General features: G+C 50.0%; 3 protein-coding genes across 4 annotated transcripts; 2 read left to right on the top strand and 1 right to left on the bottom strand.

Annotated features, from left to right (window-relative positions):
* Positions 1 to 35,151: 35,151 nt before the first annotated feature.
* On the top strand, positions 35,152 to 39,802 carry CD93 (CD93 molecule). Of its 2 annotated transcripts, XM_086460760.1 has the most exons (2): positions 35,152 to 36,866; positions 38,594 to 39,802. In XM_086460760.1, the coding sequence occupies exons 1-2, from the start codon at positions 35,152 to 35,154 to the stop codon at positions 38,610 to 38,612; spliced, it is 1,734 nt and encodes a 577-aa protein (XP_086316886.1). In that variant the 3' UTR covers positions 38,613 to 39,802. The 2 variants fall into 2 exon arrangements, with proteins under 2 accessions (XP_086316886.1, XP_086316887.1); XM_086460761.1 differs by lacking the exon at positions 38,594 to 39,802 and having other exon boundaries at positions 35,152 to 36,870.
* A 5,614-nt stretch (positions 39,803 to 45,416) lies between these two features.
* THBD (thrombomodulin) lies at positions 45,417 to 47,102 on the top strand. The gene has a single exon (XM_086460378.1). It carries the CDS (start codon positions 45,417 to 45,419, stop codon positions 47,100 to 47,102), a length of 1,686 nt encoding a protein of 561 aa, XP_086316504.1.
* A 2,836-nt stretch (positions 47,103 to 49,938) lies between these two features.
* SSTR4 (somatostatin receptor 4) lies at positions 49,939 to 51,180 on the bottom strand. Its single transcript, XM_009952461.1, has one exon. The coding sequence runs from the start codon at positions 51,178 to 51,180 to the stop codon at positions 49,939 to 49,941; it is 1,242 nt and encodes a 413-aa protein (XP_009950763.1).
* Between the last annotated feature and the right edge of the window lie 19,317 nt (positions 51,181 to 70,497).

Raw genomic sequence — 70,497 nt, 5'->3', positions numbered from 1 at the left:
AGGCTGCTCCCACCTTGGGCCCAGAACAGGTCTTGAGCTGGATTAAATTGCTTAATACAGGTGTAGCCTGAGAGTCTTAGGGCTCTGATGGTGCAAGTGGAAAGACATCAATGGGCATTTCCATCAGCCTTGCAGGCAGGGCACCAGTTCATAGCTCAGAGTTATGCCAGCCACGGGGTTAAAAGAGAGAGTTGGGGAGAGGACCTCTGGCTGTTTGGCTCTCCGAGCTCTGCTTTCGTTTTACATGTTTTCCCATTGTTTTTACAGCTCATATCCTTGGCTATAGAACTGCTTCTCTTCTAGGTCAGCAAACGGTGCTTGCCTCGCCAGGGGCTCGCTTTGCGTTACCCTTTTGCCATCCGTCCGTGGGGTCGCGCTGCCTGAGCATATGAATAATTAATAAAAAGGAGGATTGATCTGTCTAAGGAGATTAACAAGGGGTCAGTGAAACGCAGTGTAGTCTGTGCAGGAGTTAATGGACTGAAGAGGCAGAACAACAGCTTGAACTGAAGACTGGGTTTTACATCTGTTTTTGTCAAGATATGGCTTGCTTTGTAAATTGTGAAAGTCAAAATTAATCCCTGTCTAAGGCAAGGGGCTTTATTAACTCCAGCTGAAGGAGGAGGAGAAGGGTTGAAGAGTTTTTTCACCAAGGTCGCAATAATTTACCAGCTTTGTGCTTATTTCAAATAATTACATGGTACTAAATCTCAGGGACAGTTTTCATTGCTGGAAGCAGGACTAAGTGTAAGCTCAGCTGAGACCTGCTGCTCCCCACTGCAGAATGATGGCCACCTTGCTCTTCAAATATACAAAATAAATATACAGAAATGTTTCCAAGCAAATAACTAAATATTTTTAAAAGAATGTTTCCCCAACTACCATTAAAAAAAAAAAATATTCCTAAATAGCAATAGGGCTAGTACAAGGCCATACACCTTTGGTATAGCAGTGGTGACTTTTGTTCAGGCCATGAGCTCTTTGTTAAAAGCATCTGCTTCTACTTCAGGATATTTAATGATTGTAGAGTGCCAGAAACAGATTCAAGAGCTGTAGAAATGCCAGAATGGAGAAAGTAAAAAAAAAAAAAAAAATTAAAAAAATATTTCCTTTGGGTGGAGTTGGAGTTTACAAAGTTTTACTTCACCTTAATTAAAATCCCAGAACATTGTGCACTGATGGGCTTTTGCATTCTTATTTCATTACTCTTTATACAATTATAAACTAGCATTGAGGAGAAATAAGAAAACAATGTTACTGCAAACATGGATTTGGAGGAACTGTAGTGCAAGCCTAAACCTTTTGTACCTGAAGGAGGAATTGTGCCACGTATACATGGCACAGCGCGGCTTCCGCTGCTTGCAAGTGGGGCCGAACCTGCCTGTCCAAGGCTAGGATTTGTCCAAAGATGTGCCTTGCTGAAGCGTCTGCCTAAATGAGGTAGGCCCTGAATATTCACAGATGCTTTGGGAAGGCCTTACATTGAGCAGGAATTTAGGGCAGCCTGCATATGCTGAGCTTTGCAAAGGGAGAGTCTAATGGCAGGGATGCTCACCAATCCAGGCAGCTGGCCACAGGGCTGGAGAAGGCTCCGAGCAAGGCTGAGTTTACTGGGATAGGCACAGGCAAAATGAACTCTAGTGCCTAAAGGTATGGATCTCACCTCTGCTACACTGAGCACCATCCTTCACCTCAGATAAAATGCATTAGTACGGAAAAAGCAATTTTCTCTGAGCATGAATATAAGCAAACCAACCCTGTTTTGTGTGCATAGATTTGCTGAGCAACTGACAACGACACCGCCAGTGTGGTTTGCTTTCTTAATCCCACATATCAATACAAAAAGATGTAAATTCAGTCAGTCCCTAGATTGCACTGACTGGAGACTGTAAACAAACTGAGCAGAGACAATGTCAGGCAAGGGTGCAAGCGATGCTGCAACGTGCAGGAGACGGCACTGCGGGTGTGAAGTTTTGCAGGGAAAAAGTTGAAACGCATACAGAACCAGCTTCCCTTGAATTCCTCCGCAACAAGGACCTTTGGGTATGGTCAGTCGGATGCTGCTGATCTAATTTGGAAGGAAAACCCAGTGAGAAGAGGGGCTGAGTCCAGGCGGGCTGGGAAGGAAGGACCAATGAGCAATTACAGATATCATGGCCATGACCATGCAGATCCCTATCCCATACCTAACATCTATTAATTTGTTAGTCTGCTCAGCTTAATTAGAAAATGAACCACTGCACCCTGTGTGTCTGGAGTCTTGTTATCACTGCCCCCTGCCACCTCGCACCTGCAGGGAGGAGAATGCACATTTCATCGAAAACACATGCGGCCACACAAAACAGCAACACTTCCACGTCGCCACACTGGGCTAAACACACGCCAGCCCTCTTGCAGTCGCAGCTTGAAAACTCCTGCCTTTTCCCTAGTTGAAAAAAAACGTGGACACATCACAGCAGAGAGCAATACTGGCTTATATTGCGCTGAGGTTTATGTTCTGGTTTTATTTTGAGAACGTGCGTTGCACCTAGGAGCTGTGGTTTGCTTAATTTCTCTGTTATTACTCTCAAAATAATCAAAATAAAACTCCTTGCCAGAAGCTCTGAAATAAAGCAGAGGCCAGTGCTCTCATTCATCATCCTGGGCCAGGCCGATCCATCTCCCTGCTCTGGTTAACCCCCCCTTGCTCAGCTAACACACCACCAATACAAACTCACGCAGCAAAACAAACATGCTCATGCTCAAGGGCTATAACAAGCTGCAGCCCCCCATACCACACCACCCAAACCAACCTGCCCAAAATGCATGCAAAAACCTCGCCTTGATTTGGTTTATTTCTAAGTGTCCTTGGAAGTGGGGTGAATACAGGGGCTTTTGGTTAAATATGACTAGATGTGTGTCATCTTTCTAATGCTCCTCTCCATCTTCATGCTTGAGCCATGTCAGCGATAGTGTTCTGGCATTAATGGTAGGCTCTGTAAGCAGTCGTGTCACTTTATAAAAATGTATTTTTAAGTGCCACATGGCCCTGGAGGGTGCAATTATCTCATGGTTAGAAAGCTGTAAAAACTACATTAAGAATCTGTATAAATCAGCTTGAATTACCAGTTCCTGTAGAAGCTGGACAACGTAATGAAACTGCCGGAGGGGAAAAACATGTTTTATACTGGCTTGCAGAACAATGCAGGCCTGACAAAGGACATCTATTTCCATCAAAATTTTCTTTTTTTTTTTTTTTTTGAGAAAAATCACACTGGCAGAGAAACCAGGTCCCCACCAGTGTCTGAAAGGTGACAAAAAAGGCAGGTGACATTTCGTGCATCTATTTTCGCAGCTCAGAAATTGTCAGAGCACTTGACTTCAGAGGAATATGTGGGGTTGTGAGGATTACCAGCAGCTGGAGAGCTGGCCCTGCGTATCTGCCATCTTGGTAGCAGGTCAAGGTGGGAACAGAGATGCCAGACACTGACGTGGCCTCCACAAATGGTGAACCTCTCCTGGAGCTATACTGCTGTCATTCCAGGAGGCTCTCCAAGTGTGTTAAGCAGCAGTGTAGAGGAAGAAAATTTTTCACCTATTACACTGAAATATAATGAAGATTAATTAGGCTGTGGTTGCAGAGCACTCATCAGCACCAAGTGCCTACTGCTACTGTAATGATATTGATTATGTACGTGCCAAAGCATCCCAACTACACTTAGACAGAGAGCCTGACAGATTTACAGAGGGCTATTTATTCCAGCAGAGCATCCCCAAAATCGCTTTTTCAGGCTGTGAAGGTTTTGCAAGGAGAGCTGCTCCTGGGAGAGCACCCAATCGAGCACCGTCACCGCACCACTGGGGGGGACGAGCCTTTCAAAACCATGATGAGTGAGGAAAGAGTAAACTTAGTCATCGTCCCCCACCAGCAGCTGAGCTGCAAAAGCATTGGGGCATGGCAGGGGCTTTCCGCACCTCTGAAGCAATTACAGGCTGTCACCACTCCCGGTAACACGTTACACAGAGTCATACCATTTCAAAGAGGGATCCCGGGTGACTTACGCGCTACTGAAAGACAAGGGAAATGACAGGAGTCCTACTGGCACGCTACTCAGTTGTTAGGCTGTCTCCTCTCCACCCACACCATGCTCACTAATGCTGGTGACTCTGGAGACATTTCACTTGTTGGAGATAAAACGAAGAACACAAAATTTCCAAACTTGCTGTCACTTGCTACGGGGCAATTTTCAGGGGGCTCCTTGGCTCGAGCCCTTATGTGGTCTCACCAGCCTTCTGTGGGCTTCCTAGAAGACATGGGTTCCTGGAGGTGGAAGCCCTGCGGGAGCAAGCAATCCCCACCGCAGCCTCTCCTGACAGCGCAGGGAAGCGCTGCAAGCTGCAGCCCTGCTGCTTTATGGGGGCAGAGCCTCTTTTCTGGCATTTTACCATTCCTGGCCACTCTGCAGCAGATCTCTTGAGATTGCTGCTGGTGGAAAGCAGAGGAAACAATGTGCTTCATTAGAGGAGCCAGCAATTCTGCTAAAGGCTTTCCCTTTCCAAAGCCCACCACTGTTTTACTGGGGGGCCTGGCTCCAGGGTCAGCTATCAGCCCACAATTTTGGGGGACCCTGTCAAGGAGGCAGCAGGGCGAGGGCATTGGGTAAGACAGTCAGGGCAGGAGGAAAGGCAGGGTGTGCTGGCCCTGTGTGCCAGCCGTGCTGCAGCTTTCCTGCACCACCCTGGGCAGGTCTGGCCATGTCCCTGCTTCCATGCAGGATGCTTTCCTCATCAAAGGCTGTCCTGAACATCCCATGTTTCCTCTCTCTCCTCCAGAGACGTACACAACCTGCTCCCCACCCCAGGCTTAGACTGCAAGTGAAGCACGTCTTGCTGCGCTGACCCCACAGCAACACCACTCCCTGCTTTTCCAGTCGTGTGGGTGGGTAAATAAATGTGTCTCCTCAGCACTCGTGACTAGCCAAAACCTCTGCTGCTGCAGCTCCGTGGTCCCTGGGAGGCATTTGTGAACACAGGGATGATGCCAGTCTGGCCACAGCTGTGGGGCTGCTGCAGAGCTGTAGGACTGGAGATGGGACTTCTCGGGGCAGTCCTGAGCCAAGCCCAGGCTTGCTTTGGGTGGCCGAAGAACATGCCAAGATACAATGGGTCTGTATTTTTTAATCCCTACCTGCCAGACACATGAGGACATGAAAAACCCAGCCTTTAAAAAAACAAAACAAAACCCCCCAAACAAAACCCAAACAAAAAACCAACACACCAAAACAACAGTTTATATCCTTACAGCATCAGAAAAAGCCCTGTCAGAGACCTAGATGCCTTAGCAAGGCTCAGAAACTAGAAGGAAGTGAAAAACATCCAAGACTACTTTTTAAGCTAATCTCGTGAGTTACTGCAGCTCAGCCAGAGACCTCTGCGGGCACAGCTTGCCACAGCATATTAAAAGACTGAGATGCAGGGTTCCTCCGTGGCATGTGCTGGTAGCACAGTAAAGTGGAGAAAAATCAGAGGCCATGGAAAGCCACCAGAAATGACGTCCCCCCAGATTCTTTCTGCATTTGTTCACAGCCCCAGAGGACTGACTGTCTCTAGACTTCAACCATTTACTGCCAGCAGTGATTATACATTATCTTCCTTACAAACAACAATATTCTCCCCACATCATCTGGTTTCTCCCTGGGAATTGTCACTGTGGTGGCATGCACTGCCCAAGCATGCACAGAGGTGCTGCGCTTGGAGCACACCAGATGCTTTTCCTAGTTTGTTAAAGACTTTACAGTCTTGTGGAAATCACTTCAAGCTCTCTCAACATCAGCCTTTCATTTTCAAGTCCTTCTTGCCTGGATGGACTTCTTGGCTCCAGGGCTGAGGAGCAGACCGGCTGCCTCCGAACACAGTGGACCTTTCCTCATCTTGTGCTGGCAGGAGACATGGCGGATGCACAACATGACATTTAAAACTTCCCAAGGGAACTGTGCGCTTGCCAGCAGGGGTTATGGAAAAGTTTATGAGTGGATCTGTGTAAGTGTGACTCCACAAATAGCACTTTCCTCTCCAGAGCAAGAGGTTGGGAATTCAAGACACACACCTAGAACCGAGATATGAGCAAACAGCCATTTATAAGGCCAGAAATATGATGTCAGTAAATGCCAACTATTGGGCTGTGCTAATGTTTCCTGTCTTTTTCCGGTGCTAACCAGCCTGTGAGACCTGTTCGCAGCAGGACAAGGTGCAAAAAGTCACGCCATAGCTGCTACCGTGGGTTGAGCCATGAGGATCAGGGTGGGAATCTTGTTCCTCTGGAAAATTTTAGTGTGTGGGAAGGAACATCCCATCTTTGCTTCTGCACAGAACAAAGCAATAACCTCACCCTTTTATTTAAAGGACAGGGTGCAGCACCTGCACCGCAATGTCCAGCAGCTGGGCGTCTAACTCTCCAGCAGGGATGGGGCAGAGGAAGATGGCTTGGCATGCTCCACTCCCCTCCTCTGAACTTTCTAAACAGGGCTGGAAAAGTCACTTAGGTTATCTTGCTGGGAAACACAAACCGGAAAGATAAAACCAAGAGGCTGGAAGATCTCCATGCCTTGCTGCAAGCCTCCCCTGCAGCCTCACACCTGTGGCACCCATGGAAAGAGCCAAGTGACTGCTCGCTCCTGAAATGCTCGTGGTGTATATCGAGGATGCACTTTTCCACCCAAAGTGTCACTCTCTGCAAGGGCTGCTGTTGCAGCCACAGCAGCTTGAGAGGGGTCATGCAAGTGGGGGCCCCCTTCCAGAGGACCCTTCTTCCCTTGAACAGCAGCACAAACACGCTGCTTCCAAAGATAAGCCTGGGAATTCCCTTTTACTTGGTGCCTTGGGGCAGCGGCCTGCATCCTGCCTGTTTATTTTGGCGGGGCTGTGCTAGCTGGGGTGGAGTTTCTGCCTCCAAACCTCTGGTAAAGCGATGCCATATGCGCTGCAGGCACAGCATGTGCCCAGGTGCTTCTGGGGCTGCATTTTTAGGGGAACCACCCTGCCTGCCCCAAAAATGCAGCTGGGGTGCGAAGACACAAGTACCCGGGGACTAACATGACATCGGCACAAAATCTGCTTTCCTTCCAAATGGGCTGCCCACCCAGAGCCTGACAGCTACGCACGACGGCTTTGCTTATCTAGGTTTTGTAAAAAATACAGAAAAAGCATCTCAGCTGGATGGCCGTGGGCTGGTGGGCAGTGCTTTGTGCCTGGAAATAGCTGATGCATTTGGCTGTGCTGAGACACCCACCCTTCCACCGCAGCAGCCCTACCAGACAAGAGATACTGTCCCAGGGGGTTCCCACCCGTGACACACATGGACTTACGCACCATGAAGGCTGTGCTTAACCCATTAGTAAGCTGAAAGTCAGCCAGACTGGGATGACGAAGGCAGCACGCAAGCTGTGACAGAGCAAGCCAATCACACCGCCTCGAATGCCCTCGTGGGAGACTGTGTTTGCTGATTTTTCTGTAATCCTTTCAAGCTGTCCTGAATTTGAAACATTTGCAAGAGTTTGAGTTTGTGTGTTCACACCATCTCCCTGAAGGAAAGAGGCTGCTCCCTCTAATCACCTCCATGCTGCTTGAAGATGGAAAAGCTTTTCCTGAAGAGCACCGCTGGCTGCTCCGAGCCCGCCCTGCCATCACGTTGCCTCTGCAAACCCGCCTGGCAGGAGCAGGCAGAAAGAGAACAACTGACAGGTCCCATCCCTGTGTCCAGCATCAGAGGCTGGCACAGCTCCTCTGAAGGTCCTCCCAGAGATGACTGGGATACTTGAAAGGAATACTGGAGAACATCCTCATTTTGTGAAATTTCCATCCCCTTTGCCGGTTTAAAGCCGTTTTCATAGATATTCAAAAATAACTTGTTTTTTCTAGCATGATCGTCTGTTGATGAAAGGGATAGCAAGAGCCCACAAGAGCCACCCAAAATGGAGCAGGTGCCTCCCGTTGCTTGCTGCCTGCTGCTGCTTGAGTTTCTGGGGGGCTGCTGCAGGCAGTATAATCCATCTTTTCCTTAGATTTGGGTTAGCAAGGATAACCAATAAGGAGAAAGAATGCAGTTGGCTTTTTAATAAAAATATTTTCCTCACAGATGTCAAGATGCTCCCAATTTCCCACCAAGGTATTAATATCCTAAGCACAATAGGGATTTTTTCACCTCTCTAAAGGCAAGAGTGTGTACCAGGAAGTGGTATGTTTGCCTCGGGCACCTCCCAAGGGTCTCTGCAGATTCCCAGTGCAATGCACACCGGTCTGTGCTGCTGTCCTCAGCCAGTGAGCAAAGAGAAGAAGCAGATGCTGACAGAGAGGTGGTGGAAGTGGGGGAAAGGAGGTTGAGGAGGTGCAGAGGGGTGCAGCCTATGGCAAGGCAGAGAAGATAAATCTTCCCATGAGAGGTGCATCAAGAAAAGCAACAGCATGTACTTGTCCTTGCTGCCAGCCCTCAGGGTCCAGGTTCTTACCTATTTATGCCCAAGGCGTGCTTCCACCTAACATACACACATTTGGCTTTAAACACTAAACACGTAACAAGTCCCTCAAACGCTCATCCACTGCATGCCATAAGGCACCCCACACCCTGCAGAAGTGACCCCCTGGTCCCAGAGGTGCCTGAGATGCTCCTATTGACTCATCTGGATGGGTTTCCCACCTGGATGGAGGGGCTTCCCAGGGGACAGCCCTGGGAGGGTCCAGACAGGATGTTCTTTCCTTCCAGTTCGTAATTCAGGCCCCCGCCTGCCTTTGTCTCTGAGCTCCTTTGTGCAGACCAGCTTTCATCACAGAGCCTAAGGCAGTGTAGCTCTATTTGCCATCTTGTTAACCAAACCAATTCCACCCTGGTAGGGTTTGGGGCTGAAGGTGGCATGGCTGGAAAAGATGGGAGCTCCTTGGGAAGGCAGGCAAACCACGGATGACCCCATCTAGCTCTGCTGATGTAAACCAAGAGCTCATTGCCATGGCAACAGAGCGAGGACCACAACATGTATTTTGCTGACGTGATCTCAGCAGCTCCGGATTCATACCAGAGAGCCTGTTCTCACGGGGTCACAGGGGTTTGCTCTCTCCCCTTTGGCACCAAGAGCCACAGAAGTTGCTTGTATGCTTCATGCACAGCCAGTTCAGCCATGGGGCATGAAGAGGGCTGCACAGGCCCCAAGAGTCCTAGATAAATGAAGAATATCCCAGCTGGCCTGCAAGGAAGGGAAGGATAACTCAACCCAGTGCAAGTGCATGAACAGAGGGAGGGGAAAAGCACCTTTTAAGGATGTTTCCACCTAGTTTCCATGGAAAACGCTCATGGGGTTGGGTTCCTGCAGAGCCCTAAATGAAGCAGTGGGGTTCAGAGGGTGGAGGAGCAAGTGGTGTTAGGGATGGCATGGCAGCAATGTGGCATTTCTGCTCTCTGAAACCCTGAGCAAGGCTGGCCACACAACCAAAGCTGCACACACCATGTGTGTGAAGTTGCCATGAACGACGTGTGACTTCAATTCAGAAATAGCAAAATTTCAGTGTTCCTGACAAGTTTGTGGCCATAAGTGTACAAGGTGATTTAGACAAAGAGAGAATCTGTGTGCCCTGTCAGCAAAATAGGAGTTTGCTTTGTGCCCGCAATGAAAGGCTTGGGCAGGATTCATGCTGTTGCGTAGCACTGACTACTCCCAGAGGATGTGTGTGCTGGTGTTTTCAGTAAGTGGCTGCAGCTGGAACACCTGGAGACAGATGCTGGGGCTGATATGCGCAGATTGATCACACAAAAATAAAACACTCATTCCTCTTCACCCCCTTACTGGACCCACAGCTGTTTCACCCCAAGACAGATTGTTCAGGGACATGGTGGATTCTCCACCTTTACAGTATTTTAATCAAGACCAAATGCCTTTGTAAAGCTAGGTGAGAGTTCAAACACACATTGTTCTCGCTCAGTGCCAAAACTGCTGGGTGAAATTTATAGCCCGAGTTACACAGGAGGTCATTCCTGAATGCTATGCGCTTCCATACACACATAACAAGCAAGATCATAACTGAGATTCAGTCTGCAACGTTACGATGCATCCAGTGATTTGTGGCTTTTGTACATAAACCAGGGGGGCTGCAGGAATCCACTCTGATGAGCCAAGATGGGAATTTGCCGAGGATAAATAAAGAAGTACTGTCTTACATTAAAAACCTCTCTTTCTCAGACGGGATGAAGATCATACCATAAAGGGATTCTGATTTCAGCAGGCGAAATTTATCATCGCCTAGAAAGGGAATTTGTGGTTTGGATGGGGCTCTGATACAGAGTTTGCTACTTAGGTAAAGTGGGATGTCACCAGGAGCACTGTTACACCGTCACCCCATGGCTTTGCTGGTCTTGGTGCCATCCGTTAATAGTAAAAATTATAAATAAACACAGAAAGCTTGAGAAATGGGGCAGGGAAGAGCTCCAAGGGAAGAGGAGGAGGATGGCGCCAGCACTGCACATTCCTACAACCACGAGCTGAACCGCGGGATGCTGCGCTTCCACCCCTGCCGTTTAAAGAGCCAAGGAGATGTGGTCGGTTTTAAATTCTGCCAATACAAAAATACAATTAAAAGAAAAGTCTTGCATAGCTGACAGCAATTCGCCCACCTGTTGTAGCCACAGCAGTTCAGAGGGGCAGAGAGGGCGAGCTGCCCCAGCTCCACAGCAGATGCAGGCTCTGCTGTACCAGTGGAAAGGGGAGCATGAACTTGCACCCAAGCCTGGGTGCTGCAGTAACACATTATAATATTAAAACTCTGATCGTACCTGTTTAGGAGAGTAGCTTTGCCCTATCTTTCTTTGCAAGATGGGAGTCTTACTCTCTTTATTTTCCAAATTGCATAATTTACAGTGCACGCGCAGCATTACCTGCCTCCCCACTGGCACAAACGCACCTACCTAAGAATAATCTAGGAGTGACTGTTTCTGGCTGCAGCAATGAATCTCTGGCTGTGGCTGTCCTATCCATGTGTTGCAATATCAATAGGTAGAGCTGTCTGGTGAGGCTTTTCCAGCATTTCTCGATAATTTTTGGAAAAACCACGCCAAGCCACCCTGAATGAATTGTTTAACAGAGAAATGAATCAGCTTCATTGAGAGACATGAACAGGAAGCCCAGACTCAACACAGTGCTTTCTTTTGGTCCCAAAGGGCAATTTTAGGGGGAAAAAAAAAAAGAGAATTTGAAGCTTTAACTTTGGGGAGGTGGGGGTGCTGACCTCCAGACCCCCTGTAGCCAAAGGTGTCCCACTTGGAGACAGCCCCAATCTCAGCTGGAGCCCTTGTAGGCCCTCAACAGGAGCGAGAAAAAGGGGTGCTGGCTCATCAGGAAATCCCAGGAAGGCTTTGGGGACTGGCTAAGCTTTTAGGCGCAGGTTCATCATGTTTTGCCGCAGCCAAGGGCACATATTTTTCCTTAAATCCTTCTGCAAGTCCAGTCTCTCATTCCCCAATCCTTTCCTTCCTGCAAAAACATGGGGAGGAGGGAATATTTCCCCAGTGAGGTCAGTGGAAAGGCTGCACTTGCCTCCAGCTGGGTTTGGATGAGGCCAGGGTGTGCAGGTGTCTGGGAGGGACGAGGCACCATGGCACAGCTGGGATTTTTGGTTTTGCACCCCCAAGGGCTCATAGTGGTTTGCAAACCCCCCCAAAACACTCCCATCCTCTGCGAGCCTGGACTTGGCCCCTCTCTGCCTCTCCAGTCTGGGGCCATCCCTTGTTCCTCCCCACCTTTCTCCTCCCACTGCTCCTTTTTGGATAACAATTGCAGGATCCAGATGCTTATCTGCAGAGCTCTTCCCACTGCTGCCCTGCACTTCCAGTGAGATGCTCGCCTATCCCCAACCACTCCAAAATCCATGTGGATGCTCAGGAAGCATCCACAGATCACCCCTGCAGATAGCCTAGCTCCTGGGAAAGATAAAAAGCCTGGGAAATACTGCAGGAGAGGGAACGCCCAAGACATCTACAGGATTTCTTACTCATCTCGATCAAATTATAAACACCAGAATTAGGTGAGGGTGGCCATTATTTAACCAGATGACAATGAGATCCCATACCAGCTGCTGCTATGGTAAGGTGCGCACACAGCTTTGACCTGTTGATGGATCACCAAAATGCGGGAAAATATTAAGCTTCAGAAAGAGAGAGCATCCTGCCTCCATGTGGTGCTGTCCGCAGGATGCAGCCCCCAGAAGGTCTGGTTACAGCCCCGGTCCCTGCGACTCTGCTGGCAGCAGCCAGTGAGTTTCCCCTTCCCAAAGCCGAGCTGGGACATCTCTTCATCCTGCGAATATCCAAGTGCTCCTGAGAAGATTAACAAGCGATTTGGAAACAATAACGGCATCGCGGCCTCTCTGGAGCCGGAGACTGGAGCCCAATACATCTTACTTGTTGCTGTTTACATTTTTTGCCTGGTGCCAGCAGTCTCAGGATATAGCGGCATCAAAGCCCCAAAATACCAGTGACCTCAGGCCCCGGCTCCGTTAATCAGCTGTCCCTGCGGTAAATGAATCGAGCAGCGGATGCCTAGAAGACACATGTTTATCATAGTGCAGGGGAGGAGCCTGCCTATGGGGACGCAAATAAATAGTGCTGTAAAAGAGATAAAGTGCCTTTGTTTTAAACCCCTGAGTAAGCATTTTCTTCGCTGCTTTTGGCAGTTCAGTACAGGGGGTGAAAAAAAAATAAAAATAACTGGAGCCGGGTCCAGAGTCAAGGGGAGGTTTTCCTCTGTCTGAGACGTGCCCTAGAGCCCAGTGCTTCTCCCTCCCCAGTGCAGAGCAGCACCAGACAAGGGGCTATTAAAATTTTTTTTTTTTTGCTAAAGTGGTCATGTTTCAGCTTGGGCACCTAAACCTGGGCATCCCGCACATCCCCTGGCACCAGTGCCTGGCTCCTGCCTGCAGCGATAAGGAGGGAGGAACGCAGACACTGGACAAAGGGTACACATCCTCCGGCCAGAGAACTGTCCAGGCAGGCTTTACACAACCTTTCCAGCTCTTATCTTTATAGCCCATGTTACGAACAATCGCTACGTCCCCATCTTTTATTTATGAAGTCCTTATCCTGGAGGTTTATAATTATAAACAAGGCGGCCTTCAGCATCCATGTACGTCGAGGCCAGCCTTGGGTGCACCATATATCTGCATGCTCATGTAGGGTGCAGCCACCTCCAAGCTCAGCTGGGGTGTAAGGTGCTGTGCTATGAGTATGAACAGCAGCTCAATTCAAGCAAAACAATAAATAAATCTACTCTTGCTTAATAATAATAATAAAAAAATTAATAATAGTTGCAATATGCATTGTTACAGCAATGGCAAAAAACTTATAACATGGTTCCTCCCTGCCCCAATGGTCCCCATAGGGTGCAGCCCTGTGGGTCCCAGCCCCGACCATGTGCTGGAGGCATGCAGTGACCAGGGAGGCAGGACTGCTCACGTCCAGCCAGTGCCCTAGCGATGACTGCAGAAAACTGCTGATGTTTTCCTGTATTGCGGGGTCCCTCCCTGCAGGAAATAATGCATTGTACTGCAGAGCGCCTCGCTTTCCTGCCAAATCCTGGTGGCGGGGGCAGGGGGGGGGGGGCAGTCCTCGCCTCTGCCCTCCACTGCTGGCACCCCACCACCAGTGCTGGGCTGGAGGAAAAAAGGGATTTTGCCTTGTCCACAGAGGGGAGAAAAAAGGCAGCACAACCCTTGCTTTCCAGAGCAGCGCTATGGAGGAAACCCTCAGAGATGGCTTAAAGCAGAGCTTGTCAGCTCCAGTAAATTAAGTCAGGCTTACAGCCAGGGGCCTGGTCCCCAAACACTGTCAACCTGTGCCTCAATTTGGGGCATGCAGGCTTTTTTTATTCATTTAGATGTGTCTTGATGCAAGCAGTGCCCTTTTATCATTTAACCCTCATCCCCTGTATCAGCAGGGACGAAAGATAATTACTAATTGCTTTACCAGACTAACTAATACTGCAGATGGGGTCATTACCCACCTGCAAGCTGCTGTTGGTTGGTGACAGCTGCTGTCACCCAGATCAGTTCCAGCTGTATACCTCACCTCCCGTCACCTCCTGCGGGGTGAGGAGCTGGGCAGAGAGAAGGGACTCCCTGTGCCACGGGTCGCTGGTTATTAGTCTCATATGGAAATACAGTCATAGAGTGAGTTAATTATGGACCCAATCCAAAGAGAGCTGAAGTTTCTGCCCGAGTGGTGGTGACCTCTGGATGGGATCCATTCTGTTTCACCGACTATTACAGGAAGATTTACTGACATTTTTCTGCGCCACCTCCTGCATCTGGAGGTCTTCCTCCTGCCAGAGCCACGATGCTGTCCCTCTGAGCCCAATCCCCAGCAAGACAGCTTGGGAAGGGTTTTAAGGACACCTGCTTGCTACCTGTCCAGCTCACCACTTAGTGCCAGCCTAGCCTGTTTCGGCAACTCAAAGCACCCCAGGGTCAGGACCTGGTCTTCATTCACACACAAATCAACACCAATGCCGAGCAAAGGGCATCTTGCACCAGCATCCTTCCAGGAGGACGTTAGATCCCAGCAGTGCTTCAAATATGGTGGGATTTGCTTCTTCCCAGAGTCAAGGGAAGAAAATAAAACCTTGCTCAATCTTTTCCCAGTGATTTCAGAATTTACATTTTTTTCCTCTCCTTCCCAAAACATATCAGTTCCCCAGCTGTTGGTTTGCCCTGGAGCAGAAGCTTGGCACAAGGCTCTCCAGCTCTAGACATGCCCTTTTTCCGAGCACTACATTGTTTTTGTGGCTGAGGGTGGTGGTGATAGGGAGGCAGCCCAACTCAGAACCTATTACTCCTCCATCCTATTTAAATGTAAGGAAGCACCTCAGGATCCCACCACCAGCATCATGAGCGGCACAATAATAAGACGGATGCGGAGGTCTGACCTTTCAGCAGACAGTGATGCCACGCGGGGATCAGCCGCTCCTGCCTTCCTGCCATTGAAATGCTGAGCAGCCCCGTTTCCGTGGGTAAACACGAGATGTAAGTGGTAAAAGAGTTAAATGAAAAAAATAAAACACCAAAGGAAAGAAAACTTGGACCAACTTGAGTACATGGAAAATGAGAACCACATTGGAATTGCTCTATATATTCCACCAGGCTGCAGCAGCTCTCTGGAGCTGTACTCAGGAGTGTGACCAAAGTCCTCTTTTTCCACGGAAAAAGGTGTTGGGTTTTTTTTTTCCCCCTACCCAAACTGTGTCATCATTGCTAAGGTAAACAACAGCTTGTAACAGCACAAGACTTTTCCTTCCCTCCTGTTTTACATGGTGGGATTTTTTTTTTTTTTAAATCTCTCAGCTCTACTGCAAGCTAAGAAAAGCCCTGTCAAAATATTCCTTCCAGGAGCTTGAGGAAAGCCTGCACATGGTCATTGCACTGGCTTTAAAAAAAAAAAAAAAAAAAAAAAAAAAGTGGGTGAAAAGCACATCTTCCCCCCACCGAATGGAAACTCTCCAGGACTTCTGTAATTACACCAGCTCTCAAAACGATGCAGGATGCACACTTAATGGTCTGACCCTGCAAAAGGGACCATGCAGTCCCTGCAGTCCCCCTCTCGCTAGTGGTCCCCAGGGCTCAACAAGACTTGATGGCCTCTGTGAAGCTCAGCCAGAAGAGGGCACGGCTGCCTTGGCTGCCGAACAGAGTGCCCAACATGCTCGAGATTTATGGCAACACCTTGTAAGGGGTCTGGCTGCACGTGGGTTTCAGTTAAAAGTGCAAAGTTTCCAGCCTGGCTATTATTCCTAAAGAGTTGGTGGTGTGGGGAGATGCTCCCTGGGTCTGGAAGGAAAGGGGCCAGCCCCTGCCCAGGGAAGGCTGCTAATATTTCTCGCTTGTTCAGGAGCTGCATGAGTCACAGCCCAGCTTCTGCTCAAAACTATGACTTAGGATCATGCTGATAGCATTTTGTAATCTTTTTTTAGCTTTTCTTTAGCTCTGTTTTATTTGCCGTTGGGGTTTTAAGTGCAAGGATGGGGTAGATTTCTGAGCATTTCTCTGCAACCAAAGGGGCTAGAGATGTTGGGGTTTTTAAAATGAAAGCTGAAGCATCATGCGACTCCAGGAACTAAGATGTGAAGGAAATATTTACAGATTTATTTACTTATTTTGGCCTGGGTTGGAAGATACATTAATTTCCCACTTCGCAAAAATCTTTGCTGTTTGTTGCTTGCCCACACTTAAGCGTAACACTTCCCATGAGACCAAATGCAGTCAGCAGGTAAATGACTAGTTCAGGGATTTCTGTGCATTTGAGAAATGGGTCAGAGCAGGACCTGGCTCTGCATACCATAGCGTAGGGAATGACCAGGATTTCCTTGCACCACGAGCTACAGCATCACACATCCCGGGTGAGAAAAATAGACCCAGCGGCAGCTTTTGCAGCCTCCAAGGCTCAGATCCCAGGGGATGTGAGCTAGAAACAGGGGGAGGAATGAAGGGAACGACTATTCCAGTGCATTTGCTGAACCTGGGATCCAAACATTTGGAGTTTAAACCCAGGGCCCTCCTGGCATCCAGGCTCTCAGGAATGAAGCGCAGGCCACTTGCTACCTTAAGCATGACTTCCAGCTGAACCCTGGGCCTTTGAAAACAAAACCATTAGAAAACGGGGACCAACTCACATAGACAGGGCTTATCTTTGGCTTCCCCTTGACTTTCTGTTTATATATGGTTATATTATGAGGCTTATATTGAATAATGTCAGCTAAAGATAACTCACTTGTTTATACTGGATTCAGCCAGCTTTGATGACACTAGAAATAAAACTCCAGCAATGCTTACCAGCTGGCTCCTGACACATCCTTAACTTCTGCTAGACTCCCTGCAAAAAGCCAGAGCAGCTTCTTGCAAAGAGATGGGCATATGTAAAGCTCAGCCAAAACCCAGGGGCACCCTCTGTGAAAGTCCCAGAAAGACACAAGCTAGTCTTCCAAAAGCAATGCTTTTTCCCAGAATCTAATTTTGAATTTGCAAAGAAATGGAAAAAAAAAATTAAAAAAGAAAGAAATAGGAATCAAAAACACATGCTATTCCCAGTTAGAGGTACGTATGGTGGAAGAGATGCCCAGAGTCAGCATCCACACTCACAGCAGGGAAGCAGAAAGTGAGTTGGGCTAATATTTCTTTCAACTCCTCACACTGCACGTCAGCTATAAAAATCCAAATTCTCTCGTCTCTGAGCAACAAACCTCATTTTCAGAAGGGGAAACAGGTTTGTCTTGGTGTTTCTCACATGTCACTGGAATGGCAAGCGTGGCTGTTGCTACACCCTCTCTCCCAGGGCAAACCAAAGGCACCTGCCCCTCCTGGGCAGAATGTCCATACTCCTTTCGCAGGCAAAGATTTGCTGGGTATAACTAAAGAAACATCCTTGAAAAGAGCCCGGTTCTGGAAGGCACGAGTCCTGAAGCTCTCTGCAAGAGCAGTCCACGCGTTGCTCAGATCAGCTCCTTCTGCATGGGGTCTCCAGGGGGATGACCTCAATGTTTTCACATGCTATGAGGTACTTTTCTGCCAAACTTTTTTTAAAAAACAGTGTTTGAACTTTAGGCTCATCTTCCTTGTTAATGCACCCTCCAACAGGACCTCTCCTTGGCAGCAGGTGGGGAGAGGGGCGGGGGTGACTGCCATCCCATAGCAGGGGGCTGCAGCCTCCTTGCACTGCTGGAAGCAGATCAGCAGCTCCATACTTCCCAGTTAACGACATTTTGAACCCTCGTGGGTTTTTGTTTTTTTTTTTTCTCCCTGTAGGATCTCTGTTCCTCCCCTCTAGTGACCACCAAAAGTCCCCCAAAGGGGCAGCACATCTAGTCCACATCTTACAAACGTTATCGCTCTGGGGACAGAAGATGCACAGAAGACCAGTTTTCTTGCAGGATTATTATTAGGAGAATGGTAACATCACTTTTGAAAGCAAGGAATTAATTATCCTCCTTCTACCACTGCAGGTTGAATTTCATGCCCTTCTTACACCACATGCATTGGTCATTTGGGCTATACTAATTTTTTAACCCATTCTCCAGGCAGTAGATGGGGGACGAAAAAGCAAATGCTTTCCATGCCATCCAACCAAGCCCTGACTGATGTTCCTGCATGTTGGGGAGAGTCCAGGGGAGCCGCTTGTCCCATCTGAGGATTTCCACCCTCCCTTTCCTTCCAGCTATTGCCACCCAGGTATGGCAACACCCATCCCTCCCCAAGCCCCCAGTCTGTTTACAACCCTGCCTTTTCCTTCACATTTCCCTCGGGCAGTTTTCAGCTGCCTCCAAACCCATCTCCTTCACGTGAGCAAGTGCATCAGCAGGAGAGGAAGAGCAATTCAATGCAGCTGGGCTGGGACAGAAAAAAAAAAAAAAAAAGAAAAAAAAAGAAAAAAAAAAAAGAAAAATAAGAAACATCCCAGCTGGGTGTGTTGGAGATGGAGGCGGAGGGACAGTGCCACCAGTCCCTCCCAGGCCCATGGGGTGTGGGAATTACAAGTAAATCACGCTTGGCTCATCAGCGAGAAGTTGGTGTTTAGGTTTCAAAGCCAGAGCAAGCTGATAACCCTGTTTAAGCCAGTTTGTGCCACCTGAATTCTTTCCCATCCACACGTTTCACACTTGGGGCTGCCAGACAGCAAATCTCAGCCAAGAAGTTTGGGGGGAAACCCACAAATGCAGAAACTCTAATAGGAGGGAGAGGGAAAGCAGGCAGGAAATTGTGCATTACGAGTAAACAGTCTATAAAGGGAGGAAATTAATATTTAATTAAAAAAGCCCACCATTTCTGTGGCTCTGCTCCAGAAAGGAAGCCACAGACATTTGGAGACACCTTCATTTATGCATGTGCGTGACTGGCCTAAATGCCAACAAGAGCCCACAAATGCTCCACCCAGGACCCTGCTGCCCTTTCTGGACCTGACCATCCCCGTGGGTGGGATCACGTATGGTGGAGGATGGATCTGCAAGTGCAAGGGACGATGGTGCTTCCTTTGGGATTCCCCCTTTGGCATCGAAGGAGGAGGACGCAGAGCATGGGCAACCACCTCACAACCCTCTGATCCTGGTTTTGAGTGAAAACAGGGCACTGTGCTGGCTGTGTGCAGCAGTGCTTGCTCAGCCGTGGCTCTGTGTGTCCCCGGAAGGGCGAGGAGAGCCAGCCCTGCAGCACACTCCACTTTGTTCGTCTCATGTCTTGTTTGCAGCCCTTAGAGAGACCAATTTATTTCTATTCCTCTTCTAAGACCAAAACTAAAAGCCAAAGCTAATGGCATCTCCAACGCTTCTCTGCATCGCCTGCCACCCAGGCTCAGCTCTAGGTCAAAGATGTTCCCCACGGCTTGACATTCCCACACAGTAAGGACAACCTTTTTTCTATGGGAAAGAAACCTTATGAACCATAGAGGGAAACAAGTCTTCACATGTCACCTGAGAGATAAATGAGGCAATACTTTCTTTCCACATTAATTCAATGTTTAGACAGGCGGCAACTCTCTTGCCTCCCCATATCCACCCCATCGGCAGGGCTCCCTGTAGCTGTTGGCAAGCCTGGCTCTGGATGATCCACCAGTGCAGGGGAGGTGTAAAATCTGGACTGGGAAAAAAACATTTGCAGTGAAATATGTCATTATAATCCAGCAATAATGAGAGCTGATAAGGATAGCACTTGATCCACTTGTGTTGTTTTAGGCAGGGTTATTAGAGAAGATGCTGCCCCACATCCATGTGCCACACCCTCTGTGGGAACACAGCCGGCATCACCACTGTAGCTCCTGGTCAATGAGTGTTTTTCCTTATAGCACTTTTGAGGCTGCAATGAATTGTTACCTGTGCTGCATTTGCAGGCAGGGACAGGAGGTGCAGAGAAGCTATGGGGTAGCACCATAAGCTCCTTTTTAGACTTCGGGATGGTTAGTGGCTTGGGTACACCCCTAGTTTTCTCTTCTCCTCCCATGCTCATACAGTATTTCCCTTGTGCAATATTTTCCTTAATATACTGGAGAATAACAGCTTTGAAAGTAGTATCTGTTTACTGAGGAAAACCTCAAGCTCTGAGCCTGTGGTCTTAAGTTCTGCTGAAGTTTTACAATTTAAAGGGAAAAAGAAAAAGCAGCAGAAACTTCAGAAAAACACATTAGTGAAACCATTTCTCCCCACGCCTGGCTCTGAGGCACTTGGAGACCAAAGCAAACCTGGGAGCCCCCAACGTTTTCTAAGCAAAGCGATGCTTTGCCTCTTGTTTTGAAATGCAACATAATGCTGTTGAAGCATCATCGCCTTCAAATACCACGACCTTTTGCCGCTACGTGATGTGGAGAGTGGGAGCAGCAAGGTTACGGTTGTTCCCTCCACACAAGAGGAGTGGGACAGAATAAAGCAGCTGCAGAGAGGGGAAGACATTGGCCAAAATTTGGGATAGCGAAGGAACCTCCGTGGAGGGAGCGGGGATGCTCAGCTTGTGGTCCTGCCCTTGGGCTCTGCGTTAGCCAGGAACCATGGCCTCGCCTGGGCACGCTTATCTCACTTCTGCTTAGGCTGCTTTGTGGGTTTCGGGTGTTTTGGTTTTTTAATTTTTACTTTTTTTTTTTTTAAAAAAAATATCAGGCCAAATGTTGCACAAGGGCTGTTGCAGGCTCTGAAGAGCAGACAGATGTCTGAATTTCCGGTAACTGTATCAGTACTTCACAGACCTTGCTATGAGTATTTAACTACCTTTATTCATTTGCACTGAGAAAAAAATGCAGCCACAAGACAGAATGAGCTAAAATGGAAATCCCTTCTAGCATTTACTACTGACAGGGGAGAATCCCAAACTATGCCAAAAAAAAAGTGCACTAGAGTATGCTAAAAATGTTTTCTCGCCAGCAGCCACCTCCCCCCAAAGAACAAACACATAGCTTTGGGGAAAAAAAAGTGCAAAACCTCCCCAGGCTTTTGCAATTAGCAATTATCTTTCACCAGTTTGTATTTCAGGGCCAGTAATTGCAGGAACAGATGAAATAGCCCAATTTTCCTTTAGTTAGGCAATCTCTAGTTGGGAAAGCATATTACAATTAATTCCCCCAGCCACATTGCTCCAGCCGCCACTTCAGGAACAGCCTCGAGGAGGCTGAGGAGCACAACCCTCTCCACACTGCCAAATTAGCTAATGGCGAAGCAGATGACCAGGATCTACTATAAGATTCAGAAATAACAGGGTATTCAGCAGAGCTGAAGTATTTTTTGCAGTGGTGGCAGAATAAGAGCCCACATCAAGGTGCCATGGTGAAACCCAGCTCTCTTGCACCCCAAGTATTGGAAGGTCCCACCCCACCATCCAAGGGGAGGAAAGAAGATATCCAGATCGCAAGTTATCAGCGGGCAAATTACCACTCACTCCAAATTCTCTGAGCTCAAAATCCCAAACTGAACTTAACAGGATGAGTTGGATCATTTTGCTGTAGAAATCCCACAGTTTATTTTTGCGGCCAGAGGGTGTGTGCTTTAGCCAGGTGTCCTGGTGGGATTCCAACTTTAATATCCCTAAATCTCCCTCTGAAATTAAAAGGAGGGGTTGTTGGGTTTTTTTTTTTACATCTGTCCTCTTCTTCACCTTCCTCCCTACTACAGTGTAACTCCCCCAGAAGTATTTGTTGTACAACATTGCTTGCCCTACCAGCACATCAGTGGGAGGAGAGACCCCTCTGAATGCAAGCGCTAAGGGACAGCATCTAATTTAATTCTCCTGTTTTCTTAAATGCTCTTCATCTGCGAGGAAAACGTGCCGAGAGGTTATTAGGACACCGCATTTTATACACCCCATTGATACGCTGGCCGAGACCACCCAATACAAACTAGTCAGCAGTTTCAGCACTTGCAAGGCACTGCACAGAGCCTGTGAAACAAGTTACAGCAACAAGTTAAGAAGCAAAACATCTCTTTGGTGGGAGTTAATCGACACTCTGCCCTTTGTCCCACAAGGTATTTCCTTGTGAGGAGCCTGTTGCTCCCAGGAGTCAAGTCCCCAGCCCCAGGAGGCTTCCCAGGCAGCCAAAAGCTCCCAGGATGAATGACCATAAGCATCAGGGGAGCCTTTCCTTTTGCACAGACTTGCGTGTAAACAAAATCTGTGCAAATAAGTTGCTCTGCCAGCTCGGGCAACTTTATTATGGCTTTCAGAGTAATAACTTTCTGGTTTTCTCAGTGGCCCTGCTTCTGCTACAAGGTCATTTCTATGAGAATAACATTCCAGCTACAGTCTAGTCCTTCCACTTGCAGGAAAAAAAAAAGAGCATGGGAAGAATGCCCCATCTATAACCTAAATCAGTTTAAAACTGCTGCACACTTGCAGTTTATCTCCTGGTATTCAGAGTGATTTCACCTCCCTGGATGTTTAGCCAGCAGTGGCCCTTGAACACCTCCTGCAGATGGACAGGCACGGCCAAAGCCTGCAGAGAGCAGAGCTCAGACCCCCAAGGTCCAGTAGTTCCATGTACTTCCCCACCACCTGCTCCAGGGCTCATCCTGCACCCTGTGGGGTGCCACCAGCTTCCCCTGTTATGACAGCAGGGCAGCCAGCAGCCCCTTGGGGACAGCAGCCAGAGCCCTTTGTTTACTCAGCTCCTTCCTGAGTCTGCAGCACAAATTGCTTTTGGAGACTGGGAACCCTTAACATTACCTTTCTGGGTTTTTAAAGCTATTGTTATCGTTGTTGCATGATGTGATTTATTAGTCAGCCAGAGATTATCAGTGCCTATATTAAAAAGGAGAGGAAGAAAGATGATGGTTGAATATATGGGTTTAAACACACAGGGTCCAAGTGCAAGGGGCAAGGTGGGCTGGTGCTGCGGGGGTCTGACCACCACAGATGGAGAAAGCACAGAGGGGACAAAAACCAGACTGATGTGGGATCACTGCAAGCTAGAGCTGTGCTGTGGGAGAGGACAGGCGATGCAGGCGAGCATACATCAGCATGAGCACATTGCTGTGTGCAGGGTTAGACAGCCAACGGATAGAGCACGGCACAGCATGCAAACTGCTCAGCAAGTCCAAGGAGCCCAGCACCATAGCTCAACCTTCCTCTGTGGGGTGTATCCTGTCTCTGAGCAGCCCAGTTGGGGAGGATTTCAGCCCAAAGGCAGGGACACATGTCCTTATTTGACCTCCAGGCAGCATATGTTACCCATTATCATTAAAGCTGCTAACAACACACTACATCAGCTCCCTCCCGCCTGGCAGAGACCTCACATAGCACCTGCAAAGGTCTCACTCAAGCAAGCCAGCACAGGGAACCCACCAGAAAAGAACATGGACGACAAGGAACCTCAGCCGGCGTCACCAGCAGCTCACAGCACAGAGATACTATCTCAGCACCAATGGCTGTTGCTATTTTGCCCAGAGATGTCCTGCTAACAGAGGTGCTGCAGATGCCTTTAGCTGCCACCATTCTCCTGGTCTTCCCCTTGCATGCTGACAGCTCAGCACCTTGTGCTCCCACCAGACCTGGCAGCTCACCCTCCTGCTGGAGGATGCTGAAAGGATTCCGGGTTGGGAGGAATTTGGGCGCAGAGAAGCAGGACCAAAGCACGGCCAGGAAGAGCACTCATGTCACTGCCCAAGTGAGCAAAGGTCCATGCATAAGATAAAGGCGAGAGCAGCTTGGGTTTTACCTGCAAGAGATACGGAATGGCTTGATTTGATAATGAGGTTGTTTTGAACATTGCGTATCTACTCAGCTGAGTGGCTCTGCTAGTAACTGCTCTGAAACAGGTGGAAAAACTGCTTTTGGCTGTTGATGCTGAAAAGCAGGAGGCATCCAAAGCCCACACCAACCACCTCCACCAACCCCAGGAGAGCTGCAAACCACACAGCCAGCCAGGGAACAGAGCATCATGTGGGGAATAACCCTCTGCATGGGCACAACCAGCAGGCAGGGCCTCAAGCTCAGTGTCCCGATTGCTTCTGCTTTAGCCTGGAAGTTGTTTCAACATTGGAGAAACATGGACAACGGCAAGAAACCACAAAAGCTGATAAAGCTGCAGGGAGGGTTCTTAAACTGCACACTGCCAGGATTAAAAACACCAGCCCATACATTTGCACTGCCATGCAAACAGCAAATCTCCCCTCTTCCTGTAAAAAGGAAAAAGAGAGGAATGAAGAGAGATACACACTGTGCTGATGCTCAGAACAGACGGGATATTTGGGTGGGAGCTGCTCCTTCCTTTTCTCATTCACTATTTTCTTCCATCCAGGCAGGCATTCACTTGTTCCATCAAAAAAGTCACCTCTGCCAGGCAATTAGGCTGGGATAGAACAAGGATTTTCCTAACACAGGGTAAAAGGGCCAAAGAATAAACCTCTCTGTATGAGCTGGTTTTGAACAGTTCAAGAAATGGGGAGCAAAACATGCAGGAAACAGACAGGCCAGCTGCAGGACCCCACATCCCTCCCCAAGCACCCCCTCCTCAATATTTTGAGTCACCAAGTAACAGTCCCTCCACTCCTTAGTCACACACCATCCATGGGGCCAGTTGTACTTAATTAATGAATAACAAGGTTTTTCAGACCATTAAAGGGCACAACAAGCTTTGGGTGCTGGGACTGGGGAGTTCACATCTGTACTCATTTCACCACAATCGAAAAGAAAGAGCGTATTGAGAAAAAGCCCACATTAATTTAAGCACCACATTGCCACATAGATACTAGAAGCCTTTGCAGTTTTCCCCAGCTTATTTTACTTCTGCTAATACATTTCGTTAGAGGATATTTATTCCAAGATTTTTTTTTAATTATTTTTTTATCCTTTAGCAAGATGACTTTGTTATTTGCTGCAGCAGAAAACCACACAAGTTCCTTGTGCTATCCAGAAATCAAATCATACAGTCAGGAACCACCATCAAGGTCCCATGTTTTTATTTACCACACTGGCCTTTCTGCAGACCATTGATGCTGTTTCTAGGAAGGGGAACTGTCACATCTTTTTGCAGTTAAATAGAAGGCAAATGTTGCATGAACATTTTGACTTGTGTTTTGCCAACACATTGCATAAATATGCTGAAGCACAATGCAAACGTGACATTGGTTTTGCTGTACAGCTAGAAAGCCATAAAAGTGCGTGTTTGAGGCCCCATTTCCCCTGTGCTTTCCCAAACAGCATGTTCTCCAAGAGAACAGCCCAGAATACCAACAGCAAGCATCTAACCAGCAACAGGCAACTCATTTTCCTGCGGCCCCTGCCCAAGAAACTGAGCGCCTGACTGCTCCACACCTCCAACACCACAGCAGCAGCCTGGGCACAGCAGTCCAAGATGCACCAGAGCTCAATCCAGCAGCAGTCTCTACCAAAACATCTTCTAGGAAATCACTAACCAGCAGCTACAGCGCCACCAGAGCAGAGACAAAAACATATCTGAGGAGCTTCGCTAGACCATTTAGCAACACGCAGTTCACCCATTTCATCCCCTACCTGCTGTTGCAAAGTCTGCAGATGCTCCTCTGGAGTCTATAGGACCAACACACATTAAATTTACAGCAATATTTGGTGCACAGCACAAACAAGGTCCTCACAGCCCAAGCTCTCAGAAGAAGCGTGTTGGGGGAGCAGCCAGGTGAAACAGCTGCAGATGGATGAGTCTGATGCCCATGAAGCCCTGACAAGCACAGCCCAGGGGCTGCCTGATCCCCATCACCTGGGGAAAGTGCAGCAACCCAAGAAAACCCAAGGACCTGCTGCCTCTTGTGACTGTGTCACAGTGGGTGGCTTTGGGCAGCATAGATACCCAGCTTCACCCTAGGTTGCTTCCTTGGGGTTTGTAGTGAACTCTGTCCAAAAGGAGTGACTTAAAGACTTCCCTGGTGATGCCCTCCTCTGAGCCTGGCTCAGAGATGCTACCAGCCTTTCAGAGATGCTATCAGCAAAGGGCTCCCTGCTAACAAGACGGGGTTTGATGTGCCAAGTTAGTGCTTGTACTGCTATGCTCTGCTTGCTGGCCCCCATCCCACGTGCTTCACATCCCCGCTTTCCCCCGGCTCGTTAAAGCATCCCAAATACTTAGCCACAGGGAAAGGTGCTGTTGGTGAGAGGAGGATGAGGAAGCGGAGGATGCTCGATAACAGCAATCATTCTCGGTCCCCTGGGAGAGTTGTGCTGTATAAAGCAAAGAGCGATACGTTGGGGCAAGGGGAAGACAGAGATTGTGGGCTGTGATAGTTCTGTTCACTAAATGGGAAGTAAAAGAAAATCTTTATCTGCAGAGTGCAGAGCCTGGGGAGATGGAGATAACACAGCTCCATTGCACTGCAGCATGTGATACCAGCTGAGCTGCCGGGCTTTCATGCCTTTCTTTTAATTGCCCCCTTCCTGCTAAATTTAATTGGAAAATACACAAGCAGGAGCCTTTCGAAGGAGTCAGAAGCAGAGGATGTCCACCCAGAGAGATTAATTACATTGATCTGTCCTAATGATGTCCACTCCTTCCAGGGGTGATACAGCCCCAGGTTTCACGGGTGGCTGAAGGTGTGACTGTAACCACATCACTGACATCTTGGTGCTTTCTTTAAATATCGAGTAATAAGCCCTCCAGCTAACACTCAAGGAGTCCTCCAGAAAAGGAACAAAAGCCTGCAAGGCAGCTGAGGCAAGGTAGAAAACTCCTTTACAATAAAAACAAAAAATTGCACAATTTTGTTGTAAATTATTGCTTATGGTATGCACGGCATGGGAGCACATATGCACTTATAGAAGTCCTGGCGGGTAACAGAGTACAGTGAGACCTCAAAATCAATAATGTGCACATAGGAAATATAACTTGACACTGCAGATCTTCCCATTTCGGTGCTGTGGTTCAGCATCAGGTCAGATCAATAACATTTTTGGACCTGGCCCTTATGGATTTTATCCAGCTTTTGTCAATCAAACGATCAAATTTTTAGTCTCGTTTTCCAGGCTCCTGGGGAGCTACATCAGAGCTGCTGGAATGCAGAAAACATTATTTTTGAGAAGATTTTCAGAACAGCCCCCAGAAGACATTTGGCATCCAAAAGCACCTTTTTGCTCCCTTTTAAAAGACAGTACTTTGTGGCTGTGACTTTGAGCAGAGGAGTGCAAACACCCCTTCTCCTTTGCCTGCCTGCCATGAGCACACTGAGCTGCAACTGAGGCTTCGGACGAAGGAGGGACACAGCCAAGCTCTGGTCCTGCAGATGCTCAGACATGGGGTTCGACTTCACGTGTGGAACAGGTCCTGGTGCAGCAGGTCCACAGAAGTGCGCCTAGAAAGGATGCCTGAGGAGGGCCCCAGCAAGTTAATTCTAGCTGATATATCCATATATACAGCTCGTATATTTTTATGGTGACAGTGACGGAGCAGATGCTTTCCATGACTGCACTGAAGGAGGGTCGCATAGCTCCTGTGGGTGCGGGAGGGCACAGGAGCAGAGCAGGGCTGCTCCAGTGGCACAGGGGTAAGGACCTTCACTTCATGTTGCTTCATCCCTGCAAATGGAAACCCTTCCACTGGATTTAACCCTTGTGTTCCGGTAGACTTTGTGTAGATTACAAATTATTTCCGAACAAGGGATTTTTTCATCGCTCTGGGTATGTACAAAACCAGCCAGCAGAGCCCAAGTCCAGCTCAGGACCGCTTGGTTTGGCTGCACTACCTGTAAATAACAGGAACAAAGCCTTTTATAGATGGAAAAGCAAGTACAGATCCTAGACTTGATAGTTTCAAGAATGGGGTAGTATAAGCAGCTCCCCAGAAATAATGTATATATCTGCCACAACCATTGGGATCATAAGAGAGGACAGAGCGATGAGAAACCCAGCCGTGGTAGCCATCTGCCCTTTAAACCACCCATTTAATTGGGGAACAAACCTAATAGAAGTAACATTTTGGAGCCATTCCCCAGTCACCAATAACAACAGACAGACAATTTACACGGGAAACTCATACCAGGGAAATAAATGAAGGCAATCAAAATGAGTGGCAAGGGGACAGTTTATGAGCTTGGATGCATGTTGCCTCTCCCGTCTTGTCCTCGCCACATGTGTTTTAATTTTCCTCGCACTCCCATCCTTATTGTACTCCTCTTCCCAGGGAGACTAAACACGGTGCTCTTCTCACTAAAACTGCCAACAGCAGGAGAAGGACAAATATATTCAACTTAACCCCGCTTTGCCTTCAGGCCTGTCCCCAGGGCGAGCCCTGTGCCTTCTCTTCTGTGATCCGGAGGGTCCTGCTGTGGTCCTTGTCCTGGGCAGATGTGCTAACCAGGCTAGGGCTGCTTGTGAAGGACCCAGCTGCTCTTTGCAGATATCACCTATAGTAAATAAGCTAAGAGTCGATCACAAGGGGAAAACGCACACAAGCCGTTGCTTTGGGAAGGAAAACTGGAGCTCACGCAATGCACACCTTGCCTAAGCAATTAATCGTTATATTGCTCCTAAAAACCGGAGGAGCCCAAGGGAAAAGAAAACCATCAAGAAATGCACGGCAGCACCCAGGCAATGGCATTACAGCAGGTCTTGGTGTCCTCCCACCCAACCCACCAACACACTCCTAGCTGGAACCCAAACATCTTCTTCACTTAATAAATCAGTAAGACTTCGGTAGTTTGTTTGGGTGTTTGTTTGGTTTTTTTTTTTGACTGAATCCCAAAAGGTTTGCTAGGACCACAACTCAATAAAATATGACTTTATATGAATTTATTAGTCTTAGGTGGTCCAAGCATTACTCTAGTGTTGATGTTTCTGTGCAGTTTTCCAGAAGTCAGGACACACGGCAACATGAGGCTGGAGACCTGGGTGCTGTGCAGATGGGGAGGCCTTCTTCTCTTGTGTCTGCATGGTGATGCTCACCCATGAAAGAAGCCCCGTGGTGCCGCCTTCATACACACAAGCAAATGATTACCTTCATCATCATGTAATACTTTGCCAAATTACAGTGACTTTTCAAAGTAAATGTAATTTTAAACAGGAGTTGATTTGCTCTGGGAAAGATGGCCACTTCCTTTGCAGGGGGGGATGAAAAACCAGAAGAGGTTGCTGCTGACTGTCAGTAATCCCTTCCTCAGGAGAAGGAGGAAAAGGTGTTTCTGAAGGTGAAAAAACATTCCAGTGAAACCCGAGTTTTCCCAGAAAACTCCCTGTGCACAGGCTGGCACACAAGCTGCATTTTCCCTGGCCACGGCCACCAGACAATGACCATCGAAAAACCCTGCCCAACCCCACAGTTATCACCTGCATTTGCTCATGAAGGGCTCCACTCTGAAACCAGCAGAACCTGTAAAAAACCCACCAGCTTTGTAGGAGATGGATTCCGGCCCCATGTCCTCATCTGCTGAGAGCCTGCCAAACCACTTTCCTGATGAAACGCCTGTTTAGGTTTCAAGCATTCCCACCCCAACACCCCCCTTTTAGCCAGACCCCGTAGCACCTCAAAGGGGCAGCATTATCTGCAGCACAGAGGGGAAGGCAGGACAAACACACAAAGGTGCGCAGCATGATGCCCAGCCCCAGCCTTTGGGGATAAAAGGCACCATTTCTTCTCCGGGAAAAGCCGATGAGACTCACGGGAGAGGGAAGTGCTCTCTTCATGGGGCTGCCTTTCATGTGGGCTGCTGCTGACGGCTTGTTTAAAAAAAACACACCCTCATTGTTCAAAAACATCCAGATCCTGGGGATTTGCCTGATGGAGAAATGGCTTTGTGGACCCGATGTCCAAAGCTGATGCTCTTTGGCACTGGGGGTAACTGCATCTCTGGGGCTCTGTGGTTCGTCTGCTCCAGGATAAACCCAAATAACACTGGCTATGGTCCCAGCCATTGCCTGGTCCCTATTCATTTTTCAGCCTTCTCCTTCTGCCATCAGCAACAGCTTTTTGCAGCACTTCTGTCATCCCTGTGGGGAACGTACGCTGCATTAGTGCATCATGAGTCTCCCCAGCTGTTTTAGCAACTGAAAACAATGTGGAAACACATCCTTCCCCTCCACGCTGAGGCCCTTTCTTTGTTACAGCCACTTAGAAAAACTAACAGCACTAAAAGAAGGTCTTACAAAAATAATTACCACTGAGGATTGTGAAATATTTTCATTTGCTTTTCTATAAAGTTGAATTTGTTGCATTTATTCACATGGAGAATTTTTCTTTCTCTTTGTACAACCCCCTGCAAAAATCCTGGGAGGATTTGTGGAGTGTGATATTCCTCAGTCGGACTTAGGAGAACCTGCTGTAGCCTGAAGGGAGTTCTAATATACCTGTTGATAAAAATACGTAGGATAAGGTTTATAAATCTGTATAAGAAGTATGCATATGTGTTTGTGTGTGTAGTATATCTATATAAATAAATAATAACTGAAGAGGGTATATATTTCCTGCAAAGACAAGTGTTGCATTAACGAGTAAACTGTGGCGCCGAGTCCCATGGTGACTGTGCTGCCTTCCCTCGAAGTGCAGGCGCATCCGCTGGGTGACACAGTGAGCCAAGCTGGTAACCTCAGCTGCAGTTTGAGGAGAAAAGTATGAGGATGGGACAACAAGTTAGTGCAAACTAGAGACCCCCCTTGCGCCTCTCCCAGTCACAGAGATGTTTCTCAGTAGCTGGCTTTGGTGCTTGTGGTTGTTTGCAAAGCCTTTCTCCATCCATCCTGTTACGCTGCAGGTTTTGGAAGTGTTTCCCCCCCCCCGCCCTTCCCTGCTGCCTTGTATTCAGTGTTTGCTTTTCTACTTCCTTCCAGGCATTTTGAAATAACTCACAGTGTCTCCAGCAGCTTGGCTAAAGCATGAAGCGGCTGGCTTTGTGACTCCTGGTGCTCGTCTCAGACAGCACCTGGGGCTCTGCTGACCCTCAAGCCTGGTGGAGCGGGAGCAGGGAAGGAGGACCACCTCCCTATACCTGCCTGCGTCTGAAAAGTATGTCAGAAATGGTTGCTTTGAGTTGCTGAACAAGAAAGCTAACAACAATCATAGAATAGTTTGGGATGGAAGGGACCTTAAAGATCATCTAGTTCCAACCATGCTATGGCTTCATAATTATGAGACCCTTACCAAAGATCAGTATTCTTCTTTACCCAACTGCAAGGCATGCAACCAAATGCACCTACTGTTCCCACAAATATAATAATGATGATAGCTAGAAACTAAATAAAGGAATGTCCTGTTCCTGCTGCTTTGGGTTTTGTTTCCATTACAGCCCTGCTAAGTCCTGCAAGGGGCTCCAACACTAGCCCCTAAGCATCATCCTTCAAAAATATTTAGCCAGAAAATGTTTTGATCAGCTCTGATAGTTTTAAGTTTTTCTTGCTTTAAAAGCTGGTGATAAAAAACTTAATATCCAATAAAGTGTTGCTGTAAATCATCAAAACTAAAGTGCACTCAGGCAAACACGCAGCAGCCTCTCCAGTGCCTGCGTTTGGCATTAGCAGGAATCAACCCAGCTCCACATTGCCCAAATTCTCCAAAACTTCATGTGAAAAAAATGTTACCCCATCCCAAGTGCCTGCCCACTGTGCTGGGGCTGCCAGGCCCCGCTTCTTGCCTGGGGGAGAGGGCGGTTTACTGCACACCACCGACCTGACACGTCGTCCTTGAGAACGTCCCCAGAGGAAGCCCAGTTCCTCCTATTCTTCTCTGGCTGCTGCTGGCCCAGGTGTCCCTCTCCCCGGCCCCATTGTCCCTTGTCCCAGCCTTGGGGTTTTGCACAAACAGCCGTTGTTGATGTCAAGCAGACAGTACATGTTTCCTTCTTTAGCCTTGGAGAAACATTTTTTAACCAGTTCCTTCATCAAGCTGATTTCAAAAATTTTTTTAATTTAATTTTTAATTTTTTTCTAAGTGCAGTATGCCATTCAGCAGGATTTCTGGTCTCTGGAAGATAATTTGGTTTTGATAATTATCTGAAACAGGGGTTTATAGGCGTGTTCAGCCATGGGGGTTGAGAAACAAAACCCCTTTTAACTTAGGAACCGTGACTTTGAGTAATTTTCAAATGCAAACATCAGCCCAACTGAGAAGAAAATTTAAAAAGCATGGCTTATTTAATAAAAAACAATAGAAGCATGATGTGTTTTTAAGTTACCAGAAACTACTCTCTGCCAAAACTGTGGATAAAAATACTAGCATAAGCTTTGCAGATGAAGATCTCACTAAAAGTAGTGGGGGGGAAAGGTTTCCTATCCATGAAATTGTAACCAGCCTGTAAACAGCTCTAGCAGGAACATTCAAACATTTATTGGGGGTGGTGATGGGGAAACCGCCACTGGAAAAAGTTAGCTATATTCTTACAAATCAAAGAAAAGGATCTGACACCACAGTCTTGAAAAAGAAGTCCTCTTTCCTGGGACAGGAGCCCTGACTTCTACTTGATCAGACCTTGTACACATCCTAATGAAGAATATCACCAGCTGTTCATTTATTACTCTGCTTGTATGACCTCTTAGGTATGTGCCAAGAAATTATTTTAAAGTATTTTTGGTTTTATCCATAACCACAGCATGGAAATGTCTGGAGGAGCTGTAGTTAGAAATGGCCATTTTTTATCCATGGAACTGGGCTGGACAAAAAATGCTCATTAGGGTTGCTGAAAGAAGTTGTCAGTTGAGCACTCAGCTTGTCTGGCCATTTCAGCTGGAAAGAGAAAAGACTAGCAGTGTTTTTATGAAAGCAAAGGCATGTACCAGTTTAGCAGAAAAGAAATGCTTTTCTGTTGACCTCTCTTATTTTGTGTAAGTCAAAAGAAAATTCCCCCCATTTCTTCCAGTAGGAAATTCTGAATAAAACCAATTTGAGATGGCATCAAAGTATTTTTTTCCTCCCAACGCAGTTTTTCAAGGTGTCCACTGACCCAAAATGCTCTGGTTTTGAGTATTAGCTGTGGATCCCTGTGCTTTATTCTCAGCTCAGATAGGAGTGACACCTCCATGTCACCCAAATGATGCTTCTCTCTTTTTCTTTTTTTTTTGGTGAAGCCAGTGCCATGCAGTAGCTTGCCAAATTGGAGGATGCAGGAGAGGTTAGTGAAGGAGCTCCAGCTCCTGCCCCCTCCTCCTTTGCATCAAAGGTCTTTGCAACCTTCAGATGTGCCAAGACCCAAAATCCAGCACCAGTCCCAAGACCCAAAACCGAGCCCCAGTCCCTGCTGCTGGCCAGTGGACATTCCACCGACCAGGGCTCTGCCAGGAGCACTGTACATAAGCAGGTCTGGGGAAGAACAACAGAAATCTGTAGTCTTCAGCACTGGGATTTTTTGGAAACTTCTATATTTAGGGTGTAAAGGAGGGAAGCGAACAAGGGGGTTTCTTGTTTCGGTTCCTCGGTTGAATTGCTGTCACTCACTATTGCATTACTTAGCAAACTCAGCACACAAAAAGCAGTTAAATCAACAAGTAGGAAAATTACTGGAATGAACATTGAATTAATGGATATGGAGGATGCCTGCTAAGCAGGAAAAGATAAGACAGACTGGCAGGTCAAGGGGTTAAAATCTGAATTAGCTGCTGCAAAAGGGAAGCTCAGGAGGAGATCCTGGGGATGCCGAAGGGCGAGCGGACTGTCAGCGAGGGAACTGGGATTAGCTTTTTTTAAAACTCATTAGCTTTTTGCTCGTTTGCTACCCTCCTGCCCTTGCACTGCCATGTATTCTGATGACTGTGCAAATAAACAGCCCCACGTTACTTGACATGTGTGAAAAGTGTCATCAAACTACTCTACCTGCTTGTCTTCACCCAAGGGTCTCCAAACAGCAAGCTGAAAGTGTGAGGACCACCACGTCTGGAGACACCATCCTGTGGTCCTCCCTCCTCCAGGGCAGCCCATTAATCTTCACCCTCTGTAACACTGTCACCATCCTGACCTCTCTGCAGACACTGCTCTGTGGGCAGGAATCCACTTGAAAAGGACAGCTTTACAGTAAAATAAAAAACAATGGGTCCAAACCAGGGGGGACATGCCCAGGGAGTGCTCAGATGTGCAAAATGCCTGTTTGCGTGCGTGCACGGCCAGGTTATGAGCATGGCTGCGGCACTCAACGGTGCCCGCACCCGCTGCAGTGCTGGGGCAGAAAAGAAGTCACCATGTTTCTTAGCATCTCCTGGTCTGAAAAAAGACAACCACAGCAAATTCTGCACTGGTAAATATTTAATTTAAATGTTTAAAAATATTTACATTTCAGTCAGGCTGCTAAAATGCTTTTGGATCCTAAAACACTGTTGCAGAGAAGTTGCTTTGAGACGTTTTAGGGGCTTTTGCAGAGTTACTGTTTGTTTAAACATTACAGTGTGCTATATTAATACCTTTGCCCTTTCTTGAGTGGCCTTCTGCAAAGCCACCGACATCAGCCAAGCCCAGCTGATTCTCTGCACTACACCGGATAGGGGTCAAGTGATTAGCGAGTTATTAACATGGAGCATCACAGCATCAACCCTCACCCGCGTGATGCTGGGGCAGTGTCTGGTCAGCGCTTCCCTCGGCATGGAGGGTTTGCTCCGGACGGTACCGGAGACCGGCCAAGCTTGGCTCCGTCCTGGCAGCCTGGACCTTCCCACGACCTAATTACTATTTCAGGGCTTATCCATCTATTTAAAGCACACAAAGAAGGGGAAAAATGCACTGGAAATGTAGTGTGCGCATGAGACACCGCACCAAATATTCAGTTTCTTTTAGAGGCCGATAGCATGGGATCCCATGGTGCTTCCCCCCCCCCCCCCCCCCCCCCCCCCCCCAGTTTAGCAATACATACTTGAAAACTATCAGGCCCTATTAGGCATTAGAAAAATCATCTGCTGTATGAGCAAGCAGATCAAGCCCTCAAAAAACAGAAAAAAATAAGGCAAGAACCCAGCTAGTTTCTCCTGCAGAAAACCGCCGCTGGCCAAAGCACAGCAAGCCCCTTCACAGCCAAAGCCTTAGGATGGGAGCAAGGAGCCCGCTGCGCCAGGGGGAAGGGAAAGACAGCGAGGCGACTGCCTGCGCTGCCACCAACAAGCGGCAAGCCGGACCACGCTACAGGAAGCCGTAGCCTCCGGTGATAAATAGGAGACCCGGGAGCACAGGATGCGCGTAGGGTGAGCTCAGCGGGACGAGGGGATGTGAGCTGGAGGCTGACGACTCTCTCCGTCCATCCCTCCGTCTGTCCAGCCGGCAGGATGGCCATAGCCCGGCTGCTGCTTCTGCTGCTGCTGCTGCTGCTGGTGTGGGGATCTGGTGGGGAGGATGCCGAGGTGGTCTGCGCTGGCACTGCCTGCTACACCCTGCACCGGGCTGAGCTGGGCTGGAACGATGCCCAGGAACGCTGCCAGCACAACGGTGGTAACCTGGCTCCGGTACGCAGCGCTGCTGAGGCTGAGCGGCTGCGGGAGCTGCTGGCGGCAGCTGGCTGGCTGGGTCCGGCCTGGATCGGGCTGTCGCTGTCACGGGGCCAGTGCGTCCAGCCTCAGGAAACTCTGCGGGGCTTCACCTGGGTGGCTGGCGGGGAGGCCGGTAACTACTCGGCTTGGCTGTCCAAGCCCACCGTCACCTGCCTGAGCGCCCGCTGTGTCAGTCTGCGGCCGGCCGGGCCCTCCAGCATCGCTGGCTGGGCCGATAGCCCATGTCGGACCCTGCTGCCTGCTTTCCTTTGCAAGTTCAGCTTCCAGGGGATGTGTGGGCCCCTGCCACTGGCTGGGCCCGGACGGGTCAGCTACACCACCCCCTTTGGGGTGCATAGTCGCCAGCTGGCGGCGGCCCCTTTCGGCACACTGGCAGAGGCTGACTGCGAGGTGGGTGAGGGTCCGGCCTTTGCCCTCTGCAAGGGGCCTCTGGAGGGAGGCGGCTTTGCCTGGCACCCCCCCGGGCCCCTCTGCCCCACCGACTGTGCCCACCGCAACGGAGGGTGCCAGCACCGTTGCCTTGAGGCACCAGGGGAGCGCCCACGCTGCGACTGCCATCCCGGCTACATCCTGGCACCTGACATGACCTCCTGCCTGCCTGAGGATGCCTGCCATCCCAGCCCCTGCCAGGGGACCTGCCGGACCCAGCCTGGTGGCTTCGAGTGTGGCTGCGAGGCTGGCTATGCTCTGGCACCCGATGGCCGACGATGCCTGGACGTGGACGAGTGCCTGGCCGGGCCATGCCAGCATGAGTGCCACAACACGGCTGGCAGCTTTGTCTGTCTCTGCCAGCCTGGCTACCGGCTGATAGAGCCAGGTGGCCGCCACTGCCGTGATGAGGATGAGTGCGCCCAGCCCAGCATTTGCCCCCAGCTCTGCCTCAACGTCCCTGGCTCCTTCCACTGCGCCTGCCGGCCCGGCTACCAGCGCCAGCCCAGCAGTGGCGATGCCTGCCTGGACGTGGATGAGTGCCTGCGGGACCCCTGCCCTGGGCCCTGCCGCAACCTGCCTGGCAGCTTTGAGTGCCTCTGCCCGTCTGGCTTCCTCCCGGAGGAGGATGGACGTGGCTGCCGCGCCGCACCCACCCCTGAAGAGGAGCCTGCAGGGGCACCCAACAGCACCCTGCGGACCACGGGCATCCCACAGACCACAGGCACCCTGCGGACCACAGGCGTCCTCCAGACCACGGGTGCACCATGGACCATGGGCATCCCCCAGACCCTGGGAATCCCCGCTGGGGCAACGCCGCCAGCCCCCACAGCAGTAGGGTCAGCACCTGGCCCCGAGCACAGCACTGATGGCCCCAGGCTGCTCCTCTACTACATCCTGGGCAGCCTGGTAGTCATCCTGCTACTGATGGCCTTCGCTCTGGCCCTGCTGGCCTTCAGGAGGAGGACGGCCAAACAGGAGAAACGGCCGGCCAAAAACGCGGCGGACAACTACTGCTGGGTGCCTGAGCAGCCGGAGAGCCATGGGGTGGGCGGCGAGCGCAGGTAACAGCACCTGGGGCAGCCAGGGGGGAGGCAGAGAGGGGTTTTGCAAATTAAAAAAGAAAAATAAAAGGTGGGGTGGGGGGTCTTATTCAACATGGTTTTGCATGTCCGAGAGCCTGTCCTGGGGTTCTGTGCAAAGCAGGAGCTGATCTCCCCCCATCCCCCCAAAGGCAGGTCTCAGCGCTGGGTGGGAAGGCAGCCCCAAATCAGTCCTGTGGTTTATGAAGCAGCTGCCGCTCCTCTGAGGGAAGGGTTAACAGGGACAGTGCTGCAAGTTTGGGACAGGATGAGGTTGAAGCCACCTGCCGGGGCTGCTCCTCAACTCTGCAGAACCTCAGCAAATTAGAAGTATTGATTTATCTTCCTAAAGGAAAACTGTTGATTTCCTTTCTCATTTGGTCTCCCCTACCTGTATTTGAAACGCTGACATGCAAAAGCTGCCCTTTCCCTGCAGCACCCCCAGTCTTTTGCCATCCCAAAAGCAATGCTAGTCCTCCCCCCTCGCCTGCCTGGCAGCAGGCAGCCTGCATTCAACCCTTGGTTTCAACTTGTTCTTGTTGAAATTCTTACATGTTTTGCCGGGGCAAGAACTGGTCTCTGCAGCCACAAGCAGGTGTTGTGTATTTGTTGGATTTTTTTTTGTAAAAATGTTATCACATCAGAGGTAACTGAATAAGCCTTTTTAAAACTGCATCAGCAGAGAGCTTCTCCAGGGGAGCAGACATGGCAAGGCTGGTGGAGCTATCACCCCTGCGGCTCCCCAGCCCTGATTGCACTGGGTTTGGAGCTGTGAGACAGTGATGTTCCCCCCAAGGCATCGAGCCCTGCATGGACATAACCTTAACCTATCCCTCGTGTGCAGGAGGTGCACAACATGGGGAAAGCTGGTCCCCTTGGCCTTGTAGCCAAGGGGCCAAGGCAGAGAATATATGGTAAAAAGGTATGAAAAACTATGTTTAGAAAAACTGCCTGCCTGTTTCCAGTGTATTCCATTTAAAACCACTTGCAAAACACAGAAAACAATGCTCTCCTTCAAATGCAGCCGGATGAGAGACCAGAGTTTTCCTGTTGGATCATACTTTTTGGGTAGGACCCCTTCCTGACTGCCAGGGGTCCAGGCTGCGTGCATTTTCCATTCCTCCCCCTGTAAAGAATACACTGGATGTTGTATATTTGCTAATTATTGTATATAAAACTTTCAAATCCCCTTCAAAGCAAATGCTTTCTCAGGGCGAAGTTGCTCCCCAGTCCTTCCCTGGTACCTAACTTCAGAGAGCTGTGTATACTCAGCCACTCCTGACAATGAGCTCTTTCAGCGTGAATCCTCCCCAAAAAACTAAGGGGCACAGGGGCCATTCCTGCTTCCCATCAAGCTAGCTTCAGTATTTACCCATGCTCTCTACAAGGCAAAAAGGTGCTAGAAAAGAACAGGCATGTGAATTGAAGGGTACATACATTTCCTGAAGTTTTTGCTGGTTTTATTGTATATTTGAGGCTTAATTGCTACAGAAATGGGAACTGAAGACAAAGGAGTTTGCTGTAGGCAGTGACCTGCATCCTGTTCTTCCATGTGTGGAGGAAAACCCTTTCCTGCTGTTTTTTTCTGTTTTCATTTCTCCATTGTAAAATTAAAAAAAAAAAAAAAAAAAAAGGCAAAACAACACAGGAAAATGTAGCTGATAGAAATGTTTGTAATGTTGTGTCCATGCTTCCTTTTCTCCATGCAGTGGCTGGGAGAAGCAGTGAATGCACCAGCAGCATTCTTGGAAGTCCTGCAGAAAACTCATACTCTGTCTGTGTTATGACAAGTCAGAAAAACATTTTGAATACATGAATAAATTAAGCAAACAAATAATCCTACTGGAATCAGTGGGACAACCTGCATACCTAAAATCATTCCTACGCCATCAGGCTATGCCAACTCAGGGTCTGTATGGGGAACAGGCAGTGACAGCGACGTGCCTCACATTGCAGGGACTACTTTGTTTGCTTTATCGAAAGCTGAGGCATTTTCCAGATGTTAACAGTCTCAGGAGGTTTTCTGCCTTATTTTTCAGTTAAGGTATCAATGAACTGTTGTATATAATGCTTATTCCACTATGAAAAAGGGAAAAGGAAATGTAAGTGTGGGGTCAGGGCTGGTACAAATCTGAGAGGTGTTATTTATTCCAGAAATTCCTCAGTGAAAACTATAATCATGATTTCTGTCACGACCTTTGTGTATTCCTGTATGTGTACTCTATTACCAATGGAGTATGGCAGTGGGTCCAGCCTAGGGAAGACACTAATTTGTGACTAGGTTTAGTTTGGATTCTCTCTAGTGGAATATTTCCTGATGTAGCATCCTTCACCCTGGTGCAATTACACCTGGATTATCTTGTGTCTCCCTTTATTCCTTCCACAAACCTATCAGGAACATTTTGATCCGTGTCCTTGTTGGGGAGTTATCCAGGGCCTGGTGAATCCCATGGGCTAAAGCAAATAGGAACAGGACCAGATAGCTTGATACTGTGTCTTACAGTCAGAGGAGATGGGATGTTCATCCCGGCCCAAGGGAGTTTTACTATGGTACCCGGGGCAGCTACCTCTGCTCCCCGTTCCTACAGTACAAATGAGGTGCCGTTATAAGCAAGACCTATAACTGTCCTGCTGTCACCATTGCAGGATGGGCTAGCCGACACATCTGAAATGCTTTGTACATATCAACTGGTTTGTAATGAAGTAAGTGTTTTATTTTTATGGTCCAGAATTAAGACACACCTCATCATTTGTGGAAATGGCACATCAGGACTGAATTTTATTTTGTCATCCGCACGGCAGTGGCACAGCACCACAGGCTTGCAGTTGCCTTCAACTCAAAGAATAAGGTTATCGCACGTGTTGAATAACATTATATGTTGCTTTTCTGATGAAACACCAATAAAATCTAAACAGAATGCATCTTCAGTGGGTTTTAATAAATATATGCAATATCAAAACCTATTGATTTGGTACATGTAATCCTTGCATTTCCTTCAGTGATGGACGGTGTAAACAAATCCTCTATCAGTGCTCATCCTGCCTGTAGTGAAGTCAGCGGGGTCTCAGCCTTTCATAGGCACTGCTGTCCTGAGAGAGGGCCGTTCACCTCATACCTACCAAGGCCATGGGGTGGTGGACACTGGGATGACCTCGGTTGGGTCCTAAGCCCATGAGCAGGTCCTAAGCCCATGAACAAGGTCCTAAGCCCACCAGCAAGGCCCTAAGCTCACCAGCAATCCCACTGATTTCAACGTAGCTCTCTATGAGGGCAGGGATTTGCTTTTCTGGCTCTGGTCAGCAAACGGGCACAGAAGTCACTTGAATAATTCAAAATGCAGGATCACCAGTAGCTGGAGCTGCCTCCACAACATGCACCACCAAAGGAAGGCTATCCTTAAAGGGAAAAGGTCACAAAGATGGGGGAAAACCCTCTATGACACAAAACCCCACTTGTATTGCCTGTGCTTGCAATGGCATTAATGTGTTCTATCAGTCATTGACATTTGCCCTAAAGAGTGTTGAAAAACAAGAAAAACCTAAAAAAAAAAATAAGGTACGCTACATCTCATCATGGATGTGTGGTGCCTCCACGCGTCAAAGTACAAAGAGCATTCCCAGAGTCGTTCTGCCCGCCCTGGGAAGCACCCTTGGGGATAAGGCACCAGCCACGCAAAATTTGCCAGCAGTCTGTACAGAGAGCTGGGGGGTTCCTGCCAAGCGCAAGGAGAGGCTGAGGGTGAGGCGGTGGCTCTGTCCTATCAGGAACATTGCTCCCAGCTGGAGCATGGTGAGATACTGCCATGCTGTTCTCTCTAATCCTATTTATTTTGCCCTGCTGAGGTTGGGGCACGTTGGATGGCGCTCCCCCAGAAAGAGCCTCACGGCTAACCTGATAAACTAAAGTGAAGGAGTGTAACGTAATAATTCAGCCATCTCCTGGGATGTAATTTTTCCCCACTTCTGGGAAAGGTGCTGCAAGGAAACAGCCTCCACCAGAAGAATTCAGAGAAAAGGTACTGACTAATGTTAAAGTATAATCTACAAAATACCATGCTCCTTCCTTCACATCCCACAAAGAGTCAGCCACTGCAAAAACAAATGCTTTAAATGTCTGCTCATTTCCTCTTCTTATTATTTTTATCTTTTTAAATATTTCGTGGCATTTGGCTCTCCCAAGCCCTTTCAAGGCTGCTAAATGAAGCTCATGTCTTGCTGAGCAGATTTGAGCATTGCCGGTGACAACGTGACAGAGGGACAGAGCCAGCCTGCGGCTCAGGGAAGATTCTTTGGCTTTCTTAAGGGAAAATTCAACCTCAAGTGCCTCAAGCTACTGGGCAAGTGCAAGTTTTGGAGATGCTGCAAGAGCTCATGGAGAAGGATAAGAGTCTAATGCCCCCAAATAACCAAAATTTCCAATATTTTCCCTGCTGGGGTCCTGACAAGGTTTGTCTAGCCTCTCTGTCCCCTGTAAATTTGGTACACCTGAGCCATCACTTCCAGAAAATACTGATTAATTCAGCTATGCTGAGCTTGGGGCAGGGGCACGGGGGTAGGACAGGGTGTAAAGGCAGGTCACCAGGTGATGGTAGGAGGAGAAATCACACACTTGCCATGCCAGATATCAGAAACACCCAGCCTCTGGAGGCTTTCATCCCTGTGGGAAACAGCACCGGCTGCTTTCCCTGGTTTTAGTCCAAGAATTAAGAGAAAACTATGAGCCAGAGGGGAAAAAAAGTACCAGGCATGCTTGCAAGACTGAGCTCAGCCCTACCACTGCTCTCACATTGTGTTTTCTCCACCTGGACTGAAAACTGTGGCTATAACAAACGATGGAGACGCGAGGGCATCTGTGAGAAAACTTATTTTCCCAGTTTTCACAAGAAAGAAGACTCATTCACCACCTGGCGTAACCTCCCCAGCCCTGCCTTCTCCAAAGCCACTGCAAACAAAACTCCCTCCAGGCAAAACCGCCCTAAGTAGTGCTCTTAATTAATATGCGGCCAATTAAGCATCCTCAGTGTGGCTGTGCAGTGGCGCCCCCTTGCAGGTCCCTACCTTGTCTGGGTGCCTGGCCCGGTGTTAAGTCTTATTTTTGGATGTATTTATTTGTCTGGCGCTTCCTGGCCTTGAGATATTTTTCTCCTTGCATCTGATCAAGCGCAGGCAAATTTGCCTTTTCTGTGAGGGATTCCCACAGGAACACGGTTTGTATGCAGCTGGTGAGCACCCCAAAACCCCAAGCAGATCACCCAAATCAGGGAGAAGGGACCCCTGTGCGGTGTTAATGATCCCAAGTGGGATCGCTTGCCTGTTAGGCATAGATGGAAAGCATGTATGTGCTACTTAATGGTCTGCTTTTAATTTTTTTTAATCTTGACATAAAAATTTCAGACTATATTGTTATGTTATATTATAGTATAGTAATTCTATTAATATAATCAATTGTATTTATTATATTATATTACATAATATTACATTACATGATGTTACATTATATTAAATTATATTACATTACGTTATATTGAATAGTGTATAATTGTCAGCATTCTGACATTAGGAACCTTATTTCCAAAATTCAGCAACCAAACAAAGAAAAATCCATGACGCATACCCCCATAACCGCAGGTCAAAAGAACTATTCAAAATACCCGCTATCAGCATTCCTCTGGCCGAAGGGTGACAATGCCATTTCAGATGAGTCAGACCGAAGGAAAGTGCAAGGTCTCCCTCCTGTTATCTCAATGGACAGCCGGTAATGTCTTGCAAGAACTTTGTGGTGTGGAGGGGCATGATTAATCAGCTTTTATAAAGGAAAAGCAGTATGTCAGCAGGAAGGGCATTGCTGTATCTGTGAGTCAGCCCATCACGGCCACATCAGCCAATGCCTGTCATTGCTTTGAGGCAACAGAGGGAAAAGATCATCGGAATAATAAAAAGAGTTATTAAAACATGATCAACCTCATTTCTCCTGCCCTGATGATCTTTCCCTTCTACTGACAAGAGACTGTTGGTGGGATGAGGACATCGGTGTAATGATCTGAGAAATCATTATTTTTTCCTGAAAATTTCTGGAATATTTCTCATCATGCAGCCTTGAAAAGGAAATTTTTATCTGTTTTTATAATTACTTCTTATAAAAAGAACAGAAATCTATTGGACGTTTTTTCTTTTCCACCCATTACATGGCCTTCTTTCTTTTATTGTTGTTTGTCCTGACCTTTCCCCCCTTCTTTTGCTGCTTTCCTTCTGAAAACTCTCCCTCTGAAGCTTTCCATCACTCCTCCTGCAGTTTGAGCAGAAAATGGCATTTCCTTGACATTCCCCTTTGCAGGGAGGCGATGGATGAAGATGTGAAAGAGGCCAAAGGCAGGCAGGGGAAAAGGCTGCAGATAAAGAGCATGAGCTCCTCTGCTCCGGTTTCCATCAGGCTAGCTTTGCAGCTACTGAACAGCATGGCTTGTTTGGTGTGGGATGATGATGATGATGATTATTATTACTACTCCTCCTCCTCTTTTCCCCATTGTTCCTTTTCTCCACAGCCCCATATGAGCTGTGTGAACCGCACAGTGCTGGAAGAGGACAAGACAAACGGTCAGAGTTCAATAAAGTAACATCCTTGCAGTGAGCGAAGCAAGGAAATCGGGATTTGCTGCTCTGCAGGGGTCCTGAGGGCTAATTGCAGCGACTGAGTCTTCTGGTAAAAATACCCTCTGAAAATTGAAAAAAAAAAAAGGGTCAAATACCCTTTCCTTTGAGTGATGAAGCTTTGGATGTTTGCTTTTCATTTTTATTTTGCTCTTGGCCATGTTCTGACAGCAGAGGCGGATCCTGCAAAGATAAACCCATGGAAAGGGTACAGCTGTTCAGAAAACAGCAGCGGGGATGCCCGCTGGGAAGGGGAGTCAGAGTCCCCCCTTGGGCTGGGTAGGAGCCCTGGGGATAGGACTGCTCTTCCACGGCTCAGTCCCAGCAATCCCTGCGCTGCTCTGGCAGCAGAGGATCCAGGATGCTGTCCCAAAGCAGGGCACAGCATGCTGCCAGCCTCTCCACGCTGTTTTGCTCTAATTTCATGAGCAAGACCATGCCAGCCCTATTTATACACATAACTAGGGTCTGATTTGCAAAGCTCAGGGGAAATCCCACTTTTTTCCTCAAATCTTACCTCAAATCTTCTGGAACTGCTTTGCTGGTTTGCAAGTCAGAAGGCACACAGAGATGGTCGTTCATTGCTGTTAACACCGCAGCCTTCAAGCACAGGGAAGGGCTCTCCCAAATACCTCGCTGCTATAGCAAAAATCGGTAAATCCCTGGGGACATCTCAGAATCTCTTTCCTCTTTGAAAAACCCACAGTTTTATTCCTTTTAGAGCCTGACTTTGTCCTAGAAGGGCTAACAGCCTGACTCCTGCCTTCAGTCCAGCGCATCTTTAATGCACAGATGAGCACTGAGAGCTGCCGTGGCTACGGGTGGCAGACATCTGAGCAATGGGCACTTCTTCCTGGCCATGCAGGTGCCCACTGCAGCCTCCCAACATCACCCTGCATGGTGCCACCATCTCTTGGGGACCCTGCTGTGCCCTCTGAGAAAAGCAAGTGATGGGAAGAGGCCAAGGGGCAGGCAGGCACCCACCCTGTAGCCCCTGATCCTGGCTGCCTTGTGGTCCTGCATGGTCCACAGCTGAGTAGCAGCCTCCCTCAGGAACAGCTGAAGTGTGAGATCAGGATGCTGAAGCTTGGAGAGGCAGTGGATGAGCGTGGTGTTTAGGCTGGTAGGGACCAGCGGGCCACAGATCAGGTCATGATGGGGCATCCTGAGTGGGGATGGCTTGTGGGGCTGCCATTGGAGCTGCTGCCATCGCTGTCTCACATCGGCTTTGGGGGGGCTGTGTAGGCTTTGGGATAGTGATGACAGCGGTAACCCTGATAATGTACCAAGGCATTCAGCCTTACAACCGGGGTGAGGAACCCAGCGGGCTGATTTCGCTGCTGAGCTGCCCTTCATCAAGTCCCCATTCCTCCAGTGCTTGCTCCCACTTTGCACGAGAAGAAAACCTATTTTTCCCACCTCTGTGCAGCCCACGGCCCCAGGCTGCCCCAGGCGCCAGGAGAGCCGTCCTTAGAGCATCCCACGGGGTACCCGGGGCACTTTCATCTCCCCCCCCCTCCCCGTTCTGCTTCGTTTTCCAGCCCCGCTCCTCCCAGCCCGGCACCGGCGTGGGAGCATCCCCGCTCCGGGCGCTCCCTGCCCCGCCGCCGGACCCGGGACCAGCCCCCACCTCGGCGGGGAGGAGCCGGCAGAAGGAAAGCGGAGGGGAACGGGCTGGAGGGGCAGGATTTACCCGGGATTTACCCGCCGCCGGGGCCGCCTCCCTCCCTTCCCCGCCGCAATCAGCGGCGGCGGCGGCGGCGGCCCGTCCCCGGAGGCGCTTCCTTCCTGCGGCGGGGAGGGCCGGAGCTCTTATAAATCGGGCGAGGAGAGGGACGATATGCCAGAGATTTGCTGCACCGGCCGGCCCCTCCGCCGCCCGCCATGCGGCGGCTCCTGCTGCTGCTGCCGCCGCCGCCACCGCCGCCGCTGCTGCTGCTGCTGCTGCTACTGCTGGGGCTGGGGCTGGGGGGGGAGCCGGAGCCGGCCGCCCCCTCGGGTGCTCAGTGCCTGGAGCACGATTGCTTCAGCATCTTCTGGTCGGCCAAGCCCTTCGCGGAGGCGAGCGAAGTATGCAAAGGAGGCGGCGGGCACCTGATGACCGTCCGTTCCACCGTGGCGGAGGACGCTATCGCTTTGCTGGTGCAGAACCGGAGTGGGAGGCTTTGGCTTGGGTTACGTTTGCCCCTTCCTTGCACCGAACCGGCCCAACGCCTTCGTGGTTTCCAGTGGGTGACAGGCGATGGCCGCACCGACTATTCCAACTGGGCGCCGTCGATGGGGCGGCGGTGCGGGGAGCGGTGCGTGACTGTGTCACGGGAGCTGCGCTGGGAGGAACAGCGGTGCGAGGCACCGGCCGACGGCTTCCTCTGCGAGTACAACTATGCCGGCAGCTGCCCTCGCCTGCCTCCTGCCGAGGGGCTGCCCATCACCTACGCCACCCCCTTCGGCGCCCGCGGCGGGGACTTTCTGGTGCTGCCACCCTGCAGCATTGCCACCATCCCGGCAATAGGGCTGGAGCTTCGATGCGACAAGGACAGGGAAAGCGGGGTGCTGCGCTGGGAACATGATGGCCCTGGCGCTTGGCCCTGCCTCCTGGCCAACGGGGGCTGCGAGGGGATGTGTGGTGAGGAGGGCGGCCAGCCACGCTGCTCCTGCCCCGATGGCAAGCTGCTGGACCCAGACGGGCGCAGCTGCAGCTCGCCCTGTGCTGGCGCACCCTGCCAGCACCACTGCATTGTCAATGGCACCAGTTTCCTCTGCATGTGCGAATCGGGCTACCGGCTGGCCGCCGATGGCACCAGCTGCGAGGATGACGACGACTGTGCCGTCTTTCCGAGGCTGTGTGAACAAGTCTGCGTGAACACCGAGGGCGGCTTTGAGTGCCACTGCTACCGTGGCTACAAGATGCTGGAGGGGAGCTGCCGGCCTGTCTCCCGCTGCTATGAGGCACCCTGCGAGCAGCAATGTGAGGACGTTCCCCATGGGTACCGCTGCGGCTGCTTCCCCGGCTATGCTGTCCACCCGCAAATGCCCACTCGCTGCCTGCTGCACTGCAACCACAGCCAATGCCCGGCCCAATGCGACACAAACACCCTGTCCTGTGAATGCCCCGAGGGCTTTGTGCTGGATGATGCCAACAGCGGGCAGGTCTGCATGGACATCGATGAGTGCAACATGAACTACTGCCAACACAACTGCACCAACCACCCTGGTGGCTATGAGTGCCACTGCTACGCCGGCTACCAGCTCGTCAACGAGAATGACTGTGTCAAAATCACAGAGGACTGGGAGGGAGAGTACTCGGGGGATTTCAGGCCCAGACCTCAGACACCCATCCCCAGCCGGACCCCACCGAAGGCAGCGCACCTGCATCCTGGTGCACTGGTGGGTATCACCATGGGTGCCCTCTCTGCAGCACTGGCCCTGCTAGCCCTGGGGTACCACCTGGCGAAGAAGAGCTGCAGACCCCCCTCCACCATGGATTACAAATACAGTGGCCCCCACGAAAAGGAGATGGGACTTCAGCCGATCACCTCGAGGTGTGCCGTCTCTGGCCAGAAACTGTAGGGAAACGGAGCAGGACAGAGAGAGGGAGGTGGACAGAACTGGGTAACATTTACTCCCCCCGCCCCTGCTGCAATTTTTTAATGATAAAGAGAATTTGGGAAAAGCTGTGATCAGCCCCACTTCCAAAAGTACTCACTTCTTTCCAGCTGGCTCTTGCAATACTCGTGCCAGAGAGCAGGGAAGGTGGAAGGCATGGAGTGCTGTTCCATTTCTGCTCCCTTCACAGGCAGCAGCGGGTGTTCGGCTTCCCTTTTCCCGAGCCGGCAGCTGGGGGGGCTTTGAGGAAAAACCGTGCATGTGTTACAGGAGGGATGTCTCCATCTGGAACTGACTGTTTAAATACACATCGGCCATGGGACGAGACCACGCCTGTCACGGCTGGAAGGACTGTGGAACACAGGTCGCCTGGCTCCAAATCTTGCTTCCCTTGGCTGTGAAGCGTGCCGCTAGGTTGGAGATGATGGTTTTCCTGGGGTGGTGAGGAGCTGAGATGTTCCTGCCTTTGTCTGGGTTTGGTTTAGTATTTTTAAACTGATGGGTGATGCAAGAAGTAAAGATCTTGTGGTCAGCACTTTGCCTCGCTCCTATGCCCCCTTCTGCCTCATCGGCAGAAATCTCAGTTTTGTTCCCCCCCATCTGCATCTTTCGCCTCTCACCTCTGACAGCTGAGCACTTTTCACCTTAAATCACTAGCGACAGTGAGGACTCGACTGAGCATCACCATGTGAAGGCTGAAATGCCTGCTTTCTATTCCCTCGTACCATTTTGGGGCTTTTTTTCTGGGGTGTGGAGGTTAAACAGGGATACCAAGAACACCAGGATAATTTTTTCCATGGTAGGAAAGGTCGTTTGCAGCACTGGAGAGCCTTGCCTTCCCCACACAATTTCTTCCATGATTTTCTGCCATTGTTGGGTTAAATGGTTTAGTTGTTTGGGTTTTTTTCTTTTTACAAACTGGCTTAACCGACCTCTCCTGTCCACCTGGATTTTTCCTGGTTTTTTTCTTTGGTCTTGTCCAGGGCTGAGTTTAATCCATGTTCAAACTCATGGCAAAACTTTCCCAAGGGGGCAGGATCCAGCCTGCTCCTTACTTTCTAGCCACAAACGGGGGAAATCTGGAAAAGTATTTTACTCATCTTTTTTCCAGCTCCATTGTTCAGTGGGGGTACAAGGGGCAGCTCTACAAAGCCAGCATACTGCTGGGCAGAGCTGGCAGGGCTGGGGGTGGTCCTGCTCTGGCTGCCGTGGTGGGGTAAAGCTGACGGCTGTTGGTGCAGGCACGGGGCAAGCAGCGGAGCGGGTGCTGACAGCTTTATGCCTGTAAAATATCAGCCTGCAGCAGTGCTTGGCTTTTCCCGCAGGAAGTTTTGCGAGCCTAGGGTCAGAGCTTGGGAGGGTTGGGTGCTGCAGAGCGGCTGCAGAGCTTGGGGTGGGTTGTGTTCCCCCGCATTCCCCCTTACCTGCTAAGTGAGCTTGCTGTCACGCAGCATTTCTGCCCCCCCCCCCCCCGATATGATAGTGCTATGTTGCAGCCTCCAAGGAAAATAAAAAGGTATGTATTGTATGAACCATTGCTTTCCTAATGTAAATGGTCCAACCCACTGTTTTATACACCCGACACATTTGTAAATATTTATTTATTGGAAGTATACCCTATGCAATGCACAATCACATGGTGATTTTGTGTGTAGACCAATAAAGCTTTTACAGTCTGGTTTATAGAAAGCTGCTAATGAAATATTCTTTCTCCCCTTCCCTAAAATGACTGGTTTTCCTCACTGAACACCGGCCCCTCTCACAGACAGAGCTCCAGAAGTCACAAACCGCTGTGGACTGTTAGCGGAGCATCAGGCTGAAACCATTGCCCTGCTGGTTATTTCACCAGCGTGGTTAAAATAGAAGGAATGAGCCATAAATAACTGAGAATAAGAATAACATTAAAAGGACAAAGTTGAAACCAAATAAGCTAGAAATGGCTAATTTAATGCTACCTCTGTGTGGCCAAGCCCGTGTGGCCCCAGCGCTGTTCCTCAGCTGAAGTTTTGCTGGGTATGTGTCTCAGATACCACCAGAGGTGATGTTTACCTATGGCAAAGACAACGGGATTCAGTTCTCCTGGGTTTTCTTGTGGAAAATACAGTTTTGGTCCTGTGTGTGCTAAAATCCCTTTGCCTGGGAATTTGGGGGAGCAGGGGAGGTTTATTGGTGGGACCTACATTTTTTCCTTTCCCCATGAGCTGAAGGGAGGTTTGGGACTTGCTGGCTCCTGCTGAGACTCAGTTTGTGCAGCCTCAAGCTCTGACCTCAGTTACTCAGAAACCTTTTTTTTTCTTTTTTTTTTTTTTTTAACGTAAGAGGAACCCAAAAGGACCAGATTAATCCTGTGCTCCCAGTGCCCTGCAGAGCTGATGTAGAAGTCCAGTCCAGTCCTATCCCCTCACTCTGTTGTAGGAGGAGCAGGGCTGATAGGCTTTAGGGCTTTTCTCCATCTTTCAGAGCGTGTCTTGGGAAGGAATGGGAAGGTTTGTAGTTTTATTATTCTGGAGGGGCACTTGCCCTGGGGCTAGTGACTGCACACTAATGAATTTTGAAATCCTCACAGTCCCTGATCCCAGCGGAGGCTTCTCGCTGCCAAAGCTAACGACAATAATTACTCAGTCAACGTAATTAACTGTATCACAGGCCAGTCTTATGGCTTTTTATTTTGTTGAACTGCACAGCACAAGTGAGGACTGGTGGTGTGGAGCACGGCAGTTTGTCCCGTCTCCAACCGGGGTCCCATTTGCTGGTGCCTGGTGCAGATGCCTGCCAGGGGCCAGTGAGGCATGGGGATACGCTAGAAGGTGGTGGTCTTTGTGAGGAGGGGTCCAGGCTTGCAGCAGGGCTCAGGATGCACGGGTTCCTGCTGGCAGGGCAGAGGTGGGCATATGCAGCCCTTGCCTTTGTCATCCCCCCGGGGAGTGGCACAGTAGTCAAGGGGCTCTTCCTCCTCCTCCTCCTCCTCAGTGGCCCCTTCCCCAGCATGGCAGCAGCAGAGGCTGGCGTCAAGGCAGCGGCGCAGCACGCCATGGAATGAGTGCCGGAAATTTTCGGAGAGGAAGCCGTAGAGGATGGGGTTGGCGCAGCTGTTGGAGTAGCTGAGGATAAGGGAGGCATTGTTGACAGTGGCATCCAGGCGGCCGGGCAGCAGGAGGTTGACCAGCTGCACCACGTAGAAGGGCATCCAGCAGACCACGAACATGGCAACCACCATCAGCACCAAGCGCGTCAGTTTGCCCTCGGATCGCCGGCGCTGCTGCCAGCCCACCCGCTGTGCCACTGCCCGCATCTTGCCCACGATCAGCAGGTAGCACAGCCCCATGGCCAACACCGGCAGCAAGAAGCCCAACAAGGTGGTGTAGACCACAAAAGCGGCCGACCAGGCCGGGCTTGGCCACAGGAGGTTGCAGGCTACTGCTTGGCCATCGCGGGTGGTTGCCGTACCAGCAAAGATAGGGATGGGTGAAGCCACCAGCAAGGAGAGGAGCCACACGCCCCCGTTGACCATCTTGGCCACCCGAGGACGGCGGTAGGTGGCTGCCCGCAGTGGGTGCACCACCGCGATATAGCGGTCCAGGCTGAGGACGGTCAAGCAGAAGACACTGGTGAACATGTTGAGCCCGTCAACACCCAGCACAGTGCGGCACAGGGCCCGGCCGAAGGGCCAGTGGTGCAGGGCAGCCGACGTGGCCACGAAGGGGATGCTGAGCATGAAGAGTTCATCAGCAATGGCCAAGTTGAGCAGGTAGATGTTGGTGGCTGTCTTCATCTTGGCATAGCGCAGGATGACAAAGATCACCAGGGAGTTGCCCAGCAGCCCCAGCAGGCACACCAGGGCGTAGATGCACTGGATCACCACCATGCCTGCGATCTCACCCACCTTGCTGCCCCACTCCACCTGCCCCTGCTGCCGGCCGACCTCCCCCACAGCCACGCTGGTGTTGGGGGGAACCTCAGAGGCGGCCCAGCTGGATACGGTCCAGAGGGGCACGCTGGCCGCCTGGGCCCCTGCTGGGAGCTGCTCAGCATCGGCGCTCATGCTGGGAGGTGGTCCATGGATGGGACACCACCGGGACAGGGGCCAGCCTGCAGGCAGGGCACAGGCAGAGAGAGAAGGGGATGAGAGCTGTGGCAGATGCAAAGCATGCTCCCCTGCCTTCCCCCCTTGCATCATGGCCTCATGCATTGGGCAACTCCAGCCGTGGCCTCCCTGCTCCCTCCATTCACCCCCCTCCCTGCCTGGCCACCTGCACGTCATTCCTCAGGGCAACAGCATCGCTCTCCAGGCTGGAGCATCCCAGCTGTTTGGGCTCTTCGGGGCTGCAGGCGCAGGGTGTGCATTAACCATGCCTGGGGGCACAGCGGCAAACCCGTGGCATGGCCTGGGAGTCAGTGCCACCATCCGCCTTCCACAACCTCTACAAATCTTAGTGGCTTCATTAACCCCCCGTGAGGAAAGCAAACCAGAAGGAGAAATCGAGCTGGAGATATTTTACCTCTCAATCCTCCAGGGATTGAAAGAGCATCCCGCCTCCCTCCTGGGGGGTAGCAGCAGGCGCTGGGAGCTGCTCCGCTGGGATCCGCTGGCTGTTGGCAATGCAAAGTCCTGCTTGACCTGAATCAGATGACCAGAAGGATCCGGACCTTTTAAAGTGAAAGACAGACCACGCTTGCTGGACCGGAATACAGGCTATTCTCCCTCCCCTCCGTCACCTATGCTATGGAAAATCAGCTTTCCCATTAAAAAGAAATAAATAAAAAATAATCCAAGTTTCTGATTTATGCTCTCCGCTTCCCCAATGGAAAACAAAGCAACAGACGTACCCTTCCCCCTTCTCGCTTAGGTGTGCGGTATTCTGCTGGCTGTGCCCACGCCGAGGGGACACAGCATCCTCCGGGGCTGAGCCCTCCTCCTGCCGCCCCGGTGGGTACCGCGGCCCGGCCCCGGCGCTGCGGGCACTGCAGCGGGCGGGATGCTGCAGTCCGGGCTCCGCGGCGTGGCGGGAAGGACGGGACACCCCCCCCTCCACCACCACCACCATCACCACCACCACCGCTTACCCCGCCTTCGCATCACCCCCACCTCGCACCGGCGGGTCCCTCCGGGGTGTCCCCGCCCGGGCAAGGCAGGAGATGGAGGCAGGTTGCCCTGGCGACTGCCGGCAGCCCGCCCCCCGCGCTCGCTCCCGCATCCCTTCCACGCATCCTTTCCTGCCATACACTCTCCGCATCCCCTCCCCGCACCGCTTCCCCACATCCCTTCCCGCATCCCCTCCCCACATCACTTCCCTCATCTCTTCCTCGAATCCCCTCCCTGCATTCCTTCCTGCATCCCCTTCCCCACATCCCCACTTTCCCCCTTGCTGCCAACCACCCCCCACTACCCCGCACCCGCTGCAAGGAGGGGGTGATGCAGGCAGGGTCCCCCCGACTGGCTGGTGCCCCCCTCCCCCCCCCCCTACTTCATTAGCAGGAGAGGAGCATCCTGCAGCACTGGGCTTCCAAAACCTGGGGATGGGGAGGTGGAGGGGTGAGGACCAGCCCAAGCCTGGCCCCGAAACTGGTTATGCACTGAAAATCCCACCCCAAACCGAAGTCTACACTGAATTTCACGGTGCAATGAGCAAAAAGGGGCAGCAATTGCATCTTCCTTTTTGGTTTTTTTTTTTTTTTTCCAAGCAACTATGGTGTTTGGGTGGGTTTTTTTTGATGAGACAGGTCAAGGGCATTAAATCTGATGTCTCTCCGTAAAGGTAAAACCATTCTTTATTTTCACAGAGTGGCAAGAGAGATGAGTTTAAAATACAGTTAAATCAAATGGAGTCCAACGCTCAGTGGACAAATCCCCGGTAAAACCCATTCAAGTCAACACAGGAGGTGGCCCACAGACACAGGAGGTGGCCCACATCTTCATGCCAAGAAATCATCAGCAGCGGCTCAGCTCAGTACCAGCCCTGGTCTGGGGCAGGGAGGACCACTTGTCATCATCTGTGGGGCTAGGGACCTTCTGATGGTGTGGCCCTAACCCCAGTCTCCCAGCCTGGGCCATTGTGTAATGGAGCAAAAGGGGTTTTCTTCTGAATTGTCTGCATCCCATGCTCCCAAGTCGTGGTGTTGGGTGAGTGCCCGTGGGTCAGGGAGGTTTTGGGAAGTCAGGGTGGAGCTGTGAGCTGACAGTGAGCTGGCTGACAGAGCTGCTGTGTGCATGGAGGGGTTCTGACCATGCGAGTGGGAATATAAATAAACACATATATTATATTACTGAGAACAGGCTCAATGTGCATGGGAAAGCAGGTGCATTTTTCCTCTTGGTACTTAAATATACAACCGTAGTTAATTGTGCAGCTGGCAAAGATGTTTTGGCTGTGACATTCTGGCATATTGTGGATGTGGAGAAGCACAGAAGTGCTGGTACCTGAAGCTGTAGGGACCCTGGCACTGGGAGTGGAGCACCCCGTCTCCGCACGCCGCTCTCCCCACATCTCCGTGGGGTGTTTTACCAGAGGGGAAAACGACACTCCGGCCCTCTGCGATGACACAGAGGTTCCCAGTATTGGTGGCTGCCAGGCTGGGCGCGGGGGCCCAGGAGGGGCACCATGCTTCAGGGGTTCCTGTTACAGTAGGCGACCGGAAAATGTGTAATAAAACAATGAAACCGCCTGCAGATTACATCGACCCCCTCCACCTCCTAGGAGGAACAGGAAACTTTTAAATGCTCTTTTACTGTAAAGGAGGAAACTCCTTCGCAGTGAGCAGGACTTCTGCCCACATTGTACTGCTGGTACTAGTCTTTCCATGGAAAAGCTTTGGGTGAAGAGAACCAGGGATGAAGAGCAACCACATTGGCTATGGGGGAACCTTTCATGGTGGCTGGTGCCATGAGACCCTCCTTGTAGGTGGCTGAGGATGCCTGGACATGGAGCGGTTTCTTAGTGCCCTGGGAAACACCAGTCTGGCAGCTCAGGAGCAGCAATCCTGCTTGGGGTGATTTCCTAGGGTATCCTGCCTGCGGTGCTTGTAAAAGATGAGTTTCGCTAAGCTGAAGTGCTCCCTGTGGCTGGAAGGATGATCGGCAGTAATGGTCTTAAACGCTCTCCCGGTGCTGCCCTCCATGCCAAGCTAACCAGCCTTTATTTACCTTCCCTCCTTCCAAACCTCACAGGGAAGAGATATTTGAGATGAGAGACTCTTCACCATGTTAATTTTAATTGAATCACCTAAGAAGCAAAACCAACCTCAAGTGAAGCTCTCCAGATGGTTAATTTTAAAATAATGGTTAATTTTAAAATGAAACACAAGTCATTTCCCCCCACTCCGAGACAGCACTGAGTGATACTTAAATAGGTTAAAAAACCTCAACACCCACAGCTTGCAATAAGAAAAATCGGCTTGGCCAGGTGAAATCTGAACCCTTCCCTTATCAGTTTATGGGAAACACAGGACAAGCTGGCACATGGATATGTTTTGTGGATGCCAAGCGTCCACCCACCCGAGGCTGCACCCTATTGCCTTACAGCCGTCTACGCCCAGGCGTGCAAGCGTGCCCTTTTCCAGGCCTGTCTGACAGGAACAGCGTGTAACAGGGGCTGCGTACACACACGTGCTCGCGTGAGCAGCTTTCCCACTAACAGCGACCTGCAATTGCCGCCAGCTCAGTGTTTCTAAACCCAAGCCCTACCCTGCCCTGCCGGGTCTTCCAGCAAAAAGCAGCCACTGCTGGCATTTTTTCTTCTGGCTGCAACAAAAAATCCACCTTGAAACACAGCCAAGAGTTAAAAACAGCCAACGAAAATGTCGTGTTCTTCTCTGATCAAAACGAACATCCAATGAAATACGGTGCTGGGCAGAACAGCCTGTGGGGATTTTTTTTCCCTTTTAGGCTGTTTTTATTTTTAAATCTTTTCCTAAAAAAAGAAATGAAGTTTCAAAATGGAACAGGTGAAATCTGATTTGAAAAACGGCTGAAAAATATAGTTTAAAATGGCACCCAGCTATTACCCTGTGGTGCAAGGAGGTTTCCCAGCCCATGCTGGTCTTCATGGCATGGCTGGTAAAGCTCACACTGGGGATGCTGGTCTGGAGAAGCTGCATAAATGTACCCAGAGGGAACATGCACATGGGGAATAACATGAGACTGTGTTGAATTAGCCCCACTTCCATACATCAGTGTTGATGTAAGCACTCCTCATGATGGGGAACATATAATTTCCTTCAGTTACCAGTCCCCATGGCCCATTATCTCATTGTTATCAGCTTACATCTGGTTTCTAATCTGATTAGAAGCAAAGACATGCCGAGGGCTTTGCAGGACTGAACCTGCCCTGGGAAGGCTCCTCTCTGCTGGGCTGGACCCGGGAGGCTGCCAGTGCTGAAGGCAGGCACTTGAGATCTGGGGGGGTGTCACTTTGCCATCAGCAAGTGCAACTGCTTTGTCAGCATCCAGGAGCTGTTTTCTCAGCTAAAAATAGGCTAATCCCTGCAGTAAGAATGGAGTTAATATAAAAATGACACTGCTAAATGCGCATTTTCTCCATTCTTAGCCTTTCAAGCTTGAATATAAACCCCAAACATCTTTGCTTTGCAGCCTTCATATACATCCTCCTCTGGTTTTAGTTATGCAGAAGCCAAAAGCCTCTGCATACCAAAACCTCCACTGGAATACTGTGATGGAGGAGAAGGAAATCGGACTCAACTACCTGACTCTGCTTGTCCAACTTTAATTTTAGCGTTATGACATTAACGGTTGTGTCAGTTCGTTAAATAAGAGTGATCTCCTAAGAAGACTGCCCAGCAGAAGACCCCAGGTCATCTTCGAGGGTGATGGTTGCCCCCGATCACATGGCCCTCTGAGGGCCTCTTGCACCCAAACACAGTAACAGCATCCCGGCAGGTGGCAGCTATTGCCAGCCAGGCTGGCGAGCAGCAGTTGTCTGACTTCAGTTCGTGCACTTTTCTGATCAGAAGGAAAAATGTCTAAAATACCCTACTGTTCAAGGGATTTCAATTACATTTCAGTTAGAAAAATTTCAATTAATTTCACAATTTCAATTTAAAAAAAACCTAAATCACAAAATGAGATAATATTGTTACCACGGGAGCGGAATAGTCAAGCACAGAAAGAAGAGAGATTTAAAATGCATTAAATCATATTACAGAGTGGTTGGGTTTTGCTGCTTCCTGTTTGGTGCATGAGCAGCTGTCGCACTGCATATCCCACCCGTCGCACTGCATATCCCACCCCTCCCCTGGGCAAATGCGTGTCTTCTTCAATTATTGCTTTCAAAATGAGTTGGCAGAAAATGAGTTGAAACCAATGAAATTCTAATACGGATTCTGGGCTTCTGGTTGTGCAATGGTACAGAGTAACACAAGGCTCCTCCTGAAAACCTCTGGCTCTTACAGAGAAGACGGGAGATGCTTCATGCCATGTTGTGAGAACCAGCAGCTCAAGGCAAAGAGCAGCGTCAGAAAAATACAATTTTTTACCCAACTTTAAAGTCTGTATAGCAGGAGCATCCGCCACTGCCCTTTGAAGCCGGGGAGAGGCTTCATCCCCACCCAGGCGTTTGAAAATTGGCATTTTATGTGGTATTATTGTTATAAGTTTCCCAGAAAGCTCTCTCTTGCAATAAGCTAGATGAAAAGCAAGTGCTCATCCTGGAGAGAAGCACTCCAAAAAAATTACTTAAGAGCTGGGCTGTCCGTGGCCAGGGATGCCCTGATGCCCACGATGCCCAGCTCTGTCGGCTGTGCAGCACGGAGAGCCTCCGGGTACCAGAGAACAAAGAGGTGAGGCTGCGGCTGGCATCAGGCCAGATTCAGATGTCTCCTGACACATCCATGCACGGTAAGAGGTTTAATGGGAACAGGTGAATAAACTCATCCTGTGGCAACGTGGCTGGTGTCTGTGTTTGAATTTTTCTGTGCACATGTTCCTCTAACAAAGTAAAAGCAATGAAAAAAGAATATGTATTTGCACCAGGCTCTGTCCTGAAGGCTGTGACGGCTGTCTTTCTCACAAATGTTGCCTGAAAAATTCAGCCCAGCTCCCTTGCCAGAGAACAGGACGTTCCCTGGGGCATGAGGGGTATTTTTCTCTCCTGCAGCACACGGCCATTCCTACAAATCATCTTTGTTAAAAAAAACAAACCAAAACAAACCCAAACAAAACCACCCTGTTTCACACAAATGACAATAGGATTCGTGGAGATGTGGCCAGTTTCTGCAGGGCTTGGGATTTCCTGGCTGAGCACACGCATCCTTTGTTATGGAAAGCAGACAGCAGCGGGGGACACCACACCTTTGAGGGGGCTCAGCGAGCTGTACCCGCACCGGGACCACCCTGGGCCCCTGGGGAGCCCCATCCTGGCCCAGGGCAGAGCCGAGCTGTGCCCAGCGGGGTCCTGCCTCTCTCCTGCCTTCTTCATAATGTGCAAACAAAAGCAAAAGTCTTGCATGACCAGTTACAGCTTTTGCGTTTTCAGAAGAAAATCCTTTGTTCCCAGAGATCACGTTGCAAAAACTGAGCTTTTTCAGAGTAAGCAAAACCTCCCCTGTGCATGAAAACCTCCCACTCCATGAGATCCCCCCTCCAAACCTTGCTGGGTTATTTGCTGAACATACTCTGCTAGTTTTCTTTCTGGCCTTGGGCTGTGTTACACCCCCAGGCAGGGACACGCTTGGTTGCAAAGCCGGCTCTTGAGTCCCCCAAAAGATGCTGCGAGGGCTAATGTATTGTGCGAAACCAGGAAAGGAAGCATTATCAGAGTTCCCAAAACCTGCTTAATTTCCCAGGTAAGGCAAATAAAACTGACTCCCGACACCACCTTTTTGTACCCCCTGGGAGGGGATGATTTTACCGCCACGCTTTCCATAGCATCCTGAGATGCTTGGGTCTGTTGAGCAGGGCAAGGTCAGACCCCGGGAGAGTAGGGAGTGTTGCAATACTTTTTTTGGATGCATTTGTTTGCAGAAGCCTGATGCATCGGCAGTGGGTGATTAACAGCTGTCCCCCACCCGAGAGGATGTTACCCCCACCCTTCCCTTTGGGCTCCAGGCTGAGCCGCCGGATGGGATGCTCTTCCCCGGCCACCCCGTGCCAGCACCCGACTCTTTCCCTCCCATCCCCTTCCCGCCCCGGCCCTGCAGGGAGCTGCAAGCCCCCAACCTGCCGAAGCACCCTGCAGTGCCGCGGGGAAAAATCAGGATCTTGAATAAGGCTTTGGCTTTTATGGGTCGTAGCCAACAGATCTGCAGCATGGCCAGGGAGAGGCAACAAGGGGCAGAGGCAGGTGGCAGTGGGAAAAGGATCTTTATTATTATTTTTTTTCTTCTGGGTTATCTCAGGAAATTGGGCTGGGGACACGCGCTGGAGATTTGTTCCGAGTACACAAGCATGAAATGGAGGGTTTGCCTTGTCCGTGCAGGTTGGGAGGCAGGTGCTGGGGTGGTCCCTGTCCTGAGAGCCACACGTTCCGGGTGTGCCTCCTTTCCTGCCCCAGCATCTGCACTGAAAATATCATCAAGGTATTATATTGTAATCGTGGCTTGGTTTGTGGTGGTGGCAAATCCTGAATCTTGTTTTGGTGCCACTTCTGATTTGAGTAACTGCTTGAGTGAGGTACCAAAAGGAAATCCGGTGCTTTCTAGTGAAGACTGTTAACTACTCTGAGAAAAAAAGCAGAGGAAAAGTCCCTTTCTCTGGAAAAAAAAAAAACCAAAACCCCAAACCCTTTTGCTCTGAGAAAGCCTTTACTTTCATATGAGGTGGGGCCTCCGGAAAGAAAAGGCACTGAAAGTACCTTTGCCTATTGATGCCCCCAAGTTTGGCATGGGGAGCAGGGAGGAAACCCCTGTCACTCTGGCCATGAGCGATCTGATGTTTTGCCAGGGGTGAGCAGAGCAGAACGGGGAGCAAGGACCACAGAGGATGTTATTCCACATAGGGGAGGGGGCCTCCATTGGCTTTTTAGGAAAAAAAAAAAAAAAAAAGAAAAAGAAAACCTGATTTTCCTGATATTGTTTTGCACCTCTAAAGGAAATTCCAGGACTGGGAACCTTCAGGGAAACAATGAGCAGGGCTTGGGGCAAAGGCAGGCTGTCCCACGTTGGTGTGGTCCTCTCGCAACGAGGGCAGGTCCCCACGCCCTCACCCCAGCCCTTTTGGACACAGTCAGGGCCTCTGCCAGGGGCCCCACCCTACTGTGGCTGGAGGAGGGGTGGCCAAGGTGCCAGCATCCCCCTGCCTGCACCCCACACTGGATGCAGGGCTTGGTTTTCTGCATTGTAATTTCCTGCAACCTTGCTTTTTCAGAAAAACACCCAAATTCCAGAGTGAGTATGACACATTGGGATGCTCCCTGCTGTTTCACGCACAGGAGAAACCTTTTTTTTTTTTTTTTTTTTTCCCCAGCAGGGCCAATATTTCAGCCTTGCTGCAAGCGTTTCTGCTGCAGGGGTTAACCAAGCACATCTGTATCACCACACTTTTTACTGAGATGTGTGTTTCAGGAGAAAATTATTTCTCTGTGCTCCTTCCTTGAAATAACAAAGGCGGCTTTTATTTTTGATGCTATATGTTTCCTGGGGAGCACAGCTCTCTCCTCTCTTAGCACTGGCCATACTGCATCCCTGTGGATGAGGCTGTGCTTCCTCAGCAATGCTTCAGCCCAGGCAACTGATGGTGTCGCCGGAGAAAAGCAACAGCGTGCTAAGCCCTGGTGACCCAAGCAAGACGGAGTTTCCGTTCCCTTCTCCTGCAGTGTGCAAATGCATCCCACCACACAAATGGGGGGCTGCTGCGTTTGGCAGGGCGGTTTGCAGCAGACGTGGTAATTCAGCATCATGGAGGTGTCTGCTGGTATGCACAGGTCTTCTCCATTGCGGTAGCCATGGGTAATGCATTGGGGTGTAATTGTTAATGGCATGGGGTCCATCAGCGCTGAGGTCCGTGGGCTGGATGCAGACATGCCCAACTCCTTCCCATCCTTAATAGGTTTGTTAATACATGTTGGAAAGAAGTTTCTCCCTTCCTCTGGTCTCCCCGCTGCGTTTCCCTTCCCTCCACTGAGACATGAGTGTTAGATTCCCAGCTTAGCAAAACAGGGTTCAGTGTCAAATGCTTCATTTCAGGTTTTTGCAAGGAGCCAGTTCATTTACAAATCACCAGCTGGAAGTTATTAGGCCCTTAAAATAAAATAAATTACTACAAAATTGTGCCTCCCTGCAGTTGGTCTGCTATTAATTTGTGCTGAAGTGCTGGAGCCAGCTAAACCCCAGCCCGCTGGCTTCCTTCTTCCCCTCTGGCGCCTTTCTGCACAAAGGAAAGGGCAGCGAGACGGAGAGTGCAGGGAGGTGTTGGGATTTCAGGTGCCCAGGTCTCCATTGATGTTGGGTCCATCCTACGGTAGCTGCTTAATTCCCTGCTTTGTGCTGAAAAGCAGCGTGCTTCAGTAAGCGGCAAGGACTTACTGGTAGGAAAAATGAGTGTAAAAAATGTGGAAAAATGGACTAAATATATATATGTATAAATATGCCACATGGTCCCTCCTTTCACCCTTTCTTAGGGCCAGGCAAGCTTTGACAGGCTGGGATACACACCTCCAGTACTACAGCATCTCCGTGGGGCTCATCCTGGACCAGTGATGAAGATTTCTCCTGAGCAATGATGTTGTGGGTTTGGTCCCTTCTGTGACCTGCAGAGCTAGAAGGAGCCCTCGTTATTCCATACAAACTCCGTATTCCTTTTTGTTATCTTTTCCACTGAAGACTACCTCTAACATCATCTGGAAGTTTCCTCCACCAGCCCAGGACCACAAAGTCCCAGGGGTGTGGGGAGCGGCAGTGCCTTGCATGAGAAACATTTTCGGGTCTGCTCGCATCCTGACTCCCAGCTCCCCATTGCCCCCTCCCTCCTCTGCATCTGCAGGGATGTCATTTTACAAATGACAGCAGCTGATGAGGATAATGACCTTTGCTGAGAGAGCTGGGGATTTCTTCCACTGAGCTCTGCTTTCCTTGCTGTCCCAGAGTCCCACCTTCCCCACAAGCACCATCAGATGCTACGGCTGGTTCAGAGCATCCTGGTACCACCTCAAGCCCTCTCTTGAAAGGGATGCTTGGCATCTAGGTGGCATGTTAAGGGTGAAAGATGCTTGCCATGGTTTCTTGCTGTGAGGTGGCATTGGAGCGTTGAACACAGCACACCCTCCATCCCCGTCTGGAGCACTGCTGCCTGTGGGGAATTGGAGCTGGGGGTTAACTCATCATTTTCTGCTAGAGCCAAGGGAGCATATGTCTTTTCCCTGAATCAGTTGGGAATGAGTTTATCTGGGCAGCCCTGAAGATGTTTTCTAACATTGGGAAAATTCCCTGAAATAAGTAGCCAGGGAAATGACCCCAGAATAACTGCTTTGGTACCAGCCTCTGCTATGGACATCTTGCAGCAGGTTCCCAAGCCCGGGCAGCCTCTGCTCCTCCCCACAGAGCAGCATTTCTCAATGTGTGGGGCTTGTGCTTGAGGACAGGAGCCAGAAGCTGCTCCTGTCCTTCCAGGCATGCACCAGCACCCCAGCTTTGCTGCGAGAGCGTAGTGAGACAAGGTGCTTTCGTGGCCGTGAAGAAAGTGCAGGGAGGGGCTGCCAAACCAGGTGGTGCCCAGGCTGATGGTGTGCCCTGTTAAAAGGTTCAAAGTCCAGGTAAAGTCCACATAAAGTCTTCCTTGGCACCTAAGTACCACAAGGATCCAAATTTCACTAATTGTTTTACTGTTGGCCAATACACACGTTTTTAAGCGACTAAACTGTTTGCAAAAATATTTCCTAAAACTGTCCCTGTCATGCTCATGTCCTCGCCCTTCCTGTATTTTCCTCAGCAGCGGATATGATTTCTTTCTTTTCATGCTGAAAATCACAGGATTACAAAGAAGTAAGTAAGCCCTAGTGATTTGTGTGACCTCATCCTGAAATGCTAAGTCGGACAGACGGTTCGAGTTCATTTTAACATCCCTCCAGCTCAGAAGAATGAAGTGAACTTCTCTTTGCCTTGCCTGTCTGCCTCTGTCAGAGCTGGAGTGACCACAGAAAATCACCCCCCTCCTTTCAGGTGGGGATTGCAGCAAACCCCCAGCCTGCCACCCCACGTGGGGCTCTCTGTGAGGGCTGCAAACCATTTTCTCTCTCCCAGAACAAACCCCAGATCATCCTCACAGCCACGTTTGTGGGAGGAAGGTTTGAACCTAAGGGTAGTGGAAAAGCAGCAAGAGTTATTTTGTGTCAAAGGAAAGAAGAAACACACACCACCCCCCCACCCCCCCACCCCCACCCCCCCTTATATTTCAGATTTCTGACAGCATTTATGCCTTCCCAGCCAAACTGGAAAGAAAATAAACCCAGGGTTCAATGACTGAAAAAAATGCTTGATGCGCTAAAGAGGGCAAAGTACCTTCCTCTTGCTGGAGGGAGGGAGGGAGGGGGAACTGGACAGGACCCAGGGCAGCCCTCCCTCCCAAATAGCTGGAGTTATCAAAAAGCCTGAAAAATTTCAGCTGAATCAGAACAGTTCCTGGCAGTCAGTAAGATGTGTCTCATCAGGAAAACATCCTGGTGCGAACACGTCGCAGCAGCTCTGCTGCCAGTGCAGTTCATGGGACCATGACATGAACCCCCCGCCCCCGCCGTTGCATCCCCTCCTCCTTTCTGTCCCCTCCAGGGTATATGCTGCTGTGGGACAGGGATGCTGAGCCCCTTGCAGGGGTTGCTCCCCAGCACCCACATCCTTCCCAGCCAGCACACCTCCCTCTCATTTTTTTTTATCCTGTCAATGAGGGGAATAACCTTGGGTAGGGTCTCCCTCTGCACTGTGCTGCTGCATCTAGAGATGCTGAGGAATCACCTCAGTTCTTCCTAATTCATAAGAATTAAGGGTTGGGTTGTTGGTTTTTTTCTGAGATATTACAGTGTAATAATATTATTAGAATTTGGCAGGGAGAAGACAACCTGTCCCCATTTTGTGATGCTCTGGAAACTTCTGCATTCTACCTGCTTCAAAGAAACATCCTTAAGCTTAATCTTTGAATTCCCTCCCAAAATTGTGCCAGGCACACTGCACCCTCTGGGAGTTCCCCACTACACATAGACCCAGCTCTTTGAGCTTGCTTTGGGGCAAAGGGAAAAGCTGGGTTTGCTCAAAGGGGCTGTGGGGATGCCCTATGTCCTGGGAGAGCCATGGACCTTGGGATGACCAGTTTGGGGTTTTTAAGATCTGCAGCATCTGGTGTTTGTAGGAAACCTCTAAGCCAACAAATTGCAGGGAAATAGTCCTGGGTTTTAAGCAATATATGGCTTTCCCTCTGCCCCAGTGTCAGGAAACAGGCTGGTTTAGCTCTCCTTAGCCTACCTTCACCCCTTCATCTCTGCTGCCCAGCTCCCCTGACATGGCTGGACCTCAAATTTGCAGCCATGGGGTTGGCCCCATGTGGGAAAAGAACCTGTGGATGCTGATGGCATGGCAGAGGACAGAGCTGGAGGATTAATTAATGGCTAATTAAGGACTCCTCTTGTGATTTTTGTCAGGGTGAAGTCCCATTTGAAGGGTGCAGAGGGGCCTTCCTTGTGGGGTGGGGTGTTTTTGGTGGTGGTAAGTGCTGGGAGTGTTGTTGGTGTCACTGAGGTGATTGCTGGGCAGAGCTGAGGGGAGCAGACAGCTGGCTGTGCTCTTTTGCTGTGGTAAATCTCTGCTGACTGGGCTCTCAGAGTGCCCAGGGAGCAGCTCCAACAGGTAAGGGCTAGTGTGTTGCTCCTTGGTGAAATTCTGGCTGGTTTGAATGGTCCTGTGAGAGCTGGGGCCCTGTGGGCTGCATGGGGATGGCGCACTGTGTGCTGTGGGGAAGAGCTGCTGAGTGCTTCAACCCTCAGCTTGCTGAGGTGTGCTTACAGTGCTGGCTTGTTCTGTGTTTGTTGCCCCAGTGCTTTCTGCTAAAGAGCTCTGGAGAGCTGTGTTGCCTGTGGTATGAAAGCATTGCCCTGGGCCTTGGAGGCTCTGCTGTGTTGCTGAGAATGTCTCTGTGACCTTGGAGAAATCCCTTTTCCTTTTGCCTTCAGGCTAGGGACTTGTTTCATAACGGGAGGAAGGATTTGGCCTTTGCTTTGTTTATCTAAACATACTGCTGCTGAGGCTGTTGCAAACTGATGTGGTACTGCCATTGCAATGAAGCTCCTTTGCTTTCTGCCAGCTGCAGTTCTGGCTTTTGTTTCATACCTGTCCTTTGTGGAACTGGGAGTCTCACAAAGCTGCTTTTCTACCCTCTGCCTGATAAACACTGAGGATGGGACTGTGCTCTCCTTTCCTCCGTGGCAGCTGGGGAGTGCAGGACACAAGAGAGGCTGGTTTCACCTAGCTGTGGTACTTGTTTTGTTGCTGATGTGTTATTTCATGGGCAGAGAAAAGAGGGAATAATGCTTTCAGGATTGTTGTGGAAATGCAAGTGTCCTATAGACAACCACCACCTGCTCCTATTAGCTGCCATGCTAGAACTCTGTTTTCTCTCCAAAACCTGCAGTGCTCCCTGTGACTATGCCAAATTAAGAGGGTGCTGAGTGGAGCCACGCAGCTGATGAAGTGAGGGGAGAGATGCAGCAACTGCTGCTTGTGCTTCTTATCACACTGAATCACTGGCAGGGGAGCTGCTGCCTCTGCCTGCTGTGCATGGGCTGCTGCTACTGCAAAATTCTGCCTGGCTTCTGCCCCCAGGCTTTGCTAAGCTAGGTTTTGCTAATGCAGCTATCTGACCTTTGCTGCCTGCTTGCATGGTCTTGAGGGCTGGTGACAAACAGCCAGAGGAGGTGACACTTTAGCTGCAAAATGAGTGTGGTGCTGCTTCTCTCTTCCAGTAAAACCCTATAGGCCAGGCAGCTGCAATCACTTTAGATGGGGCTTTTTGACAGCTTGGAACATCCCTGGGCTTCGTGTCACCTCCTGATCACAGTCTGAACCAGAGAAAGCTTTGTGGTCTCCCTGTGACTAAGTGTCTGGCCCTGCAAAAAGCAGCCACATCCATCCAAGCCCCCGCTTTGGTAGCTGTGCCTGGTTTTGGGGGGTAACTGCAACCGAGTTGGGAAGCTCTGCACCCCAGGAAAGCCCTGCGAGGTCGGGTGTCTGTCTATGTCCCCACACTTCCAGAGCAACCTGCGTTTAAACGGGGCGGCTATGGGTGATGGAGACCCATTTAGCTGGGCGTTTGTGGCGTTTTTGGAAAAGCCGCCCCTCTTTTGCCTGCCTGCCCACCCTCTCCTGCCTGCGCTGCTCGGCGGCACCGTCTGCCTGCAGAGCCCGAAATGTGAATCTCTGCTGCCCTCTCCTGTCAGCTCTGCCTGGAAACCAACACCCCGCCGCGGGATTTGGGGTGCTTTAGGTGTGTTTCTAGCCCTAGCTGGCAAACCAAAGCCAGGGAGGCTAGCTGGAGGCGGATCGGGAATTTCACAGGGAATTTCCCATATGCCATAACCTCGATTATGAAGGCTACTGGGGGTTTGAAGCCCCACCGGTGTGCTTTGCCAGCAGGTTGGTGTGCAGGGTTTCAGACCCCCCAGCACCCACAAGCTGTGCAACTGTGAAGAAAGGCAGCCTGACTCCAGCCAGCTGTAGGGTTTGGCGCTCTCCAGTTATTTTATTTTCTTGCTTTGGGGGTTTTTAACATCTCTTGCAATCTCAAAGCAAAAAGTCATTTCCAGTAAACTTGTTTAAGAATGTCAGGACAGCATCCTTCCAAAATGCCAAACAAGCAGGTACTGACCAATTTTAAAACTTCTTTTCCCTTCCTAAAAAGCTGTTATTGGGCAATGTGATGAAACTGCATCTTTGATTAGGAATAGTTTCTGGTCAAAATGTAACCAGCTGGAGGTTTCTGACCAGCCTAGTTAATGGCCAGTACCCTCTGGACAACTTCAACACAGCTGCTGCCACCTTGTTTTCCAGAAATCAGTATCTTTAAACTCTCCAGACTTTTGCCCCTCTTAACTTTGAGGTTTCTGCTACCTTATGGGGGAAAGCAGTTTTCAGGAAAGCAACTGTTTTGGCTAGTAAAAGTATTAACAAAAAGAAACTCCATGTAGTTCAAAAGGCACCTTGCTACTGGATAAGTGTTTTGGGAATTCTCAGTTTGTGCATCCTCATGCCAATGATAAGGGGAAAAGGCCTTTTTTGCAGTTTTTGCATTTATAAAGTAAATATCTTAAAGAAGGGGAAGCCCAGATGAAGGTTGGTGATGTTTCTGTTCATGTGTGCACATAGACTCCTGCTTATACTGTCAGCATGCCATGGATTACCTACATGGGTCCTGCTTGGACCACATGAGGGATGGATGGAGCTGCCCACTCCTCAGCCCCACTTGCAGGCAAGTTGCTGACACCTTCCAGGGTGTTTTGCTGCTGTTTTATCCCTGGAATACCTGTATATGAATACCTGAGTAACTTTCTTCTCCCCAGTGGGTGAGGAGGTGGCATTATCCCTGCTCATAGGGAGAGATGGAGGTTGGGGCTCTGTGCATCCCCTCCGATGCCAGCCGGCAGAGCTTGGGTGGGGAGCTGGGCTGAGCAGGTATTTGTTTACACAGTCTGGGGAACCACAGTGGTGTTACTTATTCCTGCCCTGGCTGGTGTCCCGGCAGCTCCTGGATGCTGGCAGCTTGGTGGTGCCGGTCGGGAGCGCAGCAGACACTGCTGTGTTTCACAACCCTGCTCAATGCCCCTGTGTCTGCTCCTCCAAATATTCACACCTCCACAGGAGCCTGGGGACGGGGAGATGCCGGTGGTGGGTGCACAGGATGGGGGGACAACCCTGGAGCTGCAGGGGTGTCCCCAAACCTCAATCATCCTGGATGCCCCCTTTGCACACTGTTGTGGAGAGGGGACATGGTGCAGGTCCGGCAGCCAATTTGGGCTGGGGTTGTGGCCAAGGTACACAGGACGCGTCTCGGAATGAGCACCAGCCAGGGTCGGCTTGATGCGCCCCATCTGACCCAGCTTTTCAGCCCACTGCTCCATCCAAATGCCTCTCACGTCCTCCCTGTGGGCTGGGAGACGTGGCATGGGCTGCAGGAGGCACAGCCACTAGCTGGGCAGTGGAATGCCCTATCTGAGTCCCCTCTTTCCCTTTCCCAAGCCCCAAACACTCTAGGCTGGCAAGTTCAGCCCTCACTCTTACCTGTTAGTAAGTTAGGCTTTCATTTGCCCATATCAAAGTGTGGGGTTTGTGCCCAAGTCCCCTCTGTGCCCAAACCTTGGCTTTATTGGCATAAATATCCAGGTTGGTCTGTGAACTGCTGGTGCAGAATAAAGCACACAGGAAAAACTACCCTGCCCAAGCAGGGAAGGGGCAGAGGCACAGCATTGAGCAGGAGGGGACCCTTCTGTCACTTGAATCCTGTGGATTTGCAGGGCTTATGCCTACAGGTGTATTTAACAAAGCAAAATGAGTAACCCAGCAAGCGGATTGCAAAGTGGGTACCTGTGTGTGCTTGGCTATATGAGACGGAGAAAGCGAAGAGCTGGACTTCTCTCAGCTCCAGCAATAGGAAGAAATCCATTAATCCCAGATCAGCCAAGACCAGACCAACCTTTTAACCTAGGGAGCTGAGGATGGAGGGCGGATGTATTTCAGCTAATTCCCTGTTGTCCTGCTCTGGTTTGATCCTCGGGCTGAGCGTTTTGCCAGGTTCCTCTGTTCTTGAGGGGTCTGGGGGGGGGTGGCAAGACAGCCAGGCAGCCATTCAGCCCCCAGCACCTGTTAGCCCCTGCCTGTGTGCTGTAAATCTATGTGGAAAAAGGTCTCCCAGACTTGCAGGAATGAAAGCTCTTTCAAGGGATGTACAGCATGTGCTGGGTGAGAAATCTTAATTAATATTTAAATAGTGTGGTGGAATTTGTCTAAATCCTGCTAGATTAAATGCAGGCATGGTAATGGATAAGCTTGGATTTCTGATGGAAATTGCAGCAAGCCGTGCCATACAGAATACAGTGGCCAAATGTGTGCTCAGAAGCTGTAGTGCCTTTGGTATTTGGTCCAAATGCTGGTGTACAAGGGATATGGTGCTTTGCTTGATGGGAGTGATATTTGTAGTTTATCCCTTTACCTATGGACAAAACCTACAGAAAGGATAATGCAGTGAAAACAGGTGAAACTTAAAAGGTGCTTGTGGTCACCAAATCTCACAATTCCCTTAAGTGCTTCATGGGAAATGATGGGATGTTTCTCAGAGCCCCTGGTCATAGTGTGAGTGTTTCTCTTTCTGCTACAAAAAAAGAAAGAGAAGGAGGGTTTCCCTTCCTGTTGTCGAAGAAAGGCAGTGATGGCCTTGTGTGAAATCCCTTAATATTCCCAAGATTTTCTCCTGTGTGCGTGCATTCTCTGGCCACAGCTTTTTGCAGTGCCTTTCCTCCAGTCCAGCTGGGGCATTTCTGGGAAGAGCAGGATCCTGGAACAGAGCAATGCATTTGTGTCCCCCTCCACTGCTCGCTGTAAGGCTGTGGTGACATCACTTCGCCAGTCGCTCACACCATATTAATTTAGCTGCACCTTATTTTGGAGAGCTGGGGCCTGAGGCTTTGCCACTTCCTATGGTCTCCTCAAGCCGGCTGAGGTTTCCTGGCTGCCAAGACAGAGAAGCAGGCAACTTTTATGGCAGGGCACTGCTGAAACCCAGCTGGGGATGAATAGAGCCCATAAATAGCAAACCTGGAGCAGCTCCCCTTGCAGAGTGACTCTGCCCAGGCATGCTCTGGCTGGAGGAAACCAGAGAGCCAGAAAGCATCTCGCCCTGCCTGTGGTCCCCCCCATTGGGGTGGGCCAGCTCTGCGGCTGCTGGCCACAGGGATGGGCTCTGATGCCCAGAAATGTCCCCGGCTGGCCTGCCAGTCTCCTGACTGCAGAGATGCGCCCTCACTGGGGTTGCAGACCTGTGCACCCACTCATTGCTGCTTTTTTTTTTTTTTTTTTTTTTGCATGGTCAGGTTGAAGGGATCTCCCCTCTTTCACCCTTTCGCACAGACAGTGCACCCCAGATTGCCCACCGAGGGGAGGAGAGGCTGCTACGCTTTTCTGGGGTGCCTGGAGTATCTCCCTGTTTGCACTGGGTGAGGAAACACCCGCTGTGCTTTCTCGGATCTCTGGCACTTGCAGAGGAAGGCCACTACCACCTCAAAACCATTTGCAAATAGCTTCTGTTTGCTCAGACAAACACTGGAAAAAATACATAATTTTTTTTCTCGCAGCGGCGTGTTTATTGCCCTCTACACTTGAGTGCAGGCTTATCCCCCAAGTGCTGCTGAGCACTGTCTCTAATTGTCTGCTTCCAAGGTGTCCACAGTTTCAGCACTTCTTCACAAGTGATTTTTCTCTGAGCAGCGTAAATGCTGCCCTTAAACCTGGCTTTTCTGTGCTTGGCTACCCTTGGCTTCTAGCCACCCACAGTGGTGGGCTGGAGAAGAACTGTCCGTGTCATTTAAGATGATGCAAACAGGGCTGGAGAGGGCATCCCCATTGCTTTTCTGGGGGCAGGGGTGGGATGCTGGTGCATCTGCAAGTCCCCCTGCCTGGTCCGGTTGCATGCTCCATGGAGAGCCTGGGAACATGTTTAAATCCGCTGCGGCACAGGCTTAGTGTTGAAGTGCGAGCTTAGCGCCCATTGACTCACAGGCTTTACTTGCTGTATGCACAGCTGGAGAAAAAAATAACTCCCTAGTTCAATTGCATAGTTAATGCCCTACCTGAGGAAATGTTTTTTCCTGCTTGAAGTCGGAGCAAGGTCTGGCAGCTGGGCGAGCAGAAAGAGGCCTTAAGGCTTGGCTGCTGTTTGCTCAAGCAAACAGCTGTGGCAGTGTTGGATGTTACCAGCTCTCCCAGTTGCTTCTTAGCATCCCTGTGCTGGTCAGGAGAGTAGGGAAAGGTGCCTTCTCCTCCCTATTTGATATTCAGCGTTTTACATGACATTTGGCATCTCTGAAGTGTGGATGTTGTGGTCCAGGGGTGCCTGCCCTCCCTCTGGCCCTGCACAGCATCTTCTGCCAGAGGGTCAGGAGGGCCGGTGACTCTCAAAATAGCTTTTTTCATCTCATTGAGCCCTATAGTGTGGGACCTCCAAGACACAAGCCCTTCTGAGCCCAGCTGCCTAGCCACCTGTGCTGCAGAAGGTGAATGTATGTGATGCAGCTCTGTTTGGCAGGGGAAGGTCCTCCTCTGGTCCCTGCAGCATGATCCTACTGCTGCTCCTGCTCTGATGCTCCTCCATGAGCCAGTTCAACTTGCTGATCCAGCAGAAAACAAATCCTGCTGGGAAAAGGTGGATCTTTTGCTGGTTTAGTGA

This window comes from Leptosomus discolor, chromosome 2 (assembly GCF_034619465.1).
Source record: "Leptosomus discolor isolate bLepDis1 chromosome 2, bLepDis1.hap2, whole genome shotgun sequence".
In the NCBI taxonomy this organism is placed as follows: domain Eukaryota; kingdom Metazoa; phylum Chordata; class Aves; order Leptosomiformes; family Leptosomidae; genus Leptosomus; species Leptosomus discolor.
The sequence above is the reverse complement of the archived record's forward strand: the minus strand, read 5'-3'. Positions and strand labels throughout refer to the sequence as shown.

What these genes read in the sequence shown, in the direction of transcription:
- CD93 (XM_086460760.1), top strand. Translation starts at nt 35,152, where the DNA reads ATGGCCATAGCCCGGCTGCTGCTTCTGCTGCTGCTGCTGCTGCTGGTG.
- THBD (XM_086460378.1), top strand. Translation starts at nt 45,417, where the DNA reads ATGCGGCGGCTCCTGCTGCTGCTGCCGCCGCCGCCACCGCCGCCGCTG.
- SSTR4 (XM_009952461.1), bottom strand. Translation starts at nt 51,180, where the DNA reads ATGAGCGCCGATGCTGAGCAGCTCCCAGCAGGGGCCCAGGCGGCCAGC.